This window comes from Maylandia zebra, linkage group LG4, assembly GCF_041146795.1.
Source record: "Maylandia zebra isolate NMK-2024a linkage group LG4, Mzebra_GT3a, whole genome shotgun sequence".
Classification (NCBI taxonomy): Eukaryota; Metazoa; Chordata; class Actinopteri; order Cichliformes; family Cichlidae; genus Maylandia; species Maylandia zebra.
The window spans coordinates 28303502-28374642 of NC_135170.1; the positions used below are offsets into that span (position 1 = coordinate 28303502).

At 38.7% G+C, this 71141-nt stretch overlaps 4 protein-coding genes and 3 non-coding genes across 18 annotated transcripts in view; 2 read left to right on the top strand and 5 right to left on the bottom strand.

The window, feature by feature from the left end:
• Positions 1-23636: 23636 nt before the first annotated feature.
• On the bottom strand, positions 23637-25621 carry rps11 (ribosomal protein S11). Its single transcript, XM_004552241.5, has 5 exons — positions 25476-25621; positions 24858-24998; positions 24556-24631; positions 24114-24243; positions 23637-23832 (listed from the first exon to the last, which is right to left on the bottom strand). Exons 1-5 carry the CDS (start codon positions 25488-25490, stop codon positions 23709-23711), a joined length of 486 nt encoding a protein of 161 aa, XP_004552298.1. The 5' UTR covers positions 25491-25621; the 3' UTR covers positions 23637-23708.
• Positions 23952-24036, bottom strand: LOC111500541 (small nucleolar RNA SNORD35). Its single transcript, XR_002721154.1, has one exon. It is a non-coding gene; the product is annotated as a small nucleolar RNA SNORD35 (small nucleolar RNA).
• On the bottom strand, positions 24345-24428 carry LOC111500542 (small nucleolar RNA SNORD35). The gene has a single exon (XR_002721155.1). It is a non-coding gene; the product is annotated as a small nucleolar RNA SNORD35 (small nucleolar RNA).
• LOC111500540 (small nucleolar RNA SNORD35) lies at positions 24708-24791 on the bottom strand. Its single transcript, XR_002721153.1, has one exon. It is a non-coding gene; the product is annotated as a small nucleolar RNA SNORD35 (small nucleolar RNA).
• Positions 25622-25730: 109 nt separating the features above from the next.
• Positions 25731-29110, top strand: LOC101468197 (apoptosis regulator BAX). 2 transcript variants are annotated; one of them, XM_004552240.5, is made up of 6 exons: positions 25731-25853; positions 26492-26540; positions 27053-27211; positions 27341-27476; positions 27585-27689; positions 27773-29110. In XM_004552240.5, the coding sequence occupies exons 1-6, from the start codon at positions 25823-25825 to the stop codon at positions 27869-27871; spliced, it is 579 nt and encodes a 192-aa protein (XP_004552297.2). In that variant the 5' UTR covers positions 25731-25822; the 3' UTR covers positions 27872-29110. The 2 variants fall into 2 exon arrangements, with proteins under 2 accessions (XP_004552297.2, XP_076739458.1); XM_076883343.1 differs by lacking the exon at positions 25731-25853 and having other exon boundaries at positions 26422-26540.
• Positions 29111-30845: 1735 nt separating this feature from the next.
• On the bottom strand, positions 30846-42214 carry map3k14a (mitogen-activated protein kinase kinase kinase 14a). Of its 3 annotated transcripts, none has more exons than XM_004552243.2 (16): positions 42146-42214; positions 36693-36965; positions 36528-36609; positions 36193-36412; positions 35514-35897; positions 35286-35420; positions 35064-35193; positions 34493-34621; positions 33123-33227; positions 32872-33029; positions 32634-32784; positions 32102-32422; positions 31900-32009; positions 31605-31743; positions 31406-31506; positions 30846-31287 (listed from the first exon to the last, which is right to left on the bottom strand). In XM_004552243.2, the coding sequence occupies exons 2-16, from the start codon at positions 36949-36951 to the stop codon at positions 31126-31128; spliced, it is 2586 nt and encodes an 861-aa protein (XP_004552300.1). In that variant the 5' UTR covers positions 36952-36965; positions 42146-42214; the 3' UTR covers positions 30846-31125. The 3 variants fall into 3 exon arrangements, with proteins under 3 accessions (XP_004552300.1, XP_004552299.1, XP_004552301.1); XM_004552242.4 differs by lacking the exon at positions 42146-42214 and adding an exon at positions 38449-38618; XM_004552244.5 differs by lacking the exon at positions 42146-42214 and adding an exon at positions 38258-38402.
• Positions 42215-48879: 6665 nt separating this feature from the next.
• The window catches only part of gpatch8 (G patch domain containing 8), a 27109-nt gene continuing 4847 nt past the window's right edge, over positions 48880-71141 (top strand). The window contains exons 1-10 of one of the 9 annotated variants that reach the window (XM_076883344.1): positions 52931-53008; positions 53931-53966; positions 58176-58194; positions 61231-61303; positions 64740-66631; positions 69020-69087; positions 70126-70212; positions 70305-70448; positions 70543-70673; positions 70950-71141. The exon at positions 70950-71141 is cut by the window's right edge and continues 4847 nt beyond it. In XM_076883344.1, coding sequence (XP_076739459.1) covers positions 69061-69087; positions 70126-70212; positions 70305-70448; positions 70543-70673; positions 70950-71141 — 581 coding nt within the window. In that variant the 5' untranslated portion in view covers positions 52931-53008; positions 53931-53966; positions 58176-58194; ... (1 more) ...; positions 64740-66631; positions 69020-69060. Of the gene's footprint in view, positions 49035-52930; positions 53009-53930; positions 53967-58175; positions 61304-64739; positions 66632-69019; positions 69088-70125; positions 70213-70304; positions 70449-70542; positions 70674-70949 lie in introns of those variants that run through there. The other 8 variants (XM_012919398.3, XM_012919396.3, XM_076883346.1 and 5 more) reach the window with 8 other exon arrangements.

The window sequence follows — 71141 nt, forward strand, 5'->3', positions numbered from 1 at the left end:
TTGTTGGAATCCAAGGGTTGTGGTTTTCTCATTATTTTCTCAGCGTTGTAAGCTCTTTTAGTTTCATGATCTGATAATAGCTATTAATATCAGGGAGCTGGTGTTAACTGATAGCTGGATGGCTCGGTATTAAAGGATGAAGCTTGCAGTAATAAGGCCAAGTACGGTTTGCCACATGGCATGGTTTGAACATGCCACCTGTCAGGAAATCCTGCATGATTATGGATCCCACAAACACACACTTTCCTCCCAGACTGGCCACCGTGGTCAGTGGAGGGAATCTGTTCTGTTTTTGACTGGGATTAATTCCTGGCACCGTCACTGGTTCAGCTCCAGCCGGGAAACAAGAGCAGCTTCCATCCCACAGGGCAGCGGTTTATCTCCTGTTGTGGGTCCAACTGGGCTGATCCTCTCATATTAAATGGATTAGCGGAGGCCTTATTCTACTGTCAGTAGGATTGTAGAATTTGGGCTTTTTTTCCCCTCCCAAAAAGTTAAAAAATAGTGAATTTGAATCATGTATTTATAAAATCTGATCTGTGTGCTTTTCTTTGAGGTATTTCTGCAGACTAGTGTCAGAAACATGATTTTCACCTGATCTCCCTAAGTACCAGTCATGTTTAACCCGCGTTTAGTCGCGTTTAGTCCGTGGGAAACTGCAGCATTAGTGCTGCTTACAAGCCTTTTGATTTCCCGTGGGAGACATCACGACAGAAGCAGGTTACTTTGGCACCCAAATGCTGCATGGCATGACTGCAATCGAACAGATCATATTATGCAAATTTAGGAAAAACTCACATCAAGGCTGATCAACAGATGCTCACCAAACATTGTGCACAATCACAACTTTACATCTCTTTTATGATGCCCACTGCAAAATTTTTATCAACCTACTGTCCACTTTCTGGAAGATTGCACTTTAACAACAGATAGCTTGCTGCTGGATCTCTGCCAGTCTTGAAGCAGATTCATGAAAGGTGCACCTCCCTGTCTGTAGTCTTTTATATTAATCTCCTTCAGGCAGCCGACTGAATCAGCCTCACGGGTTTCCATACAGGTGCCACTCTGATCACACAGTTTAATAGGAGGCGATGTCTGACCGAGCTGAGATCAAGCTAGCCACAAACAGCCCTGACCCTGGAACACAATGCCTGGAAGTCAAGAACCAGGCTCTGTCAGCCTATTTCAGGCCAACAATGTTAACATGATCTTTACAGTGTTCTTGCTGTAATGAGGAATTTGTGTCACTTGACAAAAAAGGCAGATAGTGGGTGTATTGTTGGGGGTTTTTTTTGCCCTTGTCAATGTTATTTAGTTTTGCTTTGTTTGCTAAAAGTTCCCATCCACTGAAATATGGTTTTTAAATTAGTATTTCACTTTTTGACCTTCAATGTTCAAAATGATGTATGCACAGCATTTAAGGGTTGGATTATAAGAACTGCCAAAACTGAGAAGCCCAAAGACTCCAGTGGAATGGATTTTCAGCAGAGTAGGGAACATCTTGTGATACTCCATATGCAGCCAAGCTTTAAATATCCACTGTTTTTCAGTGATTTTAACCACTGAAATTGGATCTTTTGTTTTCCTTAAATAGTTAGTCATAAACACTAGACTCTTACAAGCAAAGGGTGGAGAGAGAGAGAGATCAAAAAAGAAAAGTAGGCAAAAACAGGAAGAAAAAAAAGTTTTTCAGAAGTTTTAGGAATCTTTACTTGGCCACACTGAGCTAAAGTTTCCTTTGAAGACCTTGAAGGCTGGAGTCTAAAACGATGCTCATCAAAATCTAACATGGTCGAAACTTCCAAATGCATCAGTGTAATTCAGTTTAACTCAAGTGCATCTGCAACTACATAAAAGAAAATTTGACAGTATATAAAAATATGAAATAAAGCTTAGGTTATATCACCCTGATTTCTAGTAGTTTTAGCACTGTGATCTACACCAAATCACCCCCACCTTATGATGGACTGAGATGGGCCTGCTATCGTTAAAGTCTTATGTCCATTCATTGAGGCTACACTTACTTATGGGCCCTTTCCCACAACCTCCAGGCACCTTGGGGGAAGTCATCCATGCATAACTGTGTTCCTTATTCAAAGGCTGAATGTAGAAGTTGTCCCAGAGGTTGGCTGCTGCAAGTGCGGCATTAGCAAAGCACATGCTCGCCTTTCAGAGGGAAACAATACTGCCCTTTGTGTTGGGCCACAAGTGTCTATTTTGATTTTGAAGGGGATCTCACAAGTGGATAGACGATGAGGGGACTTACAGGAAAACACACAGGATACATCAAGGACAGCATGCTACCAGAAAATTAACAAGTCCTCCAGCTATAAAACAAAGTGTGCTTTGCTGCAACATTTAAAAACAGCCACGCTCCACCAGATCTGATATCGGAGGAGATATTATCAGGTGCCTGAGATGGAGAGTAACATTCTCTGCAGCTGCTGTGACAGGTTGAATTTATCTGTATTTTTAACTTGCATAACAGATTCTATTGGGCCAGCTACAGACGTCAAAATAAGAGCTTACTGTAATGAATAGAGGAAACTACAGGATTCCTTTACCCTGTAAACAACAGGAGAAAGCATGGCAGCCAAAGCATGCTTGCATAGCTGATAATTGTCATGATCATACTTTTTTTTTCTTTGTAATTGTAGCGATCTTTAAACTTTGGGTGTTTAAGTAAAATTCAGTTTTTCAAGTTAAGCAATAAAGTGTTGTCTTCATCTCCATCCCCCTTCTTATGGCCTCTTCACTGGTTTATAAATAGCAATGACCCATCTTTAAATAGGACATTGCTTTGTCTATTGTCTTTCCATGTCTGTGCTGTCCTGATCAGTGATGCTGAAGAAATGCAGTAAACATCCTCTGACCCGGCTAACCCAGGACTCCAATTCATAAGCTCCCTGTTATTAAACCTTAGTTACATTACTAAATTCTCTGTGTGGTTAAAAGCAAAAGCAAAAAAAATAGCCAGTATTTGCTTTCTGTTTTTAGCACAAACTATTGGCCATATAGCTTCATTTATATGTTTATAGTAGTAAGTAGTATTTATATATAGTATTTGGTATTAAATATTAAAATAATACATCAAGGACAAGAAGAATCATTTTAAGGAGCTTACTGTTTACTTCCTGGGACTCTAATCCCTCATACAGGGGATTACACTTCCTCATACACGGATGTGACATTTTGTCTTTTCTTTACCTTCTTAGCTAAATATACTTTGTTTATTTTGGAAAAACTAAGTTTCGGTTTCAAAATCCACTGTGGTGATGTACAGAGGCAAAACTGCAAAAACTGTGCCATGTGCTTCATTTGGTAAAATAGTTTTCTTTAAGTTTGTTGAGATGGTAAAGAGGATAAAAAAAATGCTTGCTGAATTCAGTAAATAAAACATGCCTAGACGTGCCTTCTCTTTTTAACATGATTAGGCTCAGCATCAGACTGTTTAAGAGTAGTCCTTTAAAGGAAGTTTAGGGGTTTGGGGCTTGGGTTGTACTGGAGTGGTGGCTCCCTATTCTTCTCAATACCCTGCTTTGCATTTTCATTGGTTTGAAGGCCATCTATCAGGATCCCCTATAGGCCTTTTCAGAGCCAAATAAAAGGATCACTGTGGACAGACCTGTCTGTGGGTTGCCCAGACATTGGAGACAACAGATGTGTTAAATGTAGCCCTCTCCCCCACAAAAAGCCCAGAGAGCTGGGGCTGCATACTATCTAATGGAGAGGCAGCTTTATGTTAATTGCTGAATGGAGTCAGTCAAAGGTGCTGTGAGCTTTTGGTGAGCATGTTCAAGGAATCCCACATCATAAAGAAATCCTCACTTCCCTCCACTTTCAGGAAGAAAGCACTACAAAGAAAAGGCCATAAAATAGTTGCCGGGGTCTGTAACTGAACGGCAGCATTAGATCCTACAGAAACCCACCATGTAACTTTATCTGGGTGTAAAACTATGCCTGGACCTTGGATCAATGTGACTTTAAACCAGGGGGTGCTGCACTGAGCCACAGGGAATCAATATGGCAATTCTTTTTGTGATATTGTTTACTTTATTATTATCTATTATTATTATTTTTTATTTTATTTTTTTGTTTCACACATGTTACAGCAGTAATGCATTCCCATACACAACATTCCTTTCAATTAAAGTAACACTGTTTCCATGCATGAAAAGGAGCAGGAAGAAGAATAAATTCTTATTGATACCTGCCCCCTATCTGTGATAATACAAGTAAGCAACCAAAATTACACTATGACAATTTTCTGCACATAACAAAACAAAGCAAAGCAAACAGAACAATATACTCAACAATGAGCAATACCACTAAATATCAAACTAAAAGGATCATTTTTCTACAATTAAATTCTATTCTTTTCAACTTCTTCATATTGGTTTATCATTTTACTCTAATAGCAGATTTTAAATTGAGAAACATTTATACAACACTTAAGATGATCACTGAGAGAATTCCAGTTTCTTATGCCTATGACTGTTGGACACATTTGCCTTTGTGTGGTTCGAGCAAACCGGTGCTTAAAATAAAACTTCCTTCTTCCGTCCCCATTTTCTGAACACAATACAAATAAACTTTGTAACTTAAGAGGTGGTGTTTTATTTTTCGCCCTAAACATAATAGTTAAAGTCTGTAATTTCACTATGTCTTCTAGTTTTAACAATTTCGATTTTATAAACAAATTATTAGTGTGTTCTCTATATTTAACATTATGCATAATTCAAAGCGCTCTCTTCTGTAATAAATATAATGGTTTCATATTAGTCAATATTCTCATTGTCTTGTAATCTAATATATATCTAACATTACCCAGGATATAAATACTTTTAGCCAACTTTTTTTTTAACATGTTCAATATGTGATTTCCATGTTGACTGGAATCTATTATGCGGAATGGGAGTCCTTTACCAGACTTTTAGCACAAATGCAGTAAAATAGGCAGAATTCGAATCTTTTAAGGTACAGGTGAAGAATTCATTGCTAGATTTAAAAAATCAGCATGTTGATGTTTTTCCAGCAAAATGCAGGACCAAATTTTAAAAAATCACTATACAAGGGCACAGCTATAGAAACTAGTTAAAATATTTAATTGTGCATGTTTTGCTAATGCAAATTAAGGCATCATAGCTTTAAAAACAGATAATAAAAGTGCAAAGTGCAAATGCAACAGATGTCTACAAAGTGACTCAGTAAAGTATTTGCACACAATAAAGTGCAATAATCCATCTTACTTCATTTCATTTTTTTTATTTATATAGGTCAGGAACTAGTTTAAATAGTAAATTAGAAGAGCTTACAATATCAAGAACAACAAAGGTCTGAGTTCTTAGTGATGGTGGGAAAGAAGAGCTGAAAGCAGCACCATCTGAGACAAAAAGGACCACATAAACCTCCCTGTATGCAAAAATAATCGAATTGTAGTTTTTAACTGTTCATAAAAAAATATAAAACTACTGATATCTGTGATTCTGACGCCATTATCACACTTTTTAAAAAATAAATTTTGTGGTTTCACAAGGCTCTCTTATTTTGACTCAGTGCTTTGGTTGGAGATAACAATAGAAAACATGGCTTCTAGTACGATAGCAAGCTGTGAGAGCTTGCTGCTGTTTCCCTGCTGGGCCCACGCTTACCTCCTGTATTCCTGTGGGAATCAGGATAATCCTTGGTATCGCACCCTTTTGTCACAGCATTAGTGTTTCATTTTATTTACCCACTATATCTTATACATACTTATCTTCCTTATTCATAGCAACATGCTGTATACCTTATATTAAAGCATATTTTCAATATTGGAAACTTTATTGGTGTTACTAGAATTAGAAGGTTTAAATTCAACTTCAGCATCCTAGGACCCTTTGTGACACTGAAGGAGGAGGAACAAAGGTTCCTGCATCAAACCCTTCGGTCTAAACAATGGCAGCTTGGCGTGGTTAGCCTGAGGCGAAGCCATCTGCCACTGAGAGTGGAGTCTCTTTGTCGGCTATTGTGGAATGTGGAAGCAGATTGATGAGGGCCGGGTGATTCCTTTAGGCCCCGATGAGGCAGCAGGCAGCACAGAAATCCGAACAGACGCCACTGGGAACTCCCTCTTCTTCTGTCTCCACAGCAGTCACATGACGGAGCAGCCAGACACCAAAACCTGGGAACATGAAAAGGGAAAGTGTTTTCAGAGGTTGATGCAATGTGTTAGAAAAATCAGTAAAACTTGTGTTCTCCAGGATCATTCTAGGAAAAAGGCTTTATTTCGATCTGTTGCAGTGATAGCTTGAAGGAAAATGAGAAGAATGAATTTTCTTAACTGTGCTTCTTTCTCCTCTGCTATGTGGTGTGGGGGACCAAGGCTGGAGCCCTGCAGGTCATGTCATTGCTGGGATGATGACCTCTAACCCTCTCAGCAGGTGTGTGTGGATGGCCTTTATTGAGAAAGGCCTGTCCAAAAGCTCTGCAGCTTTTGGAGTGGGTGGCTCAGTGAGGGGGGACAGGGCAGATGTTGTATGTGAAATCCCCCAGGGAAAGTGTGCCACCATTGAGGGAAAGGGTCAGGGCAAAAGGGCGGATCTCACACAACCAATACAGCATGCAGCCATGGTTTCCATGGCAGCTTGCTTGCATCACTAAGCTTTCTGTTGTCTGGGACATAAAATGGCAATTTAGGCTCTGGGATCTCTGGCAAAACAAGGCTTTATTTTGTTTCTGGTTGCAGATATTCTGCAGAACTTGGTTCAGAACCACAGGCAGGATCAGGTTTACTTTTGAGTAATTTTGCAGATGAAAGAAATATGAAGTGACAGTGAAACAGGAAAGCAGGACTCCGTGAAAACAAGCAGATATAAAAACAAAACTGCTGATGGTATATTGTTTAATTTTTTTTTTTAAGCTGTAGCAGCCTGAGAGGATCTTTATTTACTGTTCAAATCATTCACCATTTTTTAAAATAATTTTTACAGTTCAAAAGTACTGTATGTGACTGTGTGCGTGTGATTTTCTTGCATACTTTTCTGTACACCACACAAACATGAAATCTTTATCTATAAACAGTCACTATAATAAGAAACCTTAATGTCTGTAGATGGTTTCAGCTGGGAGAACTGCAAAGCCACGGGGTGCTGTAGAAAAGGCAGAGATAAAAAAGCAGACCTTGACGTTCTGACAGTTTACTGTGGCTTCACTGTAAGTCATTTCCTTTGAGGTGATGGCTACAGAAGAATCAAGTCTTTGATCAAATCCTGGCTTCAACATCTTATCTCACCAAATGGGCAATAAATCATTCGCTTAACTGAGTGAAAGGCAGCCCAAAGATCCTGCTAAGCTAATTATGTCTTTATTGCAACTTTAAGGGAACTTTTTGTTCTTCAGCTAAAATCATTGGACAGGATTATATGTCATATTATGATAACATGTTACTCCAAAGCTTGTTAAAGACAATTTATTGTGGGAGTTAAACACAATTACAACTTTTATCAATCTTTAACATCAAAGCAACATTGACTATAAATCTCAAAAGTCTTGCAATGCTGAAATAAGGAAACCACAAAGTATACTGCAGCATCAAGAGCTTTGTTCTTCTCAAAGGCCGCTCAAATAAAGAGCCAGCTTGAGTTATAAATGGCTTGAGGAAACAACAGACATTACAAATAATTAAGCGGAAGCATTTTTTGAGATGGCATTGACAGCAGAAACCTTACAGCATTTTTTCCCCTGCTAAACCTTGTATGTAATAAACCATTGGGCTAGGGGGTCCCTGTTTTCATACAAAGGACCTTTTCTGCAACAGTGCTCGTAGGCCAAATGCAAGAGCTATCAGTCCTGTGATGCATGACATTTGTATAACATCACCAGGGTCACGGCATAGACTGGAGTGGGTCAGGACTCTGGACAAACTGTGGATTTCAGTCGGCATGAAGAAAGCACAGGTCAGAGCACACTTAGATATGCATCTTAAGCCAATGCTTGGCCACAGTGACTGAAAAAGGGCCATCGCTCTATAAAGCTACTGTTGAAGAACAAAAGGAACAGTCTCAGAGGATAAAAGAAATATTATACAATATCAGCAGATGCATCAAAGGGTTCAAAAGTCAATTATTCTGTTCAGAAAACATGAAATAAATTCATTACAAGCCTTTTTAACTCAATAATGCCATAAAACATGGCAATGGGTATATGAGCCGAGAGTTATTCACAATGGTGGGAGTTTTACTATGCTGATCTTGGAATAAATTATATAATAATTATATAATATACTTAAATAATTATATAATAGATTATGGTGTATGTCCTGTATATGAAAAATGGATGGATTCATTGTCACCTACAGGTTAGTGAAGGCCTGTTGTGAAGTCTAAAGCTGACTAGTTTCTTGGTGTTTTGAAACATGGCCCATCATCTGACTCACAGGCGAACAGCTACTCGGCCATGAGATAAATTTAACTCTACTGTTTTTGTTATTCTTTTTTACTTTAAAAGGGACTCTATTTTACAAAATAAGACTTGAAACTACCTGCTGGGGCCATAAACTCATTAGGAAAGAGTTGGATGGATGGCAGTGGTTTGAAAAAATTTAATATTTAGGTCAAGTTTCAAGTTTGGAGCCATTTTTCTGCTAGCCAAAGCTGCATTTCATCAACCATGTTTGTCTTCTGTGGGGCTAACTCTTTTTATATTTGCAGTGTGTACATAACAACTAAAGAAAGGGGAATAGTAACATTAAAAAATTACATCAGAAGCACAAAGGAGATGTATGGTCTGGACTCCAACAATGGACATCTGTTAAAGATTCAAATGTCTCAACAAAACATCATAACCATTCAGCTGCCAGTAATATATTCTAATCTAGGCCAAAGTGGTTGACTGACTGACAGCCAGTGTTTGTTATAAATTCAGTCATGTCCCACTGTCACTGAAAATTGAAATACATTTGAGGTGACGAGAAAATGGACATGGAAATTAAGCCTGAATTAGTTTTTCAAGATGTGGTTTACAATAACTTTATCTGTGGATTATGTGGTCCAGGAATTTGGGCAAAAACTATGTGAAAGGAAACTGAATAATTACATTTACAGGGATTCAGAATTTAGGCAGTGATAAACAAGATTAATTGATGAAACTCTGGCTTCCTCTCTTCCATGCAAAGACAGAAGATAAGTATCTGTATCATCAACTTGTGCCAGAAAGGATACATGTACCGCCAGGCGTCCACGAGCCAACACAAACATGGAAACCTCTTCACTGTCAGAGCAGAGGTAGAGGGAGGAGACCTTCCCTCTGATTAGCTGGAAAGGGTCATCATCCCCTGACATCTCTTTGTCTCTGCAGTATTGACGGAAAGATCCCGATTTCCCAGGTCACTACCGCTGCTTCGTTGGTCTTGGCCAGAGTTTGCCTGACGTGTCTCGGTGTGACCTTTGATGAGACAATGAGAACATAGTCACATATTCAGGAAAGGTGCACATGGAGATTGTGCCTTTGTAGTCGTGTGCTGTAAATACCATCCAGGAATAGCTTTTCTTGTGATATTACAAAAAAAAAAATTGTGGATGCAACAATGCATCAGGCTTATTGGTGTGTTAGTATTTAGCAGATAATAAATCGGTACAAACATAGCATGATAAGTATTATAAATGTATTTTCCCTGTCCCACACAGTAGTGAGGGGTTTACTTTTACTCTCAATACGTTTAACATCTGAGGATGGTGTCAGTGTTTCAGCCATGAAAAACATGACATCGGCCAGCTTTAGCCTCCGGACTCAGCAACAGCCTGGAAAAAACATGATACAGGCCACGCAAATAATCACAGAAGGATATCATATATTGAAATGCCATACATCAGTCGGACAGTCTTCAAAGGCTTTAAGGACTTTACACTTGCCAAGTCATGCCTTAAGGTTGGATATAGAGTCCTCCGTAGATGAAAAATGACAGTTAAGAGCAGTATTCTTTCTAATTATACTCTTTTATATTGGTTTTACACGACTTTGCGGCAAGGTCACCCCAAAGACCGCATTTTACAACAATTCTTAAAATCCTGCGGTTTCCTAAGTGTCATTCCATGCTTTCTTGTTCATGAGTTGTAGTAGTGTAGAGTTCTGCAGTTTGTAGAATTTTCCATATGTTGCCGAGCCTTTAAAGAAGGCTTTTTGAGATGATTCCCTATAGCCTTATTCCCCAATCGGGATCCCACGTGTGTGTGTGTGTTGGCGTAGATTAGAATAACAGGACAAACACTGAGTAGGATGTGAGCCACCCAACTCTGACCTCCATCTGTGCGGTTTCCTCTCCATTCTTCCTGGGTGGGACTCCCCCCAGGAGGTCCAAACTTACACATACCTACTGTACCCCAGTCGTGTCTTCCATAGTGCAATGCTATGACCTCTTGGACTAGCTGTAGTGTTTCTCAAAGTGCCAAGGTTGGGGACCTTCATAGATGTGATTTTGTTGCAGTTGGGCTACTGCCAGCAGAGATATGAATCTCCAGTCATGGTGTAGGAAATCAAAAATAAACTGCAGAACACATTGAATTAGTGGGACCGGCTAGATAATCCACCTTTATCATAACAATTAAGTTAACAGACTTGTTTCTCAGAAAACATGTAGTGTTGACATCATTTATATCTGAGGAACATCATCTTAACACAAGACTTTGTGGGAAATGAGCTGCAGCAGCCTTCAAGGCTAAACAATGAAGCAAAAGAACAGCAAAGAGGCAAAAATTACACTTCCTTATTCTTTTATCAGCAGGGAACCATATATGGCCAAATGATTTGCACCTCCAATAACACTCCAGGGTTGAAAAATCTGTATGCTCTATAAAGGCCTGAGTCAGAGTTACAGCAGAAAAAAGAAGAATGTTTGAAGCCTGGTACAAAAATCACTTTTGTTTCTATAGTGAATATATCCCATCATAACAAACAGTGTACTGGAGCCGATTTACTTTAATAGATAACCAGTTTAATATTTATTAAGGCTTAAAACTGTGTGCACGAGGGTTTTAAATGCCACTGGTCACCAGTGACTCTGCATCAGGGTTAGGCAGTTCATTTTCTTAAGGGGCTGCATGAGAATCTATGAGATACTATTGTGATGGACATCAATAAGCTAAACTCGGTTCTGTTCAGTATTAATTTTATCACTCTATAAACCACTACTGGCAAGATTAGATGTTACAACTAGGCCCTATTTGTGGCCTGTTGAGAAAATTAATTGGCCACCCTTGCTCTATGAGGGTATGAACCGATGTTTTATTGGCTGCTTTAATTTGAACTATGAGTGTGATGAAACAGTTCAAGAGACACTGTTAAAAATAGTTATTTGATTTCAAGTAAAAATTAGAACTAACGAAAGAGAATTAACAACAGTGAAATATCACATCAATTCAACTTTATTTATACAGTGCCAAATCACAACAACAGTCGCCTCAAGGCGCTTCATATTGTAAGGTTGACCCTACAATAATACATACAGAGAAAACCCCAACAATCATATGATCCCGCCATGAGCAAGCACTTTGGCGACAGTGGGAAGGAAAAACTCCCTTTTAACAGGAAGAAACCTCCGGCAGAGCCAGGCTCAGGGAGAGGCGGGATTTATAACAAGTACGATTCAATGCAGATGACTGGAGAAGAAATACTCAGTCCATCATGGGAACCCCCCAGCAGCCTACACCTATTGCAGCATAACTAAGAGAGGATTCAGGGTCACCCGGTCCAGCCCTAACTATATGCTTACTATATGTTCATCATGCCAATAAGGTAATGGTGATAGCATTGGTATGTTGATGTTTAGTAGCAATCTTAGTTCATTTTCTAATTAGCACCAAATACAAAGCACGACTAAGGCTGGAGGAAATTTTATTCTGACGATAGCAGCAGGTAAAAGGTCAAAGATCAGTTACAATTACATGATTGATACACAAGTTATGTATCCACTGGGGATGATGAGTTTATCTCTTCAACAGTTGTTAATATCATCCCTTAGAGCCATACTGGTAGCCCATCTTTAATACCAGGCAGTGTGCACTACACCTTTGGATACTGTTAGACCTCCATACTGAGAACAACTGTTTGTTTTTTCCAGTTGTTTATCTGTCTATCTCAGGGGTGGGCAATTCCAGGCCCCGAGGGCCGGTGTCCCTGCAGGTTTTAGATGTGTCCTTGAACCAACACAGCTGATTTAAATGGCTAAATTAGCTCCTCAACGTATTCCAGAGGCCTGGTAATGAAGTAATCATGTGATTCAGGTGTGTTGATCCAAGGTGAGATCTAAAACCTGAAGGACACCGGCCCTCAGGGCCTGGAATTGCCCACCCCTGGTCTATCTTATTCTTCTGAAAGTAGTACTGCATATCAAGAACACTTACAGATACAGAGCTGGTACAAAAGTCCCCTAGAACCAGGCATGAAATGATTAGAATTTGGTAGTCAAAGGTCACTGAAGCTCAACTATTCCTATGCTTATTATGACAGCATTTTAGACAAATTTGTAATGAAATCAAATGAGAAAGTGCTGATATTAAGACCATGTTGATGTTCTTCCTTGTGATGTTGTTATTTTATCCAAAAATAACTTTCTTAGTGCCATAACTCAAGAACAGAAGTCAGATTGTGTCTGTGTTAATTTGTGAAACGTTGTTTACTGTTATGACTACAACTTTGTGTTTTGTGTTTATGGGCAGACAAAAAAACACTTAATACTTTTCATTAAATTCCTTTAAAGTCTCATTTTTATCCAGTATGTGGAGACATGTAAACTAACAGCTCTGAGCTGGCTGGTGGTGGTAATTCTAGTTTTAAGCCCTGAAAATATACAAATGCCCCCACAGCTTATGTCTGCTTTTTTTTCACATGCAGTCTTTTAGGTTTTGCATACAGATACATGCAGACAGAGATGCAAGCAAGAATTTGTCTGGTTGGCTGGAACACTTCCACCCCGTTATGGAGAATGGGGTTCAGTCTGGTGTAGATCCCAATCCCCTCAGGAAGTGTGTGCATCAGAGCAAGCAAAAGGAAGTTTACACTGCTGCTCAACAGATCGCTGTTTATGTTGGGGCCACCTCTTGAGGATGCATGGGGGCTTTGATTTTTCAGTGTACGATTAGATGAGTCACTTTTTTCCATATGTTAAATGAAAAGCAAACAAAGTGATTATGTTGTTGTTGCTATTTGAGGGTTACGGACCAGTGGTATGGTGATTCTCTGAGTCTGGAAAGTTGGGAAGGCTTATTGTTAAATCTAAATTCAGTATCAGTTGATTGGAATACTCTAGCCAACAAAAAAGAATCTGAAAGCTTCTTAATTACAAAATCAATTGTTTTTATAGCTAAAGAGCTGACAGCCTCATAGATAAAGACAGAGTGACAGACAAAAACTCACTGACCATTGTATGACCTTTCATAAGGTCAGTCAGAGTTCATCCATTTTCTTTTGCTTGATTATGCTTTTGCTTTGCAGATTAAGCTTATTCTGTGAATACAGTTCAAGTCAATCAGACAGTGATTGACTGTGTTTTTCCTTTTCTATTTGATGTCTCTTGTTTTATCTTTACCTGAAAGTTGCTAAAGCAGAAAAGATTATTGTTGCTCTGCTGATCAGAGAAACTGACAATGAAACAGATTGTCGAGAAACTCTTTGTTTCCTTCCCTCGATTTCTCCACACAAGCATAGCAGTACTTGCAATGATGTCCTTCTTTAATGGGTCTGCCAAGGCTGTGTTATGCATATTCCTGTACTTATATGCCTAAATGCACTTGTCACAAATACAATATGAAACAGCAAATCTCTCAACTACTGTTGTGTCTAATTGTTGATTGTAACATGTTGAGAATGTTTTCATTTGGAATTTAACAGGATAGGAAAAAGTCGGAGAAGTCTTCATTTTTAAAGCAGTAGTGTTATAAAGATCCATACCATTAACTAGGCTCTTGAACCGAGGTTTCTTTGGTCAAAGTGTCTGGATTACTTCTTTGTGTAGCACCTGCTTTGGGCTACTAACCCATTACACAAGCATAGTTAACAACTTATATAAGTGTAAAAGATTGTTTGTGCTAGAGTAGTCTATTAGTCTATTAGTCCTTCTTCCCACAGTTTTGTCCACAAGTGTGGCCTAGCTCCTGCATTTTGCTTATAACAAAAATAGACTTGATGTTAAAAGCCAGGGCTTTTTAATTAAGACACATTTGCATGTTTAGCTAATAAAATGCACAACTGGGGCCAATTCGATATGGTTCATGTCTCAAAATAAAGCAGCTTGAAGCATTTTCTAAAAAGGGTTTTATACCAACTATTGGACGTAAATGTAAAACTTATGCCCTAATAAGTCTCCAAACACAAACACACACCAATCTGCTCTCTCTTCTTACCAAATATGTTTTCATACATGTTACAAAATGCCACTTTGTCCCAAGAGACAAAACATTACAAACGATCAGATTTCCTCTCTTTGAATTATGGTGGTCTTACAGATGCAATCTATCTTAAGAAACGAGATTTGGTGAGAGAAAAATGACGGCTTTGTTTTTTCTGTTGCGGAATGTTTGGGATTGGCTGTTATCTCCAACATGTTTTACGCACTGCAATGAAACAGAGATGTTCTGGCAGCCAGGCACACAATGGCACAGGGTTATCAGCCGTGTCACTTCAGCTTGTCTTGCATTGAAAACACCCCCTCTGTTTCACGGGAAGGTGGTCTAACATGTGCTTGGCCTGCAAAAGAAGTATGTCAGTCGGGGTCATAACTACCACTGAGGACACGGGAGGTGGGTGGGAGGTCATGCATTTTTTGCATTGAAGCGCTAGCATTCATTTGTCACAAAGGGTTTGAATAGGTTTTTAAGGTTCTTGTTTTCAGGCTTCTGTTGGATTGTACATAAAACCTCTCTGAGTAAGAACATTTCTCTAACAAAGACATGCCAAATGTTATTTATTTTCATTGTACCAGCCTACATCAACAACTCTCGCCCATAAACTGAACACAACAATGTCATTTTGATAGTACTTTTCTTTGATGTTACATTGCAGAATTGTTGGGGGAGTTCCTACTGTGTTATGAAGAAGGAAATTCAACCAACTATCTGTGAGGTCTGTCAACATGTGTGTTCTCCTTTTTCTGTCAGTGGAAAAGTTGCAGCCTACATCTGAGCCTCATCCAGAGTGAAATATTTTAATAATCTTATGATTATGGTGAGATTTTTAACATTACACATAACATATGCATGGTTGATTTAGAGTAGGAATCCTGCCAAGGTGGAAAGACACAAGATATCCTCCAGATTTCCTGAACTATGAATCACAAAGCTCTTAAACTGAAATTGAAAATGTGCCATCGTGTTAAATTTTATTCGTTTTAAGCAGGTCTCACTAAATAACCAGCATTTAAGTGGCCTTTAATGCTTAAGGAGGTCGAATTTGTAGGAGATCCCATGTGAATACATTCCTTTCTCTTGACTAGATACAGATTGTATTGCTACAAAGGGAACATAATTGAAATCAGTCAGAGAGTTATTGGGTGTGGTCCTTCCATCTGATCTCTTTTGTTCTCTTTTCAGCTGTAATTTACTAAAGAAACAAGATACTGTTTTTTCCATTCATAGAGAAAATAATAAAGAAACAGGTCATTGTGAAATCCCTTTCACTTCCTTCCCTTAATGTGTGCAGCACACAAGCACAACTAGACCCCAAACAAAGGCTTTTAAAACTGTCATATGTAGCCCACACATTTTTTTAATAAGCCAACAAAAAGCCAGAAGAGATTTCTGCTGATTTAAGATGATATCATGTTGAAATTTAGTTATTTTCTTTAGAATTTAAGAGATGTCAGTTCATCATTATTTAAGAAGAAACTGGACATTAATTTACACATCATTTGGTTCTTTATCCAATCATCTGCATCCAAAATGTAAACATTTATTGCACTTTTGCACTCTGTGAATTATTTGTACGTAAATAGGGCCATGGCACAACCCAGTATCAGCCATGCTTTAGCTGTCAGGCAGATGATCTCACATTTGAGTCTAGAATACTTTTACAGACAAGTTCATGGTTGACTCAATGACTTCAAGGTGCCCAGGTCTGTAAAACAAGCCCCGATTCCCTGAATGTTGCATACCAGTAAACTGCCCAAACGTCTGCTTTCATAGAACTGCTCACACTTGTTGATAATCAATTAATCAAGTGCATTTGATTAGCGACAGAACCTGCTTGCCAGTTGGTAGTTTTCTTCTCTTTTTTGCAGTTTTTCTTATCATTGTTATTTGGGATGAATTTGTTGGGACGTTTGGGAAAATTGCGGTACTGTTTAAACACACCTGAATGATCCAGATCAGCAAACAGCCAAACTTCTTCTTCTGAGTTGCTCACACTTGCTGATTATTGCTCAATCAAGTGCATTTGATTAACAGCCAAATCCCTGCTTGAAGGTTGGTATGAGGTGTGTGTGTGCTCATCTGCTGTGTTCCGTTTCCACCAAATGCGATGTGATGCTCGCCAAAGGACATTGTTCGACAAGTCTTCAGAAGCTACTTAAGCTGTTCTTCCATTAAAGACAAGAGCCTTTCTCTTGGCAACCCTTCCAAACAAGCCATACTTGTTCACTTTTCTAAATGTAAAGTCATAAATTTTAAAATTTTGCATGCTAACTGAGGCTTGTAACATTTGGGATGTAGATATTAGGTTTTTACAATTTAGGACCTGACCTGTCTGACCTTGAGAAGAATTTGCTGGGACTTCCAGTCAATTAACTGATGATCAGTTAATTGACTACATTTGATTAGGAGCTACCTATTGGCTGTCACCTAATGTCCTATTTCCCATTAAAGCAAAAAAAAAAAAAAGGCTGCATCAAGTCCAACAAAAACTTTATTTATTTATTTTTAAATGACTTCATGTGAGATTTGGGGGAACTTGTGGATTTGGAGTTAAACACCTGTTGGGGAAGTTAGAAATATAGAGAAACAAACCAGCAGCTATAGGATTGACAGTACAGTATGTGCAACTGGAAGCTATTGTCTCCTTAATGTAGTCATTGTGTATAAGCAAATGCATTCACTTCAGTGGGAACCGTGCCCCAGGATCAGTTATGTAAATACATTCTGAACACAGAGAAAAGAACTTGCTTACAAAGTATAAGTGGATTATATTTGACAAAAAGTAAAATGCCAAACTTACTTAACAAATACCCCTTTTATTATTTTTGACCTAGCAGGTCATTTTCCCATCTTCATTTTTACTGATGAGGTACACATTCAGACTGAAGTAATGAAAGTCTAATTAAGTTGGGCAGAGCCCAGTGAAAAATGGGCCACTGTGACCATGTCTGTCTGAGATGTGGGAACTGAGGTCACACATGAAGAGGAGGGTTTTTTTCTCATGATAAATGACCAAGTGAAAATGAAAATAGTGAAGCACAAAAATAAAGAGGACAACAACAACAAAAAAGATCTTCACAATACTGTGGTTTGGTTAAGTAGGTTGCGCGAACAGAATTTTTAAAATGCAACTAACTGTGGTTACCCAAGGCCACATAGCTATGGTCTGTGAACACTTTCTGAGCTAGATGGCAAGCAAGTGGAATTTCTTCTGTCTATTGTGAAATTAGACTTTAGACTGATGAGACGAGACAAAGAGCAAATTAAATGCCACTGTGGATTTTACATTACATTGTTATAATTCTATTTCCTACAGTGTATGAGGGGCACTGACAGCTGATTTATTAAAAATAATAATAATAAAATAAGATTGCGCTCTAAAAACAGTGGCTGTGAAAGTCAAAACAATCTGTGCTTTAATCACAGACACCACAGTAGTTTGCTGCAATACGAGATAAGAAATAAGATCCACCAGAGGAGGCAGGATGGGGAGATCGATTACTCTGAGGTTTCCCATGATTCTGACTCTCTCCGGGGAGACCGAGCTCCTGCTCCAGCGCTGCGTGGGTCTCTTAACTGTCATTATCACCAATGGGAGCCACAATAGGTCAGGGAGATGAGATAACATTGTGAGCAGTGGAGCAGCAGGTGAGAGGCTCAACAGGGCATGATTAGGTATCCGGGTCCCAGGGTGTAGCATTGCCTGGGGCCTCGGGGGCCTCGGCCCCACCATCTGCCAGGGTGAATTCTTCTCACTGCACAGGAACTGCTCAATAATAGCACAAACTGTTGCTGAGGGGCGTTCCTTTGAGTTTCTCCTGTTACACTTCATAGGGAGAAGTGTTACACTTTACAGTGCAGGTCTTTATTTACCTTCTCAAAACACGAACTCAAAGAATTCAACAAAACAAAAGACTAAAACTTCTGGTATTTCTGTAGTAATTCTGTTATTTATGTAGTTTGTATTCATTAGCAATAGATGCCTGTTCGAGTACAAATGAATATACATTCCATGAGGACACAAATCACCTGGTTTATCTGAAAATAGCACATGTTTAATATGTAATCCAGATTCTGCCTGATCAGGGCTCCAGTGTGAGGCCATCACTCAGCAGGAGCACACCCCGGGGCTGCTCTGATGACAGCCATGCTGGATGGTTCACACATGACCCAAAATTGCTGCTGCACACAACACCCTGTCCTGTGACCCGCCAGCACCAGCCGCCCTTTTGATCTGATGACATGGTGTAAAATTGGAGATGCCCACCGCAGTCACACATGCCAAACATGCAGTTTGTATGACAGGCAGGCATGGACGCCGAGAATATTGAATTAGTAGATGTCGTGTAAATCTGCAGTGTAGCTGCATGGCTCTCGACTTACCAGACAGACCAGGTGAGCAGTTATCAATCAGCGTTTTGTAACAGATACTCTTTGAAGTGTTCGAATTTTGCCCTTCAGCGAACGTTCACTCACATGCAAACAGGAATCATAAGGTTAATAAAAGCATGTTTTTACAAAAGCACCCACAAACTGATGAGTCTGCAAGTGAAGAGCAGCAGCCACATCTGCTAGATCACTTAAAATCAGTTAAGAAGCTCAAGGTGCTGCTGTAGATAACGGACACTGATAACTGTGACCAGAACCTTTAACCTTAAAGACATAGATCTTGACATGCCTATTAGCCACCATATCCACTTTCACTGGCTTTAACTGAAGGCCATCCAAACCCATATTTAATATATATGACTGCAGTGTGCAGCCTGACCACATGGCACTTTGTTTGTGGCCGAGAATCGTGTCATAATAATACGCCTTTGGACCCTTTTTGTCCGTTCAAAAATATAATGGAATGGCCAGATGTGGAGGGTGACCCCATGTTGACCTGTAGTGGAGTCTATAGTGTTTGTGTTGTGCACCCTAGCAGGCCGCCACAGGGAAGTGGTGGGTTTAATGGTTCTGTATTATATTGCAGTAGAAGAAAAAAGTCTGTAGCAATATAATACATTTATCCCTCATAGGGTAGACTTAAATTTAGAGGTGATTTTTTGAGATTCAGGAAACAAGCTTACCTTTGTGTTGAGCAGTCTGTTATTTTGTCTGTAGTACAGACCACAGAGTGAAATACTTTATCTGTTAAAGCCCAGGCTACTCTGTATTACACAAAACAGTCTCTGCATCTGCTCAGTCCATCAGGTCTGATGCCGTTAACAGCCTCCAAACAGCCCATGATCAGGCTCCAGCTTCGGTGACTTTGCAACCTCCTGCTGGCTCACCAGAAGGGCTCTGTTTTGATTGTTTGATTACCCTCACTGGGATGACCCTTAAAGTTAACATCCCTACCATTAGGTACACAAGTAAGCATGGCTGCAAGCATGCTCCATGACTCTGGGTAAACATGTTGGCAGACTGGAGGAATGTGAAGTGACCTGGCTGTGTGTCCACTGTCATGGCCAGAAAATATATAGATAACAATGTTTAAAGAGTACTATTGAACAGAAGAACATGTTGCAATACTGCTGTTTGCAGATATTAGCGTGCTGAGACCCCTTTTATATGAGTGTGCTAAAAAAAAATAGGCTTTTTACAGAATACATTTGTTTCATATGCACAGAGGGCCCGAGTAAGCCACCAGTGATGGATGCTCTACTAAATTCCACTCTACACAGAATCTATCTTCACTTTTTGTGATGCCTCCAAATGGAAACTTGAAATTAGTTTAGCAGAAGCGTGACTGGTTTCTCCATCTCAAAGCTGAGCCCTGAATTGCAGGGCTTGTGTTTCAAGAAGTGAGGATGAAAATGCAAATCAATACAGGTTTTTTTTGTTGCTGTTTTTGAATTCAGCAATCAGACTTGCGTGGAAGAAAATACACAGAACAATGGCACAAAGAAATGTATGTCTGCATCTTGTGCGTCAGAAGTTTTGAAAACTCTTTAGCTTAAATGATTAGCACAGTTTATCTTAGCTTTCTGGATCTATGCACAACAACAGCAACATCGCCAGGCTTATCTACCCGTACATATCCATCACAGTTTTGACAGTCAGTTTTGGTTTATTATGGTTGCTCAGACTTCTTAAGGGATCAGACCTCTGCCCTCAGACAAACACTCCTTGGGAGCATGCTTGCACTCATGTGGGCTGGGGGTCCTTCAGGGCCATCATGCTCCCTGGGGTGTCTGCTTGTGAGAGAGCCTGTTATTCCGAGAACATCCTGCAAGCCCTCCCACCCTCCCGTAGTGTCGGCAATGAAGGAGAGAAAGAGCTGGGAAAGCCCCGGTACAGAGGACAATTTGTGGTTTGAAGCTGGGACACTGCTGTTTAGGTAAACACTGCAGCATGGGTGGAGAGCTACATTATTATTATTACAGCAAAAACAAAAGTAAAAACTGTAATTGAGGGAAATATTTGTTTTTCCATAGCAAAGCTTCAGAAGAACAGCTGCTCAGTCTGCTAATCATTAAATGACAGGACTACTTACATGGCTGAGCTCACATTAACCACTTTCTCCTTTTCACATCATCACCATATGTCCCACAATCACTAGAGCACTGAGAAAAAAGCATGTACTGTTAATAGTGACTCCTCTGTCACGGCACTCAGCTAGCAGACGGTAAAGGGGGTGGGGGGGCTGACTGATTCCCACACAGAAGAGCTGTCAGCTTCTCAAGCAGAAATAAGGACAAATGCAAATGAATCAGCTGAGAAGCACACTTGTTGTGTATTTCTCTGAATCTCAGACACACTGAGCATCTTTGGGCCTTAACAGTAAAAGATAATGAGGTCATATTGTGGCTGCAGCATTATGCAAGTGTCATTTTCCATATCCAAGAGATATGATTTGAAAAAAATCAATGTAATGTATTTTATTTATTATCATTATTAATTCATGCATTAATTTTACATTTAATTACATTGTGGTTTGTTTTGATTTGTTTGTTTGTTTTTTAAGTATAACTAATACCATTATGTTTAATTGTACATACATACAGATTAAATTCAAACTGAATTTCTGTTATTGCTGCTGCCCACCTGCAGTACCTTAATGGCCCAACAGGAGGCCCTGAATCACACCTTTGGAATCACTGAAATAGACATTAATGTTATTCAACAGTAATCCAATATTATTTTATATATTATTATATAACTCTTCTTTCTGTGAGAGATGAAAATGCATATTTTATGCATATTCATAATTCATTTGTACTTTTCTTTGTTTTATTTTTTTTACCACTGTTGCCACTTTTACTTTGTTGTTTATTTATTGTATTGTACTATTTTGTGAGATCAATAAAGTATATTCTATCTATTGTTTTCTTATTATTATTATATTTTATTATTAAAAATTCTATTAACATAATTTTTATTTACAAAGCAAGTATTGTCATTTGTTTCATGAATGATTGCAATCGGACAAAATCTGGTGGCTAATCCATTTACCACATATGTTAGATTCAAGAGTAAATAGATTCAAACAGCTATCTGTTGCCCCCTGCTGGTGATAATAGGGAGATTGGTTAGGAACAGGTTGATGCATTTTGATTGCTTAAAAAATAATTATGAATACATGCTACAGCATGACCCAGTGTTTGAGTGAGACACTATGTGGGTTTTTTGTTTTTGTTTTTTGTGCACAAAACTAATTGTTTTTTTAGACTCTCAAGACTCTCAAGTGGAAAAGTGAGGTTGAAGAGGTCCATTTGCATCTTCCATCTCATTGGTCCAGTAGTCATTTCATAATCTCTTTTGTGCTTTTAGTGCCATGTCTAGCAACTGCATGGATTTAATGCTTTTTACAGGCTAATTAAAAAACATACTTATTAAGCTAAATGTTCCATCATTGCCAAGCTGCTTTAACTAGTCTTCAGTTAGGAAATAACTCTCTTTCAGCCTTAGGACACCCAAGTTATTGAAGGTAGAATTATTTACAATTTATCACTAAAAGCATTTGTAGGCTACTAGAAACACCTGCCAGCTGCAGTAATGTACCTTGTAGGGACAATCTATGGGATTTATTTTATTAAAACAGTAGAGCAGCCACCCTGAGAAAGACCAATAAAGCTGGTAAGTGAACTAAAGCACTGAATATAAAAATATAGATTCAACTTTATCTACTCAACTTCAAAAGCCTCACCTTGTTTGCATTATTTTGTCTACTAGTTTTGAGAAAAACAATGTACACTCTCTTTCATTTCTAAGGTTTAATTTATGAAGATGTAAAACATGTTTTCTGTAGCAGGGCTTACATGACCTCAAACTATAGTCCAGATGAACTACAAAACATATTACACCATGCGATTAATAATCTGACAACAATTTGAATCAAAATTCAAAAATTTCAATTCAAAATTCAAAAAAAATGTGTGTGAAAATCAAGTCCACCCTTATTGCTTACACGGGAAACAATAGGGAAAGCAGCAAGTGTGAGAACATCTATAAAAGAAAATGAAAGAACTTCTATTTTATATCCCTCTCTTGGCAGTTTGCTGCAGCATTCAGGTGTTAAAATAATGTTGAGGAGATAAATTGTTAACAATCTGGGAGCAATTGTTCCTCGGACTTGGGAACAATGCTCTTTAAATCTTGTAGAGCCAAACGTGAAGCCATCTGTTTGACCAATAAAGCCTGGTTCAAACCTGGTCATGCAACAGTATAATGATTCCAAGCACAGCAACAAACTTACAATAGTTGAAAAAGACAAGAATCAAGATGTTGTATTAGCAAAGTCCACACAATTAAAATGCTGTGCAGAGAAACCCTCACTAATGCAGTAAGAAAGTGAGCCCAAACTCATACCCAATAAAAAGACTGATAGTCTTTGTATGCAGTCACTACAGTTCATTGTGCTGTTTTTAAAGGTGAACAGTTTAGAAACACGCTGTTGAATCTTGATGTATTTTAACTCACTGCTTCTGCATTTTTCTTTTGTTTTTGTTCACTCACAGTATGTTATTTGTTGCTGCTCATCCAGGCTTGTATTTAAATAATTCTAGAACCAGAACTTTTGTGCCCTGATAAATTTTAGAATTGAAAGAGAGTGTACCTTATCATGACTGCAATTCCAGATTTTATAGACTTTTAGACCAGGAAGCAGAGTACCCAAAATTAAAATACTTAATTTTCATACAAGTACTTCATAAATGCATCAATAATATTGTTACAGTGACCATTAATACGTAGAGTGCCGTCTCTTTATTATGCTCAAACTACTGGAAATAAATCCACACAAAAATGTTTTATATTTCAGTCTGCTCCGGAAAATTTAACCAAGATTTTCTTTATTTCAAAATGAGACAAATTAGCCGACGGCAGACATCTCGTTCAAAGTCACATCTAAAACTTCTGGAACTGCTTCTTGGCTCCAGCGGCCTTTGTCACTTTGAGGACGTTAAATCTCACTGTCTTGCTGAGGGGTCGGCACTCCCCGACAGTCACAATGTCTCCAACTGTGACGTCTCTGCGGAAGACAAAACAAACAAAGGAAAAAAAAAAAAAAAAAAACCAGTGCAAAGGGGAATTTAATATGGGTATGCATGTCCAAAAATAAGTTGACAGAAAATGTTGTCATACTGAAGCAAAGCTGCATCAGTTTTTGCCAAAGGCAGTGTCGTCAGAGCTTCCTGAGCTTGGAAGACCATCGTGAGAAAAAACATCATATGCAGCAAAATAAGAGGCTTTGAAGGAACACAGTTATTAATTAAAGGGTTATTTAACAAAACATAATGTGAGGTGCTATACCTAAAGCAAGGTGACAGATGGACCGAGAGGTTCTTGTGCCTCTTCTCAAAGCGGTTGTACTTGCGGATGTAATGCAGGTAGTCACGTCTGATGACAATGGTCCTCTGCATCTTCATTTTGGTCACCACACCTTCAGACAGACAATGGACAGCATTTTGTGTTATACCACTTTCTCTAGTCATAAAATGGCACTGGATAGATTTAGAAAACTGCTCTTAGAACTTTTGTCACTAGACTACATCAGTGTTGCCATTAGGCATTGTCGTCAGAACCCAAAGGGCTTGGAAGACCATCGTGAGATAAGCATCATTTGCAGGACAGTGACAAAAAAGGAAGACATGTGGTTTCTAGTAAATTACACTGTTCTGGTTTCATTTAAAATAAAGTTAAGTTTAGGACGTCTGTAAAAACACTTGTCTGTGCTACGAGACATTCAACTGACCAGAGAGAATACGGCCACGGATGGAAACATTTCCAGTGAAGGGGCATTTCTTGTCAATGTAGGTGCCTTCAATAGCCTGGAGAAAAAACAAACATGTTACTGTATATGAATAAGTGATAAGACTATCAAATCTAACATGAAATCATAATCACAAGTTTGCATCAGTGTTGCCAAAAGGCATTGTCGTCAGAACCTTGCAGGCTTGGAAGACCATCGTGAGAAAAACATCATCTGCAGCTTACAACCAAATAGTTTTAAATGTATTTAAACGTTTGAAAAATGCCTTGAAATGATTCATTTACCTCTCTTGGTGTTTTGAAGCCCAGCCCAACACTCTTGTGGTAGCGAGGAAGCTTTTCCTTGGTCTCCTTGCCACCATCTGTGATCAGAACACGCTTTTTGTTCTGGAAGATGGTAGGCTGCTTCTGATAGGATCTCTCGGTCTGGTCAGAAATACAGATCAGCGAGTTAAAGCTTTGAAATAGAAATTACATCACCTTCACCACGCATTTCTCTCACACGCCGCCGCTCGTTAGTCGACTTAAGACTTACTTCCTCTCACTAAACCTATGTTCACTTTTGGTTAATATGACATGCAGCCTAACAAGTTACAGAAGACGTGCCTAAAAGCTAAGACTTAACACGCACATCATGCAAAGAGTAGAAGCCGTATTAATAGGGAATGGTAAGTAATAGCACGCTAAGCTAACCAGGCTACCATTCCGGCTACTTGAGCGCTGCACGAGGGAGTACAGAGGAGCAAAAAATGTTGACTATAAGCGCGTAAATGTAGTTTGAAGTGACTCAGGAACAAATATAAGAACACTATAATGGCATATACTTAATTCTAGATGAGTAAAATGTTTATTAAAGTGTAAATATGTCGATTTAAAGTCACCACGCCGTTTTGCCGAACATACTTGTGCATCCGCCATCTTTGCCAGCCGAGTCGTAAAGAGGCCTGTGTATGCGCGCGACGGACGGAAGACACCGAGGTACGGGAAATGACGTTCATTTAGGCGAGGCTAAAAAAAGATTTAACAGACTTTTTTTGGACTAAAATTACAGAGTTATCGTACCACTTTACGTGCGGTAGGGGGCATTATAGTTTTTCCCTATTTCTGTTGCCTATAGTTCTATTTGTATATTTGTAAATTAAACTAGAGGGAGAAAAAGTGAGGGTGGCAAGTGCCGCCCACTGGTACGAACAAATAACTGTTATCACGTGATTGCACGGGAACCAGAAACGACCCAAACAGAAAAGAAGATGGCATCACATCCAGGAGGAGGCGATCAAGGTAGTAGCAGCTATCGTCAACAAATAAAATACATATATTTCGACTCTGACAGTGTCGGTGGGAGTCCGATAGACACAGATAATGTGGCGCTTTAACAGTTAACATTTAGTTTGCCGCTTTATTGCTTGCTAAGTGTATTGTTAACATGGATAGGGCTTAGCTTAGCAAAAGTAGCTAAACGTTAGCTTTTCGTTAGCACTGCGTTGTGTAGATGTTCGCGTTACAAAGAGTAAGCAAACGCGTTTGACCGAAAGCGAAACGTACACATTTGGAAACGGCATCCTTTTGACATTAAAAAAAAATGGCAAATTTCCTCAGTTACGACAGTGTTGAACGCGAATTAACTTAAATTAATACTATCAACTAAATAACTAACACCAGATTTGATGTATTGCCTTTGTATATGTTACGGACAAACAGGTGTCTAGAGTTGAGTTGAACAGGAGATATAAATAATTTACAAAAACAATAGTTTTAAAAACGTGTTTAAACTAATTGTTACGAAAAAAATACCTACGATGAAACTGAGAATTGACGTATAATTTTTCTGTCATCTAAAGTGATCTCATAATAATTTGGCGCAATGCTTATTTATCAGCATTTGAGTCATCTAATGAGTGTCTACCTTTGTCTTTCAGGGAATTCCGGAGATCAGATACTGGAAGTCGGAACTATTTTGTTACAGGAGTGAGTACACACTACACTCTTGGGTAGCAGTTATATGTGGAATATATCATTTTTGTGAAGGAAATCAACTTGATATAAGGGGTTAGGTGTAAGGAGTTTGAGTGCCTTTGTTGACTTGTTTCAGAAGGAAGAGCTGATCACCTACCAATTGCAAGGCTATTTGTTTGATCTTCTAGGTTGCATGTCAACATAAATAGTGAATCTCATGTTGACCTTGACACATCCGTCAGAGTGCTAGTGTCCTAACGTTGGGTTAAAAGTGCTTTGGCACAGAGAAAATATGTATCATATGTGAACGAGGTTTGTTGTAAGAAAACACATTCAACGCTCAAAGAGAGTAGTAAAGTGCTATATATAAGTAACAGTCCATTTTGAAAGTGCTAATGTGCCAAGGTCCAATGATGACAACCAGCTTAGGTAACCAGGTCATCTTAACCCCTTCACTTTGGTTTCTTGCTGTTGAACTAGAGAAAGTGTAAGATGGCTTGCTGTTGTGTATTTGTGCTGTATAGTTTCATCTATGAGCGAGTTCAGAGGCAAGGAGATGGCAATAAGGCAGTGACGAGAGAACAGCTTGGTGGAAGCCAGCTGACTGACCCAAAACATAAGAAGCTTGCTCAGTGCCTGCAGCAGATTGGAGACGAGCTGGATGGAAATGTAGAGCTCCAAAGGTTGGTAACTTGTCTGTGTGCCTCTTCAGGCAACTTTAAAGGCGTGGAGTATTATGATATGCAAGTTTGTTCAACTATAACTGTAATAACTTAATTATTTGCTTACCATTATTCAATCTTTTTCCCTAGAATGATAAATGACTCTTCGCTTTGTCCCACAAGAGAGGTTTTTATGAGAGTGGCCTATGAGATCTTTTCAGATGGAATATTTAACTGGGGCAGGGTGGTTGCACTGTTCTACTTTGCATGCCGACTCGTTATCAAAGTACGTGAAACTGCTATGTTTGGTATTTTAAAATTAATAAATAACAAAAGTAAGGCATGTATTATTGAATTAAAAAAATCTAAAGATCTTCTCTTTACACCTTTACAGGCTCTTGTAACTCAGATTCCGGATATTATCAGAACCATTATCAGTTGGACCATAGACTATCTCCGGGAACATGTGATCAACTGGATCAGGGAGCAAGGTGGCTGGGTAAGGAGCAAACTAATAAACCTAATTTATTAGCAATAATCTATGTGTCCATATTAAATTTCCTGTCTTTTCGGCATTTTTAGGAGGGTATTCGCTCCTACTTTGGCACACCAACATGGCAGACGGTCGGAGTTTTCTTGGCAGGAGTCCTTACCACTGTTCTTGTCATTCGCAAGATGTGAGGGGCAGCATGAAGAGCAGAGAGGAGAAAGACAGCAAGAATTACAATTGAGGGAAATGGCACAGGAGGAAGAAGAATGCAGAAAGAAATACACTCAACAGGAAGAACTTATCTCGAATTAATTGTTCTTCATTTCTGCCTCTTATTCATATGTAAGAATTGGGAGTTGGACTAATAGCGCTGTTGCACTCAAGATGCCTATGCCACTGGGGAAGCGAGCTGTGCAGGATTACGTGCACAAAATTGAAGGATGGGGAGAGGTTGTCAAGACTTGAACAAGGAATGCATTTTAATTAATTTATTTTTTACTTGGTACACAAGTCACTGCATTCTGTTTTCTACCTTAAATGATATTATGAGAAATGTTTTGATCAAATTAAGAGTTTCCCTTGTTTTGTTTAGTTTTTTGCTATTTTTTTTCACAGAAATTGCCTTTCTGCTCTTCCCACTCTCTCCATCCTTTACATCATTGTCTGTATGCTAGCCAATCCACATTCTCATGTATTTGTGAGTGTTCACTGGTGTAAATCTGTAATGTTCTGCTGGCACTGAATGTGTAAGGTGGTCATATTCGATGGAGTTAAAGAGATATTTTTGCGGAAATATTTAGAAAACGGTATATACTAAGAGAACTCTGATAAAAGTTTGGGTTTAATTAACCCCCAGTTCATTTCTCTTCTTCCAGTAGGTGCAGCACCCAATTCTTCTATATAAAGTTATGTTTACGTTTAACATGAATCATCAGATGGTTAAAAAACAGTCAGATAATCTCTCTGAAAGGATAGTAAAAGAACTGCAATCTTGTGTAATATACAATCATATGGTGTTTGGGGGCATTTTGACCAGCATTCTGACCTTAACGTGACACTCAATAATTCTGTTACTTCTCGGTGTTCTTTTGGTCTACTGAAGGTTTGACGCTGCAGACACAGAAAGCAATGGATTGCTCACAGATTCTTACCTCACTTTACACATATTCAAAGTACTGTATTTTGTACGTGAGTTATTCAAACTGCGACTTTGTCTAAACAGCAAAAGTCTTTTTATACGTTCTTCTTGTTTGTCAGTGCCTTGGTGGTTTTTGTTTTCTTTTTTAACTCTGAAATCATTTTGATATTCTCAAGTTTTCACCTTTTCTATATCATATTTGTAAGAGTAAAATTTCCTTCAAGTCTCCCTTGAAATCTTTTTGCAGTGACTTTGTATGCTGTAATATTAAAAATAAATCTTTCAACTATTATCTGTAGCTGTGCTTTAATCACACACAGAATGTTGACTAGGGCTGCCACGATTAGTCGACTAGTCACGATTATGTCGACTATTAAAATCGTCGACGACTAATTTAATAGTCGACGCATCGTTTGAAGCTTTGTAAGATCACAAAGGACGCAGGAATGAGTAGTAGGATTTAAGAGTGTAATAACGGACTGAAACAGAAGATGGCAGCACTGCATGTACAAGGATGCCAGCTGCCGTTAAACCCCGAAGAAGAAGCTGTGTCCCAGAATTCATAGCGCAGCTGTCAACAATGGCGGCAGCTAGTTAGTTTTAACTTTACTCTTACGTTTAACATATTTTCAGGCGAGAATGTAGCTGTGTAAACCTCAAATATCTGCTCAGTTTATCAAGACACCACATATTTTCAAAAGCGCTCCGACGTTTTCGTCTGTTACCCACTAGCTCGTTAGCTAGGCGGGGGCAAGGCTAACTAGAGCCGTGAGAACACCGGACTCCCGGCAAATCATTTTCAAACCCACCGCCGTCTTTCGCTACTCAGGTTAAACATATATATAAGTCACTTAGATAACTTAAAAATGTTATTGTTTGGCTTTCTTTAGTATTTTATTTGTTCCTGAGTAAATCTGAGATTAAAGTTATAGTTTTTTGCACAGCTAAAACTGTCAAGCAGACAGCTGATTATCAGAAGTGTGAGACTCTGGAGAATATACTCCGGTGTCCTGTTATATTTTAGAAAGCAAGGAGTTTATTAAACTTCACCGAAACAATCTGCAAATTTCATTAAAAATTAATAAACTACCATCTTGTCTTTATTTTTAGTTAGTACAAACACTTCAAGCTGTAAGCTAATGATAGTTATATAAGACCAGATGCTGCTGGTGCAATAAGCAGTATGCTGTATGTCCAATGGATGATGATCTGATTAGTCGACTAATCGCAAAAATAATCGGTGACTAGTCGACTATCAAAATAATCGTTTGTGGCAGCCCTAATGTTGACTATACTAAAAAGGCTTACAGCAGTATGATCTCATAAAATATGGCTCAGACTTTTTGCCATCAGTCACACCCCCTACTTTTTCTTACGTCAGTAAATCAGCATACCAGCTATTCCTGTTTTCCTGTTCCTAGAAAATGCATATGTTGCTGGAAATGTAGAGACAAATAGAAACTTAGTCTCCCGAGAGGTGTTTGAACTTGTATAGATCAACACAAACAATGTGCTAGTTAGATTATACATTAGTGTCAATTTTTAATGCAAAGTAAGACGCCAGGAAGCACACTGATATTATTTAATGTCCAAGTTAAGACATCAACCTTTTCATTTTTATAAACATAACCCAAGGCTTAGTAATCCAAAGTATAGCCTTCAGATAATTTTGGAGAAATGGTGGATTATCAAACTGGTAAATAATCTTTAGATATTAATAATGTCTTCTCTGGCATTAGCCTTGCTCTGCACCAAAGTTTCTGATAAATATGTCATAGTCATCAGTCACCAGACTAAGGCCTTTCTTTTATCATTATTATTAATTAAAGGATATTGGATATAACCTTAAAAGGCTGAAAAGTAAAATGAGACCAACTTTATCCTAATAGGAAACCATTATATTTATTATAGTAATAGTAATAATATAATTAGTAACTATATAGCTGTAACTTCTAAATCATGTGAACTATCAATTTATAAGTATTACAAACTTGTTTTTTTTTATGAAATAAAAAGAGAGATCAAACTTTTTTCACAGACTTCACAGTTTTCTATTTATTGACTCAACATAAACATTGACACATGCAACATTACAAGACACAATGCTAAAAATCAATCCTCTTTTATATTTCATTTTATTTTTAATTTACGATATTTTAGGCAAAAGCAGTTTGTTAAAGTGGAGGCTCACAAATGTTTTATGGTCCCTCACACATCAACAAAAGCCAAAGACACTTGTTCGAAGCACAACATGAAATGATGAGCGGTTAATATGAAATTGCAGCTGGAATAAAGTAGCTGAGGGCTCTATCGAGTTTCCAGCATGCCATCTTTGATTCTCCATCTCCAAGAAGTGCTGAAGTCTGGAGCTGGAAAACAGCGGAGCTCCAGGCCGGACTCTTGTACCTCCTCATCGTGACCAATCTGCTGGCCGTGCTCAGTTTTCAGTGTGTAAACCCTCTCAGAGATCTAAATCAGACACAGATAAACGTCAAACTAGTATAATCTTCTATTTTTTCTACTTAAATGGACAAACAACATATACTTTTTGGATATAATAGTGTGGGATTCTGTGAGTATACCTCACCTGATCACTGATTCCAGTGGCAATATGGCCCACCTTCACCCGACGCATCTCTCTGATCCGGATTTTCTTATCACTAAAGTCTCTGATGCAGACATCCACCCCTGGACCAATCATAAAGCAGAGTGAGGCACATGACCAAAGAGAAAAAAAATTATATACAATTAGGTATCATATTAAACAGAAGAGCTTTTTATCTCACCTTCAAAACAGCAAGGTGGTGGCTGCTGTGTGTGACCCAGGAAATCCAAACTGAACACCTGCACATCTGGCTGGCTATTGTAGGAGAAGACACCGGAGCTGAGGTCGTCTCCTGGGCTCAGAGACCAGCGGCCAGAGTCCTGGAAAAAGGGGAACACAAACCAAACAGTAGGTCTATTATTTCTGCTGTTAACCAAAACAATAGGCCGCCAGAGAAGTTCTTTTAAAAACTGTTCGCCTAACAACATGTTTTCCCTGATATTTTGGCTTTATTTCTGCTCTGCATTTTGATTTACCTTTTTGTCCAATGGTTCCCAGTTCGAGTAAGGGTCACTGCTGAGGCAAGACAACAACTGCTCCTGCATCTCAGCAGAATGAAGCTGGGAGAGGCTGCTCAGATAGAAATCTGCAAACAAACGAAAAAACAAAAGCATACAGAGTTCAAGCATCTGCCATACTTAACACCTGAAATTAAATACAGCTTAAAGAAAACCTCACCTCCAACCAGCTTCCGTAGCTCAAGTTCAGGTACCGTGGTGATTTTGTTGTCCCTCTTGTGGCTCAGCTCCGAGATCAGCATTTGTGGTTCATGAGGCGAGCCTCGTTTCGATTTCTTAGAATCAGCGTCTGCCTCTTCCTCATCAGTCAGTTTCTTTGTCCTCCTCCCTGTTGTGATCAGCTTTTCCATGGACTCTTGGTGCATCTCTTCATCCTCAAAGTCAGCACTGCTGCTGATGAGTTGCATGGAGTCACTTGGTTTGTTGGTGTTAAGCAAGGGCTCTAAATAGGGACCCTTCACTGGGTTGGTGAGTCCTCCAACTGCAATCAAATCAATAAAAATTAAATGAACTTATGTACCTACGATAAACTGATTAAAAAATGTATAGCAGGTATTACTAAACTCAATGTGGTCAACTGATGGTCACTAAAAAGAGCATTCCATACCATATAAATGCAAAATAACAAACTCTCAATTGTCTGTAAACTCACTGCTGAAACCACCATCAAGCCAGATGCAGTGCAGATTTACCTTCTCTTAGAGCTCTGTCAGTTTTTTCTCTGAGGTCAGTTGCTGATGATCTCTTCAGTGGATCCTTCTGGAGTCCTGCTTTTATAACTTCAGCAGTGAGAGAGCCACAGTCAGGTGGGATCTCTCTCAGAGGCGGGGGCTCGTTAGCAATCTGTAAACCAATCAACCAAGGAAATTCAGTCAAGGCTTGATACGAGTACTCTAAAGAACAATAAACAATAAAGTATTCGAAGAATACCTTCAAGTAAAGGCGACAATTATAGTATCTTGTCCAAGGCTGACAACCATTGAGCATGTGCAGTAACATACAGCAGCTGCTCCACACATCTGCTTTAGCTCCGCGGGGTTCTCCTTTTATTATTTCAGGGGCCATGTGAGTCTCTGTGCCCTTCAGATCTGTAATCAAATACATTGAGAAAATTGTGAATTCGGACATGTAAGTGGAGAAATTGCACATCTTGCCAAATTACTCAGTGACAAAGTATTTACCTTTGGACCTACTGAGGCTCTGACCCTGATTGTCGAGCCTTTCGGCATGTCCAAAGTCACATAGGAAGGTGTCTCTACCATCGTCCGACAGCAACACGTTGTCGGCTGTGAGAAACAAGTAGAGTCAGTAATCCATTGCATTAATCTGTGTGCTGCTGTGTGATGTCAGTGGTGCTTGGTTGATTTCCATGACTTGTGCTGTGTAGTTTTTAGATGACATAATTAGAAACAGGGCAGCTGCTTAGACAAAACAGTCTAAGACAAAGGAGCCAAATGAATGGAAAATATGAAGTCACACAGGGACAGCTGCTGTGCTAAACTCTTTAATGTGGAATGGATGTGGAAACTAGTCACAAACCGTACGCAGATAAAGAAGAGATGTGGTATTATTGTCTAGCTTTTCCTGAGAAATTACAGACAGCAGATGGCGCTTGAGATACACCACAAAACATGTCTTGTCAGCTCTTAAGATATTCTCTGTCTTTTTTGCTCTTCCTCAATCTCAGTTTCTGTTCTGTTTTTGTGTTTCCTTTGTTCTTCTATATAACCCTTTCCACTTTATTTTCATCTTCTGTATTCTTTCTGTCCATTGTACTTTTTCTCCTCTTCTTCTCTTTCGAACTACTTCCTGCTCTTTGTCCCATCCCCCCCCTCACTCCGTTTTGTTCTCCCTTTCTCTCTCGCTCTCCTGATTTTGTGCACATGCGCCGTGTCTAGAGAACAGCAGTGAGTCACACTGTGGGAAATTCCCAGCCCGTCTTTTTCTCTGTGGTAATCTGGTTTCACAACCCAGGTGCTTGAAGATCAAATCTAGACTGTATCTATGACACTTGTGTTCCAAACAACAGCTGCGCATAGACACAAAATCCTCTGATGAGAACTAATTACAAATCTGACTTTCTCTCTGTCTTTTTTTCAACTTTCCACTACCACAACAAGTAAAAGTCAAGCTGACACATTTCTTAGTTTTACTGTTATTACTATTGTTCTCTAGCTGTTAATGTTCATAATGAAAGTGTTGTGAGGCAGTGCCAATATCGATATATTGTTACTTTTTTGGATTTAACATTTACATTCCATACTTTATCACTCGACAACATCACCAATATTTAGGAAGTCACAGGAACAGTCCCAGTCATTATTAATTTGTACATTATATAGAGATAAAAAGTGGATAAAACTTAACAACTTCACTTTGTGGATTTATTTGCTGTTGTAAATTGATTAAATTACACTAAATTTCTTATAAAAGCTCACTCTTAAGATACGTGTCATGTTCAGTCATAAAGTGGGCACACCAAACATCATAAATATGAGGCTAACATTCAAGTCATCTAAGATTTCAAAGGTATGGTATTTGTATAATATACCTTTAATATCGAGATGCACCACCCTTTTCTTCACTAAGTACTCCAACGCTGTTAAAACTTGAGAGTGGTAGTGGAGACTTAAATCCTCTGGCAGTCGACCACGTTCCACTATCAGCTGGCCCAAAGAGCCTGGAATAACACAAAATGTTAGAGCGGAACAAAGACTGCTGTCTTAGCAATATTTACCAACAGAGAGCATCTGATTAATCTTTTCCTCTGGGTTATGGCTTGTAAAGAAGCCAGCATTTAATGACAATGGAAAAATGTGTCAGGTATATCAATGTTTATCAGGAAGGGAGCTTGCGTCACACGTTTGGTGCAGTTTGGACAAACACTCTTTGAGTAAGGTCAACAGTCATTTCGAGCATCCCAGAAACACCCACTTCCGCATCTCAACACTAATCACATCCGTATTTTTCTGCACTTGAACTCAGTCGACTCAAGTTCCATGTACTGTACATGTTTGTGCACTTAATTGATTCCATCTGTTTCTTGAGTTTAAATGACAACAGGAGTAGTTAGTATCAACAACATACGCTGTGTGTGAAGGGAAGATAGTGGGATTGTTTACCAGCTTTGTGTTCCATCAGAAGGACGACATTAGGCCCCTCTCTAACCACTCCAAAGAGCTTCACCACATGAGGAGATCTGAGGGCACTCCACGCACCCACCTCCTCACTGTTGAACCTCTTCAGGGCAATCTTTAAGAAAAAGATGGAACGTAAAATACTAAGATTATGTACATACTTTTATACAAGACTGTTTTTATACAAATCGATATGCTGTAAATTACCTTTTTGGCAGCAAATTTGAACCCACTGTTCACATCTTCAGCACTGTGTACTTCACCATAGGAGCCTTCCTTGATGAAGTGCTGGAGGACATACTCTCTCCCTTCTTTGTATTCTGAGTCCACAGGCTGAATTTTCTGTCAGGAAGAGACAAACAGGTTAGTTTGGTTCAGCCACTTTTCAAATCAAAACATACCGAAGCAAGCAGACTGAAGCAAAGCAGAACTTACTTCATGATAAAAAATGAGTCCCTCATTGCTAACAGAGTCAGCTTCCGAGAACTCGTCTTCGTCTTCCCTAGTCTCCCTCTCCACTTCTTTGAAAAATGGCCCTGTGTAGCATGGATCCCCCTGACTGACAAGGCCTCTGAGCCCAGCAAGGGCCAGTGAGCAGTCTCCCACACTGCTAAGAGAGTCTGAGCTGCTGTTGTGCTCATATGACCGAACACTGGAGAGGTTACCCAAAACTGGCCAGTTCAAAGGGGAACAGCTTGAGCCTTTGTTGTAAACTTGTTGGCTGTAAAAAGAAGCCCTTCGGGCGTCTTCCTCTGAGCTTTCAAAGCTGCTACAGCAAGAGGTACTGAGATCGCTTCTCTCTTCAACAGAAGAGTCCCCCTACAAGAAGAAGAAGAAGAAAAAAAAAGTTCTTAGACAATATAGTGTTTACATCCTCCGATAAATTTGCTCTAGGCTTAAAAATTCAAGGCCGAAAGAGGCGGGGCTGTTGGAATTCAATGTTTCACTTCCACAATTTAGGAAGGGTAATGTTTACATGGGAACTTCTAGAGATTAGGACCCTATTGTTGAAGATGATTTAAATTCTTTTAACAGCACAGCATACTAAATATTAACACATTTTTGAATCCAGTTTCATAGTCAAGACTCAGAGAGATGTGAAGAGTAACCTCACCAGGATCGGGATCAGAGAACTTCCACTTTCTTGTTCAGGCACTCCAGAAGGCATTCGACGTCTCTGTCGCTGCTTGTCCTTCTTCTTCTGCTGCTTCTTCCTCTTCCCCTTACGTTTCTGTCTCCTATGGGTACTCTTTCTTGAGGAGAGTATTGATGTGCTTGCTTCCTGGATGGTGGCCATTGTTTGGCACGCCACATTGTTTTGGTCAGATGAAAGACTTCAAAAGAAATTTGAAGAAAGCAAAAGGAATTTAAGGCATGTTTACACAATTCAGCACAGACCCTTAAACAGAAATTTAATTTATAATGCGGAGAATGTCCCCAAGATCTTACCTGGTGGTTAAGCATTTAGGGAAGGCACGGAAGGAGCGGTCATAACAGGACGGGCTGAACTCTTGGGAGTCCTGGGTTTCACCTAAACGAGCACAGTGTTAATGTAAAATTGGCTCACAGGAAAGTTCATTGATGTGATACACTATAAAAATAAGATATATTTACATTCTGCCTGAGCAACAATGGTTGAGGTCTTGAACTGCATTTCTTCCACTTGTTCTGCAGTTCCATGTGTCAGGAGTTTAGTGAGTTTATCAGCAGACCACTTTTGCGTAAATCCCATTTTGCCATCCTTCCCCTCATCTTGCGCCTCCTCAGTCTCCTGCTCTGCATTGGAGCATGATGGATATGTCCCCTTCAGGTCAGCTTTTGGTGGTCCAGTGAAAGGCGCTGTTGAGTTGAAGAGCCTCTGTCTCACCGCCATGTTATCTTCTAAATCTGCAAGAGACACAAGCAGCTGATAAATAACGATCTTCCTTATCAACTGTCTCCTGCCTTTATGTTTTGTCTTTAATCTTAAATAAGAGTTAATCAATTTCGTTTTAGTTATAGATGCCAGGGTTGTTTGTGTGGCTATAACCAGAGAGTTAAAAGTAACTTTTTTAGTATTATTATTTAAATATTAATTAGTGAATTTGTCTTTGGTCGAGGGCAACATATTTGGCTCCTTTATAAACCGAGCTTTCGATTTTGATGAACACGTTACTTCAGAGCTCACAGTGCGTGATATTTATTCAGTTAGTCAGATGCTTGCTGCGACTCATCAAGAGTGACCTTTAGAAATGTTGTGAAGTTTGTATAAGCATAAACCATTTCTCCAAAATGTAACAAAGGACTTTTATCTGCTAATGTGAGCGTGGGAGTGAGGATACCTAAAAAGGGGAACAAATGGATTCTGAAAACTAAACACATCTCAGGTTAAAGGTTGCAATGCATTTTGCTGTTTGTTTTTGTTCATTTTTTCTTAATTTTTCATTCTTAGTATTTTTTCAGTTTGCATCTATGGCACACTTTGCAAATACTTTCCACGGTGCCATTTGCCTGCTGTAATCGAGCACAACAGAAAAGCTCATAAATCTGACTGAAGATCCGACTGAAAGGTTTACGACGGAAATATACACCCATGCATAAACGCAAAAATAATTTGATATGCTTCATTATGGCTCGTTTGAAGTTTAACATATTTTACTGCGCCACACATGGTTAGGAGCGCAGATGAACTGAAACTGTGAAATTTGAGGTGGGCAGATGAGACAGGAAATTAAACCCCGGCCTTGTTTTCACAGTTGCAAACTCTGTCGCTCAGTGCATGCAGTCTGTTTCAGTCAGAGGAAGTAACCTAGGCAATGCCTGGGCTGCACAGCCTGGGCTAATTTGAAATAAAGATTTGCATGGCTGCCTGTTCACACCTTAAAAGTTATCACCAGCACAACAGGTAGGACTGTAAAACCAACACAGGAAAACTACATGCAGTTTAAAAGGCACAAACTGAGAACTACATTTAGAGCACTACAGTTGCAATTAGTTGCATCAGTTTGTCCATTACACTAGCAGCTTATCACACAAAGATTAAGCCTAAATTCTTGACTAAAACAATCACATGCACACTACATGCTTTTGCTGCTGACAACACCAATAAAGTATAGATACAAGTAACAATACAGCAAAAAATAACATCAAAACATAATCAAAATTACGTTAAAGCTGTTTGAGTTTATTAATGATACTACCTTATACGCAGACTTCATGCACCGCAAGATTATCTAGAGCGAAGCAACTCAACTGTCACTTCCGTCTTAAGACGCTGCACCACCACACCCCAATGAATTTACGTGGAAAGGAAATAGAGAAAACCCCACTGCAACAAACAGGCACAAAAACAGACTCTGTATGTGTGAGCCGACGTAGCGGGCAGACATACCAATAGATGCCAGTCTGAACTGCATTCTCAAGTATTTGTTCTGAATAACCTGTCATCGACACGAACTAGGTGCTCCGTTTGCGTGCCTTCATGTTCGACTTTTCAGTAACGACTCGGCTCAGTCGCTGCCGCTTTGCTTTCTGCTCTCTCGATGCTGGCTTTCAGCCAACTGGGGGGAGGAGCTGGCTGACTATGACTTATGGGAAATGCATCTACACTTCCCCATATTCCCCCCTCCTTCTGCTCCCTCTAACAGGGCTGGTTTACTTGCTCTGCCCTCTTGAGTACTACCAATTAAAGGATCAGGTTTGCTTATGGGTATGGTGACAAACATAAAATGTGAACTATGAACTGTGATGCAAGTAGTGGTAATATCTAAACCCTTTCAATCTTTGCATACTATCAAGATACAGGGTTTTAATGAGGAATAAGTAAAGGATATGATTAGTACAGCACAGCACTGAATTCAAATTTGTTCAAAAAGCAAAAAATCAGTTAAAAAAGTTTCTTTAATGGGTGAAAAACAATTTCAATTCTGTGTGCACTTTAAACCAGGTAGTCTGATAATCACCTGGAATGGACAATCAACTTTCTGTACACATTCACACCACTAAATGTGAAGGGATTTGTGGCCTTTCATTTGCTCTGATATTCTAATAAGTGCGTGCCCTGTAGCAAGCCAACATTCAAGAGCCCGTCACATGTCATGTCACACGCCCACATTCTCCACTATATGTCCTGTTGTTAAAACAACAAAGAGTTTCTTTCTTTATGAAAATGTGGCAGTGTGAAAACTCACATTATGAGCATCTTCTTGCGAAAAATTATTTCCGAAAACAGTGTTTAGACTGAGGCAAGCGTATGAGCTGTCAATAATCTGATGGCTCTATCTGAAATAATCTCACTTGCTTTTCTCTTGAGCAGAAAAACAACTTAGTCATATAAAAACCACTACAGGAAACTCGGAACACCACTTGACAGGTTCTGGTACATGCCATAATCGAAAAGCTCAATGGAAGTTGCTCACTCCACCCCTACTGATAAGGAAACTGTTTGTCATGACAACAATATCTCTGCTAAACCGGCATAAGTTTAAGGACACAGGTACAGACATTGTAGACAGTCAAAGCATTTAGAATTTTGTTTTTGGTACTCTATTAGTCACCAACTTCACATATTATGACTCATAAAAAAGGCAACAATTAGTACAAATTATCAGTTCGTCTGCCAATCATTTTCTCATTTACTCATTCTGTCTAGAGCTGAAATATTTAGTCAGTTTAGCCACAACATTATGTGCAACAGATTAACTGTGTGACAAAAAAAAACTGTCAAAAGTTACTAGCTCAAGGTTCAAGATTTTAAGGTTTCTTTTAAGATGTCACTGTGACCAGTGTTTTTTGGGGTGAAGTTGTTTTTTGCTTTGCAATTTGCTGGTTTTGATTTTTAAATTTCATGTTTTTAATTGCCTCTTCATATTATTAAAAGCTTGACAGAAATTCTGCTTTGTTTTGGATGGATTGTTTTAAGCTGTGAATGAATCTGGAAACAGACTGTTAAACAGATAAGTATCGGCCTATACGTCTCAGCTTGGGGCACACCACCAATTCTGACCATATTCCAAACTTCATTTCTAGAAACCCTATACCTGAAATGAATCTCCAATGTACTTCACTATTGCCATATATTGCTCATGCAGTCCTGAGAATATTTCACTTTTTGCAAAAGAAGTCTGTGCAACTCTAAGGTCATTTTTTAACTTCTGTTCCAACTTTCTGCACTGACAAGCATGGCATTTTACTAACTGGAGAAATGGCAATGACTGGTTATCAAATTCTGCAAATTCATTTTGCAGGTCAAGTAATCAACACTAAAGTCTTTTCATTTACATGCAAACTGAACCTACACTTCCCTGTCAGTGTCACCAGAAACCTAAACAATTATGCTTTAGAGGAGTTTTGCACCCTAAATGTCTACACATATCTAATAAACATGTAACTAATAGTGCACACTATAAACTTTAATCCATAATGACCTTTGCTGTGGAAATCTTGAACTAAACTGTAACAAAACATACAGTTGGTGACTGTACAGCTTCTGCTGCTCTGTTTCTCTCACAGAGATTAATGAAATTCCAAAGCCTTTAGTAACGACTGCTAAAAGGAACTCAGAAAACACAGGCAAGAGTTCCTTAAGAGAACCGGTGGCTGCTTCTCAGGAAAGCATTCCAGTCCTCAACTACACATTCTAAAAGATTGCAAAAAAACATCTGCAGGCACACATTTAAATGCAGCTCCAAGTACTCAGTCATACCTCTTGTCTAATGTCTAACAACTTCCCTTTTTCTAGTTACTTCCTCAATATTAACTTCAATGAAGAAACAGTCAGTTACAGTAAGAATGCATAGTCCTCTCTTTGCTGGACATTATTTCCATTAAACTGAGATGTTCTATAAACTCCTTGCATTTTAAAAGAATAATTACCCAGGAAAATTCAGAGCTAAGCCATTGTTATTAATGTTATCCCAGTTTTTCTGTAAACATTACTGGGTTCTTTGACAAATTAAAATTAATTCGGAAAACAGTTTTCTCATGAATCAATAATAGAAATGTGTATTTGACACCTCACGAAAAACATTCTTCTCCATTTCCCAATGCTATCCAACATAGGTTTACTAAACATGGCCAAAGTCAACAAATCTAAAAGCATGTATATTATAATAATGTTCTACTAAGCTGCAATCTTTCTATACATTTTCTATATAGTGAGCTCATCTTAATACAGTCATATTTGCACTTTCTTGCTATCTTGCAAAGAAAATGAGAACAGGATATTTGCACAGGAGGAACAAAAGGTTTTTCGTTTAAGGGTGGACTTGGACCAGTGCTGCTTCGCTTGTAAATGCAGGCCAGGAGTTTGACTCTGGGCCAAGAAAGATCCAGCAAGCATTGGTGCATTATGGAGGCCCAGCATAACTTGGACCTGAAAAATAGGACCTGCCAAGAGTGACTAATGTAAACAATTACATCTGGTGAATGTAATTGTTTAGCTCTATCAGATTACATGAGGGCTCTAATGTTTAAATGAAACAGATAAGAGCATAAAAAGATATATGACTGCATATATTGCGACAACATATAATAACATACATAACGGCTATTCTTATGAGGACTCCTATAACAAATATAGCAAGTTTTTTTTTCTATCACTAATATGCTCTTAATTTTTTTTTACCAGGTAAGAACATCAACATATCCATGTTTAGAGTTAGTACAGCCTTTGTGACAAAAAATAAAAATAAAATGAGGGTGCCACTGAGAAGTATAAGCAGTACGACGGAAATTATATTCTGTACAGTAAAATCTACAGTAAGCCACTATAACAATTTACCTACCAATGGTCACCTTTGATGTTTAACTATTTAGCGATTCATTTAAAATGAATATAATTTGACTAAACAGTAATTTCATGTGTATACACGCGCTGTTATTGTGTGCACGCGCACTAACTTCCTTCTAGCCACATTCACCGCCATTTCACATAAAACTTAGGCCCAAAATGTTTGAAGTATTCGTTAAACAGTCAATCATGTAAATCGAGAAATCGAGTTCTCGACAAACAGCGGGAAACACTGAAGTCAGAAAGCTCTTAACTTCGTTAAACCGTTTATGATAAATACTATATATTCTTCACTTACCGTATTTCCCGTAACTAGGCGTCGGCCGATGGCGATCTTGACATCATGTAGCTTCTTTCCTGTTTCCGCTTGAATTTCGAAGTAGTTTTTGGGTTCCCTTAATTTTTACAATAACAACATTTAACGCCAGAATTCAAAGACATATTGCGCTATTATTAATCACTGACTGTAACAGTATGTTTAAATGTTGCTCGGACCGAGCACAATGTTTGCGTGTGGCTGTAAGGTATAGTTGTGCTTTTAATTTGAAGATAAAATGCACTCTCTTCATGTAAGCGTCTGTTTTTAATTTAAAGACAAGAGGATAAGCGGTCGTGCAGCGGGAAAGGGGAGCTGTTTAATAAACTGCACATAAAAAGCCTTTGTTTGTCTGTTTGTTCTATGTTGTTAATAAACTATTACTATATATCGAGGTCTTGCTTGCTTTCTGCTGAGATATAGATATTTGTATTTTAATATATATGGCGTTAATGATGCATTTTACCAAGATGAGTATCTACAGTAAATCTTAATTAAATTCTCCTCGCTGGAGATTTTAACTCGCACTGACTATCTTCTGTCTCAGACAGTTTTACATTTACAAATATTAATCTCACGGAACTAATTTACAGTCCCACTTGTCCAAATCTGAAATGCCCTCTTTTACTAACTCTCCCCATAAATATTCCCATATTGGTGTTTTGCAAATGGTGCCAGTAATCACTGTGTTATAGATGCAGTCAGGTAATCGATACTCCTGAAATCAAGACAACAAATTGTTTTTTAAACAACATTTTTTTTAGCAACCTTTCTTCCGCAATTCACTGTAACTTGAATAGAACCTGATTAGTGATATTGATTTGCCATGGAAATACATTTTCATTCAAATATTAAATAAACATGGCCCTATCCGCAAATTTAGAGTAAAATGCTGTCCAGTCACCTCAAAGAAAATGATGGTGGCTGGGCTAAGGCCAGAAAAACTAAACCTGGTTTATTCCTAGCTATAAAAAAAAGTGACATTCCTAACGGCTTTAATAAATATTTGGTTTCTTCAGGGTCTTTATTTGAATCTTTACATAAAGATTTAAAACAGTTTAATGAACAGGTCATCTTTGCAACTACTAGAAATTAATCTTGTATTCAACTCTTCAGCTTTTCTTTTCTGAATGTCATGGCGATCCACAAGGCTTTAAAGCTGCTGGCTACAATGAATTCAAGACCACATCAATTTAAATCTTATTTTCTTAAGCTGGATGAACCACAAACTTATCATTTTTAATCGTATGCTTTGGAACAGTGGTGATATGGAAATATAGAAATATTCCCTTTTTTGATGATAGGGAGGTGATAAGGAGGTCGTCCTTCATACGTTAAAAACTACAGATCACACAGTTGGGCATGTAATGTTAATAAACAGACCGAACAATAGTGGTTTATCAGTAAAAACTAAATGACTTGTCAGTTAAAACACAGTGTGTCCTCTTTGCTGAGTCTTCTTCTTTGTTTCTCCCAGTATCCACAGGAGCTCCTCAGAGATCTATATTGGGACCACTCTTTATCTCTCTATATGTAAATAACCTATGTGATATTTTATCCAAATACTGCATTCCATTAATCTGTAGATGACACAGTTAACTATTTTTCATCCCCTTGAAGAGTGCAAACCTTTTAACACAAACCTGCCTTTGAGGTTTGTGTTAAATCCAAGTTCATGTTATTCTCAAATGGCAAAAGAAGTTGTTGTCTACGCTTCCTAAGAGCAAAAGGATTCAAGTAATTGAAATTAAACTGGCTACATGTTATAAATATCTAGGTATCATTGCATATCATAATTTGTCAGGTGAAAACACACTGAAATGCTTGTGTCCAAACTGTTCTCTGTATGGTGCTGCCAAGTAGCCAATATCCATAGACTTTCCCATTGGTTGGTTTTTATCTGAAAATATAAATGGAAATCTCTGCTTGGGCTGATTCCTCCTACCATCGGGGAGTTTAAGTCCAATTTAAAGGAGCAGAAGAATAGTTCTTTTGGTCAGAGGGACTGTTTTTATTATTACTCTTGTACTCGCCTCTGTCAGTGCGCAACAGGGTGGCTGTGGCTACAATGTAGCTTGCCATCACCAGTGTGTGAATGTGTGTGTGAATGGGTGGATGACTGGTTGTGTAAAGCGCTTTGGGGTCCTTAGGGACTATTAAAGCGCTATACAAGTACAGGCCATTTACCACTTACCAATGATCTGTTATTGCATATCATCCAAATGTTTGTCTTGACATGTCTGTACTGATTATCATTCGTATTTGTTTTTGTAATTGTTATAATTTTATGTGTTGTATTTGCTGTAACATCTGCTGCCCTCTTGGCCAGGTCTCTCTTGAAAAAGACTGACTCACTGACTCACTCACTAAATCTCTCTGAGAGTTTTACCTGGACAAATAAATGATAACAATGATGAGTAATCTAACACAGCATATCATCAGCCCCTACGTCATGGTGTAAGAAAAATATCTGTATTTATATGAATCTACCACAAGATGGAGCGATAACCTACTTAAGTCTTTTACAGGTTAATACACGGGGCCATACGACATGCATTGTCCTCTGAGCTTCACTGATGTGAAGTCTAAGTTGTGTGTTTAAATTGGTATCTTTCACGCTCATTATTTTTTATAAACATTTCAATCACTTGTTGAACAGGATAATGCACTACAGATGCAGCAGAACTCACTTGTCCTAAAGAACATTTCAGGAAATCATTCCTACAGTGATACATTCCTACATTCCTACATTCTTCTACTACTCTATAATAGATGAATACACTTGTCAGGTAATAGGTTTCCACAAATACTTATAGATTTCTGTATTATACCTTACTGCTCATTTCTTTGATTTATAGTGTAGACATTATATATTAATACTATTTCCACTACTCTTTTGCACAATGTCAGTCTCTTTTTTTTTCCTCATGAATATCTAACTTCTTAAAATGTTTGTCTATCTGCTTCTACATCTCTAAATGACATTTTTATTAGCCACCACCAATGAATAAGGATTTTGTCATTTAATTTTAGTGGCCAAAATATTGAGTTTTTAATCCAATGTTAGTTTCATTTTTAAAGACAGGCAATTTAATTTAAATGGGTATTTAAAAAAACCTTTTTAGATTAAAATAATTTTCTTAAAATCCTAAACTTCGTGGAGGTTTTCACCTCAAAAATCAAACATGTAAGCCTATGCGCAAGGTAGTTTTAGCAGTTTCATCCATAGAACCATGTTGATACTTATACAATGATGCTGATCTCTCAACGGATCTTTTTAACGATCACTGTCTTTTCCATTTTGTCTTGTTAGAACAGCATTAGCTTCTGTTTTAACCACTTTCATGGAGCTCATCCCACTGACTTCTTCCTAGAGTCTCCCATTTAAATCTTGATAATGTATTGATAATGTTAAGTAATGTAGGAGAATGTTTCATTTTGCTAATATTGGACTTGACCTCTGCCTTAGATATCTGCCTTGACCATCACATTATGCCTCATAGGCTGAGATACTGGATACTGGAGATACTGGTCTGTTTTGGAGTGGTACTATCTGTATAAATGATCTGTTTTTCTGGCTGCCTTCTAAGTGAGTGCCACAAGGTTCTGTTCTGGGGGCTTTACTGTCATAGCTGCTTGCTCTTCATTGCATCTCAAGAACTTTTGATGTCATTTCTTATCACTATTATGCAAATGACATTCAGTTACATATTTGTACCTAAGGTAATAGAACCCTAGGTTCCCAGGCCACATTTGTTAAATTTTCTACCAGGAACCCTCTGGCAACGTTTGCTTCTGCCTTCACTGTGGATGATCATTTTAAATCTCTGGTTCACTCTTGTTTTTTGTCACTTATGAAATACAGTCAAATTGAGTTCCATTGTGTCATAATTTGACTCGGAAATTGTTATTCATGCCTTTATTTCATCATGTTTAGATTACTGTAATTCATTGTTTACTTGTATCAACAAAGCCTCATTGGAACATCGGCATGTTGTTCAGAAAGCCAATGTGAGGTTTTTGATTAAGTCTTCAAAGTGCTCACATTGTTACTCATTCAGCTGCACTGGCTACCAATTAACACTAGAGTCCACATTAAGATTCAGGTTTTGACTTTTAGAGGTCTGCATGAAAATGCACCAGTGTACATCAGTGAACTTTTACATCCATATATCCCTAAAGCAGGCCTTGAGGAAGCTCAGAGTTTATAGGCCTGCTCATTGTGCATCAGACAAGGCTGAGAACTAAAGGGAACAGAACTGTCTCCCACTGAGCTTGAGCACTGTGAAGTTGGTGGATTTTTAAAAAGTCAGCTTTTTAAACTTGCATTGAAGTTGTGCTATTTTTGTTGTAAAGAACTTTGTGATATTTAACTTGAAATGTGCTTTACAAATAACATTTTGTGGCTTCATCTGAAAAACGTTCTGAGATGCCCTTAGGTGTGGATGCAAACCAGAGAGGGTGACAGCCCGGGAGGGGGTACGTTTCTGTACGAAGTAACATTTTTTGACACTTTTCTGACCAACGGCAATAGATTTTCTTAGCTAAGTATTCCACTCAAGCTGATTCTGTCATTTACAAGCATCTTTGAGACAGAAATGCATTTTTGTTTCCAAAGTAGCCTAGCTTACAACTGTCTACCAAACTACACGTTCCAGACAGAGAAATCCTGTGTGCCTTTCTAGTTATTTGGTATATAGTGCTTGACCATTGTCTTTTACCTGGAAATTGTCTTGCTTGTTTTAGCCATTTGCATACATTATATAGCTACTGTTTGTGTACCTCTTTACATTCCATTTGCATTGTGTATGTAATCTGTCATGCACCCATCACTTGTGCAAGCATTACACAAGATATTTATTTGAAACCAACCAGTTCAATACTTTTAGTATAATATACCATCTGATTAATAACAGAACACAAACAATCTATTAGATGTTGGGTTCAAGCTCATTTCTAATTGATGCAAAGTGGAAAACTATCTTCTGGTGTGACAAACTAACATTTGCTTTTAATTTAGGCCAATATCTTTAAAAATACAAGGGTGTATTTGTACAGGTTAAATGTAAAAGTTAGACATGCTGCTATCCTTTTGACATATTTTTCTGGGAAGGTCTTGCCTACTTCAACAAAACAATGCCACATTTTACAAGTATTACAACAGTGTGGCTTTGTAGAAAAACAATGCAGGTGATAAACTGGCACACCTACAATGGTTTCATGCCACACATTATGCATCATGAAACAAAAAAAAAATATGAAAAAGAAAGCCATGAACCGTAAAACAAACAAGAATGTCAAACAAGAATAAGAAAATAGTTTTGCTTTCGAAACTACAAAACATGCTGCTGTCCCAGCTTTTTAAAAATGTAGGCCTAGATGTTGTTGAGATCAAATTCCAAATAAGATGTTTCACCCTAACCCCACCCCCCAGATCAACAGGAGTTGAGAAACCAAACCAAAAGAAGTACATCTTGGGCCCCTGAAGGTATTTATCTATATCAGATATCATGGCATCATCGTGTTGCCTAGTAGCCACTGAGCAACAAAATAAAATCACCAGTTATATAATTTACGCACTAGTAACACATAAAAGGTTCATATAATGTTTCTTTCTCATTTATATCAGCAAAGGTCTGATTATACATCCTTAGCAACCACCTAGCAACGGTCTAAAATAAGGTAATTTTAGCATAGAAACGACATCTACAACCTCTATTTTTTGAAGTTTTCTAGGGTCATGTAATGCGCAAGGGGAGATACTTAATAATTCTATGCTAAATTGCACATAAACAAAGCCTTTATTTATTTGTTTAATTTATTTATGTATTTGTTCGTAAGTAACCACCTATTTAACCTATTTAAATTTCTTGCTGTTGTTTGCATTCTGCTATGATAAAGCAGAAAGCACTTTAAATATATATACATGCTTATCTTTTAGTTTACTAAAATGAGTAGTCTATTTAATACAATATATTATCATGTGAGAAATGTGTTGATCTAAGGCCCTTGGAGGTTCTTATCTATATCAGATATTATGGCATCATCATGCCTTGAAAGTAATTAACAGAATACAATGACCCAATATTTTTTGTTTGAATGCTATTTCCAACTTATTAAGTAAACGTAAGCTTAATTTGTTTTTACTGTCTTAGGGCATTAAATTCAATGAAACAAAAAACTAAGTTAGTTTCATTCTTTGTCATTGTTATTTTGCTCAAATATGCCAAACACAACCAGAATGAGAAGAATTGGTTCCATGCCTTTAAGGAGCCCCCTTTTGTCTCACAGCTTTAATTCAAGTGAATTAATTCTTTCTATTATTGAACTGCTCTTACCCTCTTAACCACCCAAAGACAAACTAAAATTAACATGGAAAATATTAAAAACTAAACAAAAAAGAAACACTTTAACAAAACTGAAATGAGCAAACCCACTGTAGAACCTAACAAATTAAAGTGACAACAAAAACTAATAATTTTAGCTAATGTCCTGTCCATTTGTCCTCTTTGAGGCGTAAGTTTAAAATTAGACTCAATCAAAATGTCGGTCACTGTCTCAGTATTTGAGATAAAAACGTTTGTGTTGTCTCGCAAAAAGTGGGACACTAGGTCACTCTGCTCTCCGGTTGCCTAACACTTCAACATTCACACATTGTGTAGACGTAGTCATGTTGATACGGTCTAGCTTTCCATGTACAACGCTGGAAGTTGTTGGTGGATATTGGCAGTGAAGTGTAAATTCACCGCAGAACGTCCTCCCCACCACAGCGCGCTTCTGTTGGACACAGACTGAGCGAGTACACAACTGCTGCTGCGTTCAGAAAATGGCCGACAGATTTTCTAGGTTCAACGAAGAGCGTGATTTCCAGGTAATGCATGTTAAATATTTGGTCCACCTCCATATTTTTTAAAGTGTCGAGGTGTTTCAGTAAGTTAATATCTATTTGAAGGTTAAGGACAGTTTTGACGTATCGTGTACACCATCGTGCATTTCGCTCTAGATCCCCGTTGCTAGCACTGCAAGCTAGCTATGCTAACGCTAGTGCACTGCGGCTCTTTTGATATTAACTTGCCTTACGGCTCAGTGTTCGCCTGAGTGCTATATTTGACCCATGTCTTGGATTATCGTCTTCATTATCAACCGTTTCTTTCTGAAACTACAAACATTTAACCACGCAACAGCAAAATAGATACTGGAGTCCCAATTAGCTCATTAGTGACCTTGGGCATTCTGATTATTTTTCGACATATGCTAAGGATGGATAGTGAGCTAACATAGCTAGCTTGTACGCACATTGAGCTGTTGTAGCATTAATAGCCATAAATGACTGTATTATTTTGACAGCTGAAATTCCACCACAGTTGGTCATCATCAGGTCAAGATGAATCTAGCAACAGATAGCTGTCGGATATTATTCAGAAATTGCCCCCGGTATCGACTTGAAAACACAGAGTGTAAGTTAGGAGCATGTTTAGCGACACATTTTAAGTACAGTGTCCTTGGTCATTCATATACTGATTATCTGCTAATATAACTGTGTAAATGAACTGTCTTTTAGCATTGGTTTCACACCGATGACACTTTTGTTTTGTTTCCACCCGCATTTAAACGTCTGGCTGAATATTGACACAGTAACTGGGAGTCTTTGTAAATATTTTGCGTTATCTTAATAAGTACATCTCCGATGCCAGTTAAAAATCTTATGTTTGTCACATGACGTTATTCAGGTTGTATATTTGGCTTGGTTCTGTAGCTGAATAGATTAATTTCACAACCTCTGTTTGAGCTGTTTGTCCCCCACAAGCCCATCTTGGATCTAAGACCGCACCCAGTAGAAACCAAATACTGTTATGCTTACTAGACTACAAAATAAACTTGCATCTTGACTGTTGGTATTGTTTAATTATAAACCCTTCGCTAGAGGGTCATTCGTCCACTGTGTAACTCAATTCTTTCAAACATCTAAACCTTTTTTTTTTTTTTTTTTAAATTCTTGTGGACTTCCCACTTTTGACGTTGTTGTTGTTGGGCGGTCTATAAGCTGTTACTGCAAGTGAGAATAAAGTAACTGTTTTAACATCTGTTTGAAATGTGTTATCTGGTTCAAAGATACTTCAAAAGAGTGGATACATGGCAGTGTGGCGATTTGAATCTCAGATATCATTCTGATGCACATGTTAATGCTTTTCTGTTCTTAATTACAGTACACTAATGTGGAAGGAGTTTTAATAAATAAAACAAGCCCATCACCAACACATTTAGCATGGAGATTTCAAAACACTGATTCTAGGAAGCATCACCCTATCTATTTGAAAAACTTGCATTGCCTCATTGTACATACATGGACATAGTTCAGTTCTTTTTGTCATGTCTATGTCCCCTTTATTTTATACTTTTTGTAAAAAAGCAGGAGACTTTCTGTGTTGATAGCAGTGTTCAGGCTGGGTTAGTTTATGAGTTTAAAGCTTTTAATTGAATGCTAATCCATGGATGAATGCTTGTATCTATGATTTCTGCTCGTATTTCTTAGATTTTTCTGTTCCGTTATTAAGATACATTTTAAAAATGACATTAAAGCATGTAATCTTTTGGGCTGGTGTTAAGCTTTTTGGTTAAAGTTGGGTGTATTTTGGTAATAGTATCAAACATAATTACAGTTGGAAATCAGCTGTTTCTTTGAGCAGTGTTGTGACAAACTACCAGACATGCAATTAAGTTCTAATTATAAGCTTGCATATAAGAAACTGTTTTGTTTTTTTCCCCTCTGCACCCACTGTGGAACTTGTTTTTTTTGCTGGTTTGTCAGTGAGAGATGAATTGCTGTGTGGTCTGAATGAGTCTGTTGAGGGCAGCTCCAGCACAGCACAGTAGAGCTCTGTATGTGAGAACTGCTGCGAAGGCATTCATATGCTCAGTATTCAGAAAGTTTCTCTCTGACTCCATGGATAAAAGCTTGCTGCCAAGCAACACTATTCAGGAAACACCCACAGATGGTCTACCTAATATCTATAGCACAACTAGCCCAACAACCCTGTCCTCTTTAATGACTTAGCAGTGCTGTTGGACCTGTAGAACATGACTAGTCTTGACTTGCAGAATAATATAACACAATTCATGAGCTCCTGCATAGAGTAACTCTCATTTCCTAATGCGATGTGGTATGGGACATCTATTTAACTGCAATAGCACAAGTGGCAGTTTACTCTCGTAATGCAGATTGGAGAACATGGTCAGAGTCATTTCTATGCAGCACTGGTGTGGGGTTCATGTATTAAGAGTCAGAGTGATGAGGAAGCAAACGGCAGTGAAAATTAGAAGTCATTGTGGTGGATAGAGGCAGTGTTGATAGCACATTAAGTGGTTTGGACAGAAAGTCAGTAGAAGAGGAGATGAGGGGGGAACTGCAGGGAGCCATCGATTTGTTCACAAATAAGCCCTTTGCGCTTCCCAAGCAGCTCTTCTTCTCATAATCCCCGGCTTCGCTCATACTGATGCAGGGTCCTGTTTCGTCTGAATTAATGACAGCAAGTATGGCATCTCATCACCTCATTATAGTAGGCTGAATTAAATAGTTGCTTATCTCTGCAAAACCAGGCTTCCTGAAAAAAAAAGTGCTGCAGTTCCATTGCCCAGCCACATAAGCATTGGTTTCTTTTGTTTTTAAACAGACATTTCTTTTCAGAGTTTCACAAAATGACCAAAGTGATGTATGCTGTAGAGTATTAACAGTTATCATCCAGTGCAAGAAGACTTAGGAATATAGAGGGAAACTAAATATTCTTCTGCTTACAAAACTTTGCTTCTTTTTCTTTTCTATTTTTTTTTAATAGTTGCTTTTGATTTACCTGTCCACACTAACCTGTTTGTAGATGCTACAAGTAAATAGTAAGTAATACACCGTCCAATATCTTTGTAGTCTTTCATAATTCTGAGGGTAGAATAAAGCAAACTCATAAACATGACCTTTGTCTCTCCTCTGCTGCCAGAGAAAGGAAGCCATCTGTCTCTGAGTAGAAACTGCTCTGTAAGCTCACTCCTTCAGTTGGGGTGGTAAGCCCATTACTCACTCTCAGCCTGACCCAAGATTCAGTTTGTATTTCTAAAGCTATGCTTCATATTCAGTCAGATATCCTGAGGAAGCATTAAGTCACTGTAACTGCTGGAAGAAATTTAATGTGAAATAAAGAAATGGAACTCAGCTGTCACTTTAGTTTTTAGTCAAGGTTATCAGATCTTTTAGTTATTTGTGTGCTGGTCTGTTGCTCAGTGTAAAGGGCGGCGTAAAGGTGTACCAGGCACAGGACACTCCTCCCTTCATATTGCTGTCTCATTGTTTTGAAAGTGCAGACATAAGAATCAAGCAATGTGTTGTCTTGAAATGCAGATTTTATGTTCATTCCTGAGTTCTTCCTACAAATTTCTTCCTGTGAACTGCTATCAGTGCTGCAGCAACTAATGGTTATTTTCACTTGCGTGTCTAAGTAACAGCTATTTTCTCAATTCAGATGAATCATTTGATCTCTGAAATGTGAGAAAATTGTGAAAAATTACAGATCTTCGTCTGTGTTTAAAAAGCGTGTTTTGTCAAATTATTAGTCAGAAGACCAAATGATGTTAAGTCATTTTCAAATAAAAATATTAAACTGCTTCTTTTATCAAAGTAGTTGCCAATTTTTCTTTATTAATTGACCAGTTTTCTACTAGTTTTCTACTTTTCTGCTTTCTGATATATTTCTACTTTACACTTTTAAATGTGTCCATCAGGGTGGGAATCACTTTGACCAGTATGAAGAGGGTCAGTTGGAGCTGGAGCAGGCATCCCTGGACAAGCCCATCGAATCGGTAAGGCTGCATCCATCATCCTGCACCATTGGACCAGCTGTGAGAGTGGATATGATTGGTCCAGGGAGCAATAAGAACAACACTTTTTACTCCATTCATACTGTCCGTGTAGCTGCATCCAGTGTTTTCTTGAACACATTGCCACCTAACTTGTAGAATCACTTGTCTCATGTGCATTAATATCCTTTAAGTCCCCCCGCCCCACTTCCCATGTCCTATGCCTACTCCATTTCTTGTGTGACAGTTCAAAATAAGTATGTATAGGCTAGATGTTCCTGTTTTATGTAGAGCTTAAAGATAATCGTTAGATTTTTGTATCAGTTTCCCATTAGTCATTGTTAGTCATCTAAGCGCTAGGAGAAGAAATTGCTGTGAAACCATGGAGTGGATGAAGCACTGTCATTAGTGGCTGGTTTTTGAGTACTTACAGAAAAATTCATACATATTTTAATATGAAAACTGCATACACGTTACACATAGGTGTAGCATGAGTTTATATGCTAAACAAAGCTGGTCACTTATATTTTTTTATGAGTCACTTTGAGATTTCAAGGCTTTTTTTAATTTGTATTTTTTTTTATTTAATTTATGTAGTCCTAAATAAAGTCTTAAAAAAAGGAAGACCAATAGAATGCATTTTGCAGTGCAGATATGTTTTTAAAATGACCACATTAGTTAGTTTACAGTTGTATATCTGATTGTTTTGCAGTTTGTCAAATTTATGTTTATGAAAACTATGCAGTGCTTATTCCACCCCATTTAGCAAACAAGCGAGTGCACATTAGATGGTGTGAGTGGATACATTTGTGTTTGAGTGAGTGTGTGTCTATGTAGCTTTAGAATTTGTGTGTTAGTGTTTGTGTCTATAGGACAGTTATCTTATTGTACACAACTTGGGGTGTTCGACATTTCTCTCCTGCAGCGAATTGGCCCCTATTAGCTAAGCAGCAATGACCCGGTTTGTATTTGCACGCTCTGCTTTCTTACTCCTATCTTTAGGGTCCTTGTAACGCTTCTCTGACTATCTTTCTCTCGCTCTCTCTTGCTCTCTCTCTCTCTCTCTCTCTTTGGCTATCTCTGTTTCACTACTGTTAAACTTTACATCTATTCTCTCTCTACCTCAGTTTCTCTCTCTCTCTCGCTCCCTCCCTACTACACAGTGATTCGGTGTACAGTACCCTCTGTCATTCTGTGCTGGCATGGTGCTTGTGCAACTGGGACTGCATTTTTCGCTGAAAAGGCACTTCGATAATAGCGCAGGCAGCTGTCTTCTTTCTGTCTTTCTTACTTTCTCCATACCCCCGTTCTGTCTCTCAAGCAGTGTGGTGAGCAGGCTCAAACTCTGCTTACTTTCAGTTTTAGGTCACTTTATGAAGCATGTCAGATAGAATCAGTAACCACATAGAGTTAAATAACTCTGAAATACAATTAAATTATTATAAAAACAGAAACAAATTCTTTAATCACAGAGTATACAATAGTAAATGAGTATAATGATGGATGAAAAATTATGAACTCAGGTGAATTATAAGTACTGTAAAATAATTTCTAACCTCAATATTAGCTTGAAAAATAACCTGCATGTTTTGGATTAAACATAGCTGTATGCTATAAAAGGATTTTACCGAGCCCTTGATTTGACCAAGCCTTGTTGAATTTTTAAGAAAGGGTAGTAGGTAGTACTCTGTTAACCAAGAACATTAAAAGATTCTATCTATGTAGAATTTTATGTATGAAGCAGTTCCTCACAGATACAAAAATGATTGTACCGTGTGGGTGAGAGAGGGAGAAAACAGTGAGGGGGAGAGAGGTGGCCTGCTCACCCGGCTTAAGTGGCTCTTTTGCTCCTGCGCTATTATTTGTGGAGGGGTCCTGAGGGCCATGCTGCAGCATCACACAGCTCCTCACACGTCAGCAGAGGTGTTGTCAACTGTCACTTAATTGCCAGTACCGTTAGTGTTATTGAACATAATTGTTTTGGATGGTGCATGCTCAAAAGCAAGGTGATTTTACCGACAGTGCTGTGCAAAAGTATTTAGGCACCCACCATTTATTCATATTTTCCTTTCAAATAGCTAGACCTTCTTGTAATTTTTTAAGTGGCCTTGTGCAATAGCTCTCCAGTCTTTCTGAAGGTCTTTAAAGGTTTTTCTTTGGACATTAAATACTTTTTCATGTATTTTAAGACTAGCTCTTAAAACGAGAGGCCATTTTCAGAGGCTATTGTTTCTTTGTTTTTTGTTTCTTTTCTTCTTCTTTTTTTAATGCCACTTAACACTGACCTGTGAGTAACTGGAGCATAAAAAAGGCACCTTTTCAAGATTTGAACCTGTGTTGTTTCTACTCTACTCATAACTGAAAATGTAGCAAAGAACCACATTTAAATAATATCCTTAGGCACTTTGTCACTAGCCCCATGTAATGTTTTTTTAAAAAAATATTTGAGTTTCAAGAACTGGAGGACAAAATGGCAGGCCTTTAACAAAAAAAAAGCAAATAAATTTATCTGAAAGAAAACATTAAACGTGAGAAAAAGAAACATGATATTGTTATCAATATGTGTGGAAGAGTTCAGGAGAGGGGTACAACCATTTGTAAGACCTGTTGTAGGCTCTGTCATGGTTTGGGGCTGCCTTTCAACCAGTGTTGTTTAAGATCTTTTCTAAATTTAAGGAATTATGATCACAAAAAATACGGGCAACACCTTCATTTTTCAGCCTGACAACGGTGCAGTGCAGTAAAGGCATGCCTTTTTATAGAAATGCACACTTTGGAACATTAACAATCATTGATTGGTTTCCCCAGACCATGGCCCTCAACATTATTGAAGCACTGTGAGATCATCTTGGCTGAACTTCTGTTTTTGAACAGAACTTCTGTTCTGTTCAAAAAGCAGCCATCATCCAAAGAAGAGTTTTTAACTGACCTCTAATTAGCCTGGAATACTATTCCTGAGGACTGCTTAAATAAATGATAAGAAAGCTTAAGAAGGTTCAGGGTGTGCTGATGAATAAAGGTGTTCATTCCAAATTTTGACTTTCATACTCATTAGAATTGTACAAACTGTTTTTTTTGGGGTTTTTTTTTGTTTTTTGTTTTTTTTTTGCAGATGTTTCAATAAGTCGCTTCACCTATTTCCCATTCGCTAGCAAAATATAAATAACCGAGGGGTGACTCACGACTTTTGCACAGTACTGCAATGCAAGCAAATATCAGATGATATTTGGTGATTCAGAAGATATTATGAGGCTGTTCTTAATTTTAAATTTTTAAAAAAAAGGTGTAGTACAGTTTTTAAAGCAAAAAACGTAACTATATTACGCTGACCAAATCCCCAAAAGCATGTTTTAAAAACAGAATTTCATACTTGGATGTAAACGACACATAAATAGAAGTAGATCTAAAAGTCTGCATTAAATTTTAAGCGAAGTTTTTATGTTGACACTTCTATCACAGCTTCCTTAGTGAAAACTTCTAAGGCAGTAGAATTTGTGGCACTTGATCACCAGTGTTACATCTCGGAGCTGTTGGTGAATGCTTTGGCCCAGCTTCTCGGAGCCCCTCTCCAGCCACTTATTGTGTGTGATCTATAGGCAGCTAGAGGTCTGTGGTACTTTATTGGGATATTTTTTTCTCTTCCTATCTTTCCCATTTGGTCTTTGCTATTTTCTCTAACACTGTTTTTTGCATTGCATGTGTTAACTTGATAGCATTCAGTACTATTTCCGCTCAACACTCTGTCTTAATCACAACTACAACCTTTTCTCCCAGACTCATTTCCCCCACGTCTCTTGACCCTCCTAGTCCCTCAATCCTACCATCCTCCTTCCTTCCCTGACCTGACCCAGTACCAGAGCGATATGCAGTGGGCAGCCTCAGAGCCACAGAAACCACACAGATGTGCAATCCAAGAAACATGAGTATTCAGGCCACAGGGAGATTTATTTCTTTATTATGTATTTCTAGGCTTCTTGTAGACATTATGATTGTCTCAAAGTTACCAAGGTTCTAAGAGGAACATTTGGGTGACAGTGTATCAGCTGTTACTGAAGTATGTAGGGTCTTGCATTACAGCCAGACAGTATCTGACACAGCTGTTTGTCCTTGTTTGACGTCTGTCACATAAAAGGTAGGAAGAACAACAGCACAAGCAAAAGGTCAAACACAACTGACCCACATTTTCACAACACCACAGGCTCTAAATTTACCACAGCTACCAAAGGGGTCATAATTGAGACTATCACAAATGATTTAAGTAGCTATTGGACATCAACACACTCTCACACACAAAAAGAACAGGAACACTTATCTGTTTGGAGGTGTTTATTTCTTAACTACACTGCTAAATTCCCTCACCTTGAATTGTGGCTTCAGAATTATGAGGTAAGTACGTGTTTTTAGTTATTTTATTTTAAATAAATGAAATAAAATTGACCCCCCCCCCTTTCTCCCTAAATTAGTAAGTGAAATCTTTAAAATCTGCCACATCTACACATACAAATAGGCTTATTATTTTATTTTTTTGCCTTTTCATGCTCTTAGATGGTTGTTTTCATTTAGTCATACGTAGAGTAACTGACAACTACAGAGCTTCACTTTCAAGGCAATTGCTAAAATGAACGAGGAGCTGCAGAAAGCAATCTTGTCTACCACCACTGAAAATACGTGGTTTTTGTTAGCTTCGGTCCATACGTTTATGAGTATGCCTGTCCAGTGTTGGCATGTCTTTATTAATCTGAGCTAAAGCAATTTCTCACGCCCTGACAGGGACACACACATACTGTCTCATTAAAATGGCTGCATAGGCTCTCACTAAAAGTAAATACTCTGAGGTCTCTAAATGGGGTCCCCTGCATATCACTTTCCTTTTTACATATATGTTGCCATGCACTGTGCCATTGAAAGCACATTGCACACTCTTGAACACCTCCTCTTGTAGAGGTCTTTGTTTGGATAACATTTTCTATTTTTTTTCTTTCTCTTATATTAACAGTCAGTTGGTGGATTTATTGAAATGCCTACCTTTTCTGTTTGTATACAGTATTATGTTTGTTTTAAAGCAGAGAGAGATTTGTATTTTTAAGAACTAGAGAAGCTAGCAGAATTGCAGTTGAAAGCGTTTGGCCGGTTTCTTACGTTGTGTCACGTGTGACTGTTTTTTTGACAGCCCAGTATTTTAAAGCCAGGTTCGTATGGAAATGCCTTCACTCCACTTGCACTGCTGTTGGACTCGCCGTCGTTGCTTTCATCTGTCTGTCTGTCTATTCTTTTGGTGCACTCGTCTGTTCAACACCCAGTCTGCTCCTCATCTCCGCCCTCTAACTTTTGCTGAACACATTTTGAACGCATCGTTTTCTTACTGTCAGCAGTTGGAACTGTTGCCTCATCCAACATGCCCTTGCTGGGTTTTTTTTTATTTGTTTGTTTAGTTGTTTTTTGTTTTGTTTTGGTTTTTTTTGGGGGGGGGGGGGGGGGTTCCTAGTATAATTACTTGATTTAAACTCAAAAGATTGATTTGTGAAAGGGAGCATATACATTTATGGCACTTGAGTCTGAGTCTTTTTTTTTTCCTAACAACCACATTTTGTGCTGGAAAAATAAATCAGCTAACATCAATTGCGCAGGGGATGAGGGAGTGCCTTTCTCAGCAGTTAGTTCAGGGTGGATTTTATTTTCTCAATTCCTTCTTCATAGGTCAGCTAATTCCCCTCATCAATAAATGCTTTTCTGTGTAGAGTCTTGTCAGACTCCAATATTGCAGTTAAGGACAGAAGCAGGTCCTGTGTCAAGAACAGGAGTGGCTTTCACTGCAGCAAATTCTGCAGTGTTTTCCCCTAACAATAAATTCAGAGCACATTTTGTCTATTAGGCATGAAGAAATGATCCTTAGTGGCCATAAAGCCTCTAATTCATATAAGTCCTTGCCCAACTGCTAGGCAGCAACAAGTAATAAACAGTGATTTGCAAGACTTTTTAATTTAGCCTTCAGTGTCCTGATTTAGGAGTTGATTCAGGCAGTCTGTCTCCAGTTGCCTTCCTGCCATGTTAGTCCCAGCGCATATTTCTCTCTTATCTCATTCTACAGCGGAAAGGATCTGACATTTGCACAGTAAAGGAGTAAAAAAAAAAACCAACCCATCAAACTGTAACAGAAACAAGACGTGAAGAATTTGAGTCTTTCTTGAGCATTTGCTGCAAACATCAGCCAGATGATTTGGATATGTTATTCGTGTCACCAAAATGCAAAGTATTTTTAAGTTTCCTGAGTATGTCATATTGTACAAGTATGTCACTTGTAAAATAGGGCAAAGGAAGGCAACAGTTTGCTTTGAAAAACCACCTTAAAAAAGGGCTACAGCCAGATGTATCTCAATTAAAGTCTCGTGGGCGGAGATGCAGTATGCACACTGCGTGTGTGAGTACCACTCCCCTTCACATGCACTAACTCATACAAGCCCAGTTCACTTTCACCACCCTAGAAACTCACCCTCATCATGGCTCAGCCTGCTCTGTTCTGCTCCCAACCTCCTGTTTTTACCAAAGAGAACTAATTGAGCCCCGTTGAGCCATCACTTTCCTCTCTGTGCCTGAACCACCTGAGACTAACACAGTTGGAGTTTTGTTAACCCGCCCACACCCCTCAGCCCGCCCCACTCCTCTGTATGTGTACCATTCACAGTGCGCTACTAACACCGACGATCCTTTTTGTTAAAACTCTTTAACAAAAAGCTGCATGCAGTTTTTTTTTCTGTTTAAACCCCTTCACTTTCTGTTTGTGAAAGTTGATGTCAATCTCTTTGTGATTATAAATATCCTTTTTGTTTGGTTTGTATGTTTTTTGGTAGAATGCAGCACTCTGGTGAATGTTAGACAAGCTTGGAATAGTTATAATCACAACAGCAAAACACTGCTTATTAAGAAATCTCATCGTTACCTGTTTATTTGTGCTTGAGGATGTACTGTAGTGTGTAGTGGTGGGACGGTCTTGCATTTCACTTAATGTTTTTGTTTTCTTGCTGACCCATACTAGTGATATAACGGTCTCCGACATGCACATTTGGCCCCACAGTGTGCTAAGAGTTCCTGTTGTGTATGTTTTTGCACTCCTCTTGCCTCTTTGGTTCATTATCAGTTGCTTGATCTTGTGATGCATTTGTCATAGAAATCATTAGTATTAAAAGAAAAGCCTTGCACGCACGTTCAGAGGCCTCAAGTAGTTTGAAGGTATGTTTTCTCATTTCTGAATACTAATGGTATCTATGAAAATATCAAATTATAAGTGTTGAAATTGGTGGGATGTGACGATTGATAACAGACCAGAGCCGCTAAGGATGTCCAAAAACAAGCACAACAGCTATTTTTCGTATATCTGGTGGGGCTACATGCACACAATGTGTTCCTCTCTTCACCTGCACACCCGCATATCCCCTCACACATGCATATTCTATCCACCCTGGGCCTTGTAATGGTAATCCAAGGCCCACTAGTTCCACTTCTGTCTCTTCCTGTTGCTATCATTTTTTGTGACAGCTGCATATGTTTCATGGTGCTCTCCTCGTCATGGTTACAGAATCACAGCAAGCTTGGAGTTTCTGGTCTTTGTTTTGTTTATGCTAGATTTCCATACCTGTTCTGTGTTACTTTTCTTTGTGTACTGAGATCTTGCTCTGTAGTGGTTCATATATGTATGCGTGTGATACATATATCGCCCTCTCCTTCCTCCTTCCTACTCCTCCTCCTCTTAACTTCTCAGTTAGTGGATGTGACTTCATGTGTTACCTTTATCAATGGAAAAATATAGAAATAATCACGCCCAGTTTCTTTGCCTAATAAAGGTTTTTAAAATGCACTCCTACTTCAGGAGGATATCTTGTAGTTTACAGATTACATATAGCCTCATGTATTGTTCATAGTTGAATTCAACCCTTCCTCTCAGTCTCCCACTTTTTATTCCCCCACACCCAGCCTCCCTTACCACTCTTTGTGCTGGAAGACACTGATTATTACACGCTGTAGGTGATGACGATAATGACGATGGTGTTGGTGGTGGTGGTTGTGCTGATGATGGTAGCGTGATCTGAGTGTTATTTATTTATTTTTTCTTTGTTAGTGTTTTTTTATTTTAATTTTGTTTTTATTTTATTTTTCACCCGTGCTACGGGTAAAGCTCCTCTTATTATTGGAATATTTTTGGTTTTTTTCTTCTCTTCTCTCTCTGCTAGGATAACATCGGGCACCGGCTGCTTCAGAAACATGGCTGGAAGTTGGGCCAAGGCCTTGGCAAAACCATGCAGGGTAAGGGCACACTCTTCTTTACACTTAAGTTCAATGTATGATGGTATTGGAACACTATGTATCATTTTCTTTCCTCTCACATTCCCCCTTTTGTATTATTTTATTTTATTTTTTTGTGCTAGATTTTCTTTTCTCTTTATCTTTTCTCTGCCTTCTTCCTTTGTATCTGGTAGTGTGAAATTGATTGTTATTCAAGGAAACATTGTAGTTGTTTTTTTTGCTCTCATACTGCTGTTACTTTAAACTGAAAGAGGGAAGAAAATATTCTTGACCTTGATTAAGACTTAGGGAAGGGACTTTGGGGCTTGGGAACTAGAATGGAGCTAGTCATCTTCACATAATGCTTTAGTTGACAGCAAAGTTGAATCTGCCCTTTGTTCACATTCAGATTCAGTGCTTTTGAACATACAGTTTGCTGATATGGTGGTTTCTTTGTTGCCTCCAGGGGACATATTTGTTTTATCTATTTCAGATCATGCCCTGAACTTGAAAGCATGTGCTGATCATATCAGAATTTTCTAAATATGGGATAAATAAAGTGTTTATCTTATCTCATTTTTAGCTAAATTGGATTTCTGTTAAAAAACATGTTAAAACATGAGTATTTATTTATTTTAGTTGGATAGGGGTGCAAATAAATGAGAACACATTAGCTGGGTTTTTTCCATTGCAAGAACCTTTCCCAGGGACTAAAGACTTTTGAAGGACCTCTTGATTTTAACTACAGAGGCCCAGAGACCCTCTGGGGGAGTTATTTTACCCCACAAGTCCCTGAACGTTGGAGTGAGACTTGTAGCACTGATTATTTCTGATTCACTTAGTTACCGACTTGTAGCATTTTAACCAGCACTTTGACCAGGCTCATCTCTCGGTCACATAGATGGTAAAAACCAGTTTTGTTACTGTAAAGTGAACCTCATAAGCTGGCAGTTTATAAATATGTTAATCAGCAAGCTAGTATTGAACAGAGTGATGATTCAGAGAAATGCAAAAAAAAAAGAAAGATGGTTTTACAGCCATTATGTTCTAAGTTCCTAATAAACATGCCTACACCTCTGCGCACCTCCACAACCCTACAGGAATGCACTGCATTGCCATATTTTTGTAATCAAAAAGAAGTTTTTATGCTGTCCATTGTGTGGTTGCTGTGTGTGTGCTGGTCATCACACGACCTACAGCTCTGAGACCGCAAACAGAAGTTAGAAATAGGGACCATAGGTCCACTAGTAGCTAGCAGACATTTGATCAGACACTGTGTTGGACAGTCCCATTAGTTGAACACTTCTTGTATCATTAAACTCAGTGTTTACCCTGTATACCTATGACTTTATACAATTGATGAGTCCAGCATTTAATCTAAAAATCTGCTTTTCTATTACTCTAACTGCATGCCCAAGAACATATTACATTGTATTACTCTATTAGTTTAAGGATTGCTTTGTATTTTGAGAGTGACTCTGAAATGCTCAGTGACCTGTGCACTAGAACAAATTCTCTAAGATGTAAAAGGCTTTAGACTAAAAAGCTGCATTAAGAGAGGTTTACTTTCTCTTGGCCATTCATAGTAATCTAATGGCCTTGTTTATATTGAATTGCACGAACTTAGAAGGCTGCACATAGCTGAGCGTGCGGGTTAGACCTTGGCCGACGTTGGCACCTCATTAGCTCAGACCTGCTGTGCTCATAGGCTCATTGGCTCAGTGGCAGTGGTGCAGAGCCTTGGCATGTCTCCACCAAGCCATTTCCTGTCTCTTCACTGGCTTTCCTGTTCTCATCAGCATCTTCATTTTCTCCTTTTCCTCCCCTTTCTGTTTCTACTCGTAGCCTCACCCTTCCCTGAATTCTGCCCAAAAAGAGTGATGTATAGCATTCTATATGAGTGATGTCAATGCCTTCAGGGCAAGCGAGTCCTTGCAGTCTGTTAAGAGTGGAGCTTGTTTTTCTACATAGCTTCTGGTATTAATCTTATCTGCCTCCTCCTCTATGTCCCTTTCTGTCCACTGGATCCATAACATTTTAGTCATGTCTGACTTATCCATCTCCCTCGCTCACTTAGTCTTGCTCAGTTGCATTGCTTTCTCAAGTGCATTGCCCTTCCTGTAAACCTAGCAGTAACATCTGTTTTCAATATTGGCATTTTATTGAGAAACACCACTAATACTGCAAAACAGTGAAAAGCACACGCCCAAATTACATAGTTGTCTTAAATGTGTTGGGGCTTAGGCAGAGCTTGTATCTGGGTTGCTTAAATTTACTTGTCTTATATATACAGATCTATAAACATGTGTCCAGGATAGTGCTGCTTAATTGTTTTCATCTAATCCAGATTTCCTTGTTTACATGGTTCTGGGAATAGGATTTTTCAGTACACTGTATTGCCAAGTAAAAGAGTGAGAAAAGGGGGTCTTGAAAATGTCTTGGACTGTGTGCTTGACAAAATTTGAACACAGACTGCCTAACTAAACAGTGTCCTTAGTTTACCAGAATAATGGTAAGTGTTGACATTTGGCTGACCAGTAGAGGAAGACGAACATGATGAATCCTCTCTCTACTGTTAACATAGAGCTGTTATGTATTTTTTGTTGGTTTTATTTGAGTGTAGAAAGGTATTAAAGTAAGGTAATCACTATAGTCTTTACCTTTTTTGCTCATGCAGAATTACAGCATGCATGGTCTGTTCTTTCCATGTTAAAATGTTGCTTCTAGGAGTCACTTGTCCTCCAGAGACACTGAGCTCTCGTGAGCTCTGGTTGTTGAGTTTTATTGTTGCTGCCACCCTAGCAGCTCTCACATGTACATATATGGCCTTGGCTCCTAGTGTTGTCTCTCATAGGTATTCTCAGGCTGACCATGGCCAAGGACCAGAGTAGGCCAAGAGGCTGCTTCATTTCTTTCTGGGCAGGCTGACAAGTTTATGGAGGGTAACAACAGCAGAAATTTCAGAGCTTAGCGTTCAGTAACCATCATTGTTTATTTCCATCTGGCCATGAACCAGTGAATAGCAGACTATTTGATGTGATAAGGATGTGTGCTTTGTGTGGAGGAGAGAACAAGTTGCAGAGGCTGACTGTGCTCTTGTTTTTGCCGCTGGCACCAGTCATGAGATTATGTAAGCATCCTGCTTTGTGGGCAGATGAGACTGCGGCAAATTGTGTCCAGTTGTTGTGCTGGAATTAATGGCCCAGTGTTGGAGCACGCTATCTCCTGTTGAATTTTGCTAATATACTTAGGAGTAGGCATATCACATAGGTGAACCATTGCATCTCATTGAAGTCTGCTGGATAATCACTATAATCTTCCTCTTCTTTCCTGTCCTCTTTGCCTGAAGAGACGGTTGATGAAATTTGACATTAAAGCATTGTGTCCCCTTTTTTAAGTTTTTCACTGTATTGACTCTGTTCTTATTCTTCTTTTGTCCCTTTTGCCCTTTTTTTAGGTAAGGTTTGTTGGATCCTCTGTATGTCAGTGTGTGTGTGTGCGTGTGCGTGTGCGTGTGCGTGTGGGTGGGTGGGTATGTGTGTGTGTGGGTGTGTTTTCTTTTCCCACTCTGCAGTTGACCTCAGTGTAACACCCCTTTTACAGTTTATCATAGGCTAATGGCCTCTGTCAGCTTCCTCTTCTTTGCTTTATAATCACTAAACCTTTATTTCAATCTGCTTATGAGTAATGTGCTTCAATTTGAACAAAGGACGATCCATTTTAAATCAAGGTAGATTTAGGAAGCCATGATTCATTCAAAATCCTTAGAATCATCATCTCCGTGTATGTTAGATTTTTTCCCCCCCTTCTTAGAATTTCCGTGGCTGCTGTTGGGTAATCTGATTGGCTGTAACCATGGCTCAGACTGTGAATGGCTTGCAGAGTAGACAAGTTTTCTCCCCTCTGCTTGTTTGCCTGTTTCTACCTCCAAACCTGTGAAACTCATGTGTATGTGTGTGGTCATTATGTGGAACTGAGATGCGTGTGTGTCTGCTACTGACCGGGCCATAGAGTCAACTTGCAGGGAAAACCTCTCCACCTCTTACACCCCAATTGTCTCTGTCCCCATGGTCACAGGCTCCCATCCTCCCCCCGTTTCTTTGCCCCTTCAGCATAGCATGTTTGTCCCAGAGGTGCACTTCTGCCTGCCTCCAACTGTCATTCACCTGGGGCTTTAAGCAGTGTTGGAGGTAGCACACTAAACGACTACGTTCACATGATATAGGACTATATGACAAAACGATTGGATGCACAATTAACATCTTTAGTTGTACTTGAGTAACGTTGCTGTTCCATAGCAATAAAGAAACTACTCTAAGCACTGCTCAAAGCCTTGCTGGCTCTTCCCTCAGGTACATTTTATGTGTAGTTTGTGTTCACTTTTTCCATGGTTAAGCACATCCCAAAATGAGCTTGCTGGCGGTAGGCTAGCGAGGAAATGAAGGAATCTCAGGGAGATTTGCTAACTGGGCTGACAAGCATCTGCAAGGAAAAAAGCTCAGAGGGGGAAAATGGTGGTCATCCCTAGAGACACCTATTGTCTCAATCTAGATATTTGACCACATCTTTAAAAAGGCAAAAGTATATTTTTGATTCATTACTTTTCTTAGGCGGTAAGCCTCCCTCTAGACCCAAAATACTATCAGACGTGGCAGTTTCTAGTCTTTTTACGCAGAATAGCTCCTTTAACAGTTCTTATTTGATGAGATTTCACTTTTTTTTATTTCCCAAGCTAAAATATGAGGGATTTCCAGGGTTTTTACTAGATGTAAAACCAACCTGCTTTTCCACTACAGGAACTCAATGACATATGAGAATGCATACATGCATGTATTAGTGAAATGGTAGCATTCGTCATGATAAAGTTTAAAACCATGTTGTTTGCGCTATGTTATAGTGTTGGTTCATTTAGCACAATCTCCTGAGGGGAGCTCAGATTTTGCTTCCGCAACTCCCACTGCCCCATTTTTTTAGCTTGTGTTCAGTTACAGGTCGCAAGTTCCCATAGTGGAAAAGATGTAAGGGGTGGTAATTTGTTTTTTGGGATATATTTTGTTTGAGAAACAAGATGACATCAGGCTAGGGGCCTGGGGACTGGGATAAGTGGTTGGGAGAGAGTGGTGAGAGGAAATCCCTGTAAGCACCTAGCCCTGAATGAAGGGATGAGGGGGGGTGGGGCGGTTGACACACAGTAGCCCCTCTGGTAATGAACCCCCCTAAATCCCATAACCACACTCCCAACCCCACCCTCCCTTCTCTATGTGCCTCAATCTTCCTGCTTAACCAATTGGTGTTTCTTTTTTACAGCGATTTGATCCTGCCCATGTTGTGCTGATGGTAAACTTAGTGGTAAATGTTATTTTATCCCCCAATTGAATTGTTTTCTGTTTGTTTTTATTTCTCCAATTTTTTTTTGGTTTGTTTTTCCTTTCATCAGAGCACCAATGCTACATAGGCTTTAATTCTCTCTGTATTAGTCTTCATTCTGCTGCTTGTATATTACCATGCATATGTATTACTCTTAGAGCATTGTCATTTTGTTTGTTTTCAGTTTTTTTTTCTCCAAAAAACCTTGTGATTCACACCCTGTGATTTAGATGCACATTGTTTTTGTCTGGTCCCTTTCTTTTTCACTGGAATGGGTAATGTGGAAGTATTGTCACTGTGTTTAAAGATTGGTGATAGTTTGGGATGACTGTAATTGTTCATTAATCTATAATTCTAGGCCTGACTTGTGACTTGTCAGAGAGACCACTGCAGTGGCTGGCTAACAGACTAAACCCTGTTTTTGGTTTCACTTCTGCTGCTGCTTGATAAAGGGCATGAACTTACATGTCCAGGCTATCAGTAGTCTTGTGATCTCAAAATCAGCAGTTTTCTTTCACTTCCTTAGTTTGAATATGGCCAGAAAAATCATCCAATCACTGTTAGGTATTCTGTTTAAGAAAAAAAAAAAAAGCCTGCCTAGGTGACAGACACTGCCGTGGGACTGAGAGTGCAGGCAGACTGTTATACAGGGTGCTACTATGCCCATGCATTTGTTTTTAAAATGACTATGTCATTGGGCTATGATGGCTAAAAGAAACAGAGATTTGCAATAAATTTTTTCTTACTTTCCTGTCTAGGAAAGTAAGAATGTGTAAGAAAGCCACTGCGGTTGTGATAATTTTGAAATTTTAATCAAAACCAAAAGGTTTTGAACATATTATTTACTCCATTACTTATGTTTCGTTCTCTTGATTGAAAATCATCTGTATTTACGAATAGGAGAATTCTATTTTCTCTTCTTTATATATGGCACCAACTGGTAGTAAGGTTACATCTTATTTAGCGCCACTGTAATTAAATATTAGTAGTTTTTCCATATGCCCAATGGTATACATAGAAATTTAATTTGTGGAAAAACCTACATTGGATTATTGGATTTGTGGGAGGGGAAAAAAACTGAAACCAAACTGAATTGATAATCACTATCAGTGTGATTAATTATTACATCTGGCTGGCATCAGGAGCAGCAGACTAGTCCAAATTCTCTTTATGCCTTTTGTTTTGAGATTCCCCTGTCTGTCTGTCTGTCCCCCCCTCCTTCTCCTCCTACTCATGCCCATGTTTTACCAGGTAAGTATCCCCCATCCCTTGCACTGTCACCATGGCGATACCTGGCCTGTGACGTCACTCTGCTGTAGTTCAGTGCTTGTGTCCTTTTTTTCTTCTTTTTTTTTTAATTTGACTCTTTCTCTCTGCTTTGTTTGGCTGATTATGAGTGGATCAAGCAATTCAGTGTCAATCTCCAATGTAGTTTTGATTTACATATATTTTATATCTTTAATGTTTCATTCTGTTTTTGTTTTTTTGGTTGTCTTTGGTTTGTTTATTTTTCTACAAGTTAATTTCCTTCTGATCTAGCTCTTTTCACAGCTTACATAACATAGGTTAAGTAAACGGAAGAAAAATCTTTCAGCTTCAGTCATAATGAGGAAAGGGGGCCTCTGACAAGGGAACAGGTTTGGACCTCAGGACAGTAAATGGTCAGACAGACAGTTCAGCAAGAAGTGATGCAATAGCCTTTAGATAATATTGGGAGCCTTTGTTACTCTCAAGGAGGATGTCGCAGTGGTGTTTTGTGAGCAGCAGCTGCAGCTCCCCTCACACACACACACACACACACACACACACACACACACACACACACACACACACACACACACACACACACACACACACACACACACACACACACACACACACACACACACACAGTCCCTCGAGCTGCAGCGTCCTTGATAAACTTGGCATTCTGGTTTAACAGGACTGCAGGAATGAAAGGATGGAGGAGGGGTGCCAGAGAGGCACAAATGAAAACATACCGGCTTAAAGATCAGTATGCTTTGTAGTGTACTTCTATATCAAGACATTTTACTGAGCAATCCTGATCCCCTTGTCTTCATTTACTCCATCAGGAATCCAGTGCAGCTAATTTGACTCATTCATAATGCAAACCAGCAGCCCGGTCAAATGTAACAGGAAGGCTAAATTGGTTTGTAGCTGGTGGCTGCAGTAAGCTGTGAGAATGGCTGGTGTTTGGTTCACTGTAGCTTTCTGGTCTCTTTGCACTTGAAGGCAAAATTCTCTAACCCCAGCACCCTATGCTCTAAAAGCAGGCTGTCTCCGAGTTGGTTCTTCATCCAAGCATTAAAAAAAGCTCACCTGGTCCTCTCTCTCTCTCTCTACCCTTAGGACGCACTGACCCTGTGCCCATCATCCTTAAGTATGATGTCATGGGGATGGGACGAATGGAGATGGAGGTATGATGCTCATTTTTATCGATTTGTACATTTTCTTTCTTTCTTTTTTTTTTTTTTGCACCTTAAGTGCCCAAGTAGTAGTTTAAGGTGTTTAGATAAATATTATGAACTTGTTTTGACACTGGGGTGAGTGCTTTGACTGTGAAATAGAAATGACTTTGAAAATGAGCAGTTGAGCTAAAATGCTGTGTTATACAAGGTCGCATGGTTTTGAAAATCCCATGTTTCAGGGTTGCTCCTGATGAGTCAACCAGATAGCCTCTGGACCAATCATCAGGAGCTCTAAAGACATTTACATAGCATAAAAACCATACTGTTAAGTATTAAGAAACACTTTGTGAGTGAATAATTAGCACAAATTTTTGTATATCTATCTATCTCATAGTATGGGATACATTCCTTTGCTAGGTCCCTTAAGAGAAGTCTCAAGGCTATGGCACAGTGACTTCCTACAGGACTACTTAAGTATAACGGGTCCTGTTCACAACACGCAGTTCATGCAGAGGTGTTCTGTGTTCAACATATTAAAGATCTTGACTGCCATGGACAGTCTTAACCACTTCAAATACCTTCAGACATGAATGATGAATGATTCTATTTAATGAAAACAAAACATGTAAAAACCACAAAGAAGAATGTGACACCAACACTGCCCAGCTAAATAAAACTATGCTTAAATTTTCAGCGAGCATCACTGTCAGTTATTTCAGCTCCTGCCTTTAGTCTTTGATATTTGTCTTGAAATAACATTCACCTACCTTGGTCGCATAGATGTTTCTACAGCAAACAGTCAGTCAGCATGATAAACGTGTAGCATGATAAACGTGTGTAACAGCACACAAGCGACACAAACTGACCAACTGTTCTTCTTGGAGTTTCCATGTGCTGTCTTCTATAGTCACTGTAGGGACTCGATGCGTTCAAGTCACATCAGCTCTTCTATGCACCATATTAAACTCATTTTTGGTATATAAGATGAACTTGGACTGGCTTTGACAATGTTGTTGCTTTATGATGTGACTTTTTTGTTTGTCCTAGCTGGATTATGCCGAGGATGCCACAGAGAAGAGGAGAGTCCTCGAAGTGGAAAAGGAAGATACAGAAGAACTGCGACAAAAATACAAGGTGAGGTTGTTTATCTCTTTGTCACAGTGATAATAATTGTTATCACTTGTATTTTTTTGATACTGTATTTTTAAATTTCCCACTAAAAACAGGACCAGATGGAAAAAGAAAAAGCCATCGCAAAAGCTCTGGAAGACCTGAGAGCCAATTTCTACTGTGAGCTGTGTGACAAACAGTACACCAAACACCAGGAATTTGACAACCACATTAACTCTTATGACCACGCTCACAAGCAGGTACTGCTGTTTAGCAAGCATTGCGGTGTTGATGTAGATCTGTTTTTAATTAAAGACACGATGAAATGATGTTCCCGTTTTCTCTGTCTTGCAGAGGCTTAAAGAGCTGAAGCAGAGAGAGTTTGCTCGTAATGTGTCATCACGTTCCCGGAAAGATGGAAAAAAACAAGAAAAGATGCTGCGGCGATTGCATGAGCTTGCTGAGCAGAGAAAACAGCAAGACCGGTAAGTATTTGTTCCTGGAGTGCCATCTGCTGGATGGGTTGTGTATATATATTTAATGGGACATGGTGAAATTACTTATTTTATAAATGTCACTGGTTCAATATGTTAGTCCAAACTAGACAAATTCAACAAAATGTATTTCATTTCACTTACTGTAAGTTAAAACATATTTTTGTATATTTTCATCTTTTCCAGTAAGCATGATAAAAATTAACGTCAAAGACCTCGATAGTAAAAATTTGTCCAGCATCACATTGGTGTAATGTTTTCTTTCAGAACTCCTGGAAGTGGACCTATGTTCAAAACAACTACAGTCGCTGTTGATGGAGAGAAAGGAGAAGACAGCAACAGCATGACACCCGAGAACAGTATGACACAGTCTTTGGCAGACACTGCCCTGGAAGGATCACTGTCAGATAAAACTGGTCAAGCCTCCCCAAAGTCTGGTCCAACCTTTAGCTTCTCTCT

Excerpts from the sequence above, each read along its gene's own strand:
- map3k14a (XM_004552242.4), bottom strand. The coding sequence starts at position 38,473 with ATGCAGTTCAGACTGGCATCTATTG. Across the intron at positions 36,966-38,448 it reads GTTCAGACTGGCATCTATTG|ATTTAGAAGATAACATGGCG; the intron begins GTATGTCTGCCC and ends TGTCTCTTGCAG. Across the intron at positions 31,288-31,405 it reads CCACTGGAATCAGTGATCAG|ATCTCTGAGAGGGTTTACAC; the intron begins GTGAGGTATACT and ends TGTCTGATTTAG.
- rps11 (XM_004552241.5), bottom strand. Across the intron at positions 24,244-24,555 it reads CCGTGGCCGTATTCTCTCTG|GTGTGGTGACCAAAATGAAG; the intron begins GTCAGTTGAATG and ends GTCTGTCTGAAG. Across the intron at positions 23,833-24,113 it reads CATCTGTCACCTTGCTTTAG|AGACGTCACAGTTGGAGACA; the intron begins GTATAGCACCTC and ends TGTCTTCCGCAG.
- LOC101468197 (XM_076883343.1), top strand. The coding sequence starts at position 26,437 with ATGCTTATTTATCAGCATTTGAGTCATCTAATGAGTGTCTACCTTTGT. Across the intron at positions 26,541-27,052 it reads GGAACTATTTTGTTACAGGA|TTTCATCTATGAGCGAGTTC; the intron begins GTGAGTACACAC and ends TGTGCTGTATAG. Across the intron at positions 27,477-27,584 it reads CATGCCGACTCGTTATCAAA|GCTCTTGTAACTCAGATTCC; the intron begins GTACGTGAAACT and ends ACACCTTTACAG.